Below are 72,089 nucleotides of genomic sequence, written 5' to 3'. Positions count from 1 at the left end.
GAGATGTTAGGGGAATAAAAAGAAGCCAAATTTGCAGTCAACTCATTTGTTCCTGGGACAGGGTCATGTTTACTTCTGTTAATCAAAAGAACATTTAAAGATATATTAGACAATGTTTGTGCAAAGAACAACTCCTCATTGCTCAAGAAGAAAACGCAACTTTGATGATTTTATAACAGCTGTTAACATTTTCTTTTTGGATTTATAAGTAAGATTTTTATGACCTTGAAAACTAGCTTCACAGCACTATAAACCAATTAAATGTTAAGCATAGTCTCTTTTAACCTTGGTAATAAGTATTCCACATAGAAGTGGCTTTTCAACTCCCTTTATGCTAATTAAGACTCCAAGTAAAAAACAAATTACAAGAAGACATATACTCTGTTGATTGGCCTTATCAACTTCCATAAGAAAGAAAGAAAATGATGAAATGTATCGTGGGATGAAAAAGTTGAAATGCTTACAGCTGTTATTTTAACAAACTGCTAGCTTGATGCTGACTCACAGTTTAAAGATCTATGGAAAATAAAGAAGAGAGAGGTGAAGTAGGAAGTGGGCACAAATTTAGCAACTCACCAGGGTTCTTGAGGAATCATAAAAAATGATAAAGTCTGGTTAACATGATTTATTGCAAGTTTGGCAGTCAAGTAGGGACCACCGAGAACAAAATAGCCTCTTAACTATAAGTGTGCCTTTGTCTGAATGTGTGTATGAGGAGGGATGGATGATACAACATTAGTTTCCGAAGTCTACCACAATAAATTGTCGCAAACTTCATGGCTTAAAGCAACAGAAATTGATTCTTTCACAGTGCCAGAGGCCAGAAGTCTCAAATCAAGGTGCCAGCAGGGTTGGTTCCTTTTGGAGGTTCTGAGGGAAAATCTGTTTCATGCCTCTTTCTCACCTTCTGGCAGCACTAGCAATCCTTGTCATTCTTTGGCTTATGGACATATCATTAGAATCTTTGCCTCTGTCTTCAAATGGCTTTTTCCCCTTTGACTCTTGGAGTTTCAAATATCCCTCTATTTTCTCTAACAAAGACAATCATTCACTGGATTTAGGGCCCACTCTAAATCCTGTGCGGCCTTATCTTGAGATTCTTAACGACATCTGCGGACTCTATTTCCAAATAAGGTCATATTCAGAGGTACTGGGGGTCAGGACTTGAACATACCTTTTCAAGGGATACAATCAAATCCCTTACGGATGGCATATAAAAAGTAGCTAAGTCTGAGAATCATGATGTAGACTCATAATTTTTTGGAGTGAGTTGATAAGCTTTTACTGATAATAAAATAAAATAACTTTTATATTGGAATATTTAGAAAATAGAATTACCAAGAAGAAAATCAAACATATGATTTAATTTTTCAAGACTATTTTTTAGTCCAATAGAAAACAGCCATTTTTAAGTGACTACTAAAATAACTATTGTAAGGTCAATTTTTTAAAACAAAAAAATTGAACTATAACATATATAACACAAGTCCATAATTCATAACTGTACTGATGAATTATCATAAAGTAAACACATCTTTGTAAACACAATTTATATCAAGAAATTGAACACTATCTGTATCCCAAAGTCTTTCTTGTCATTTCACTCACTACCTGTATCCCTGAGTATAACCACAATCCTGACTTCTAATACTCTGTAACATATTCATTCCTGTTTTTAAACTCTGTATAAATAAATCATACAGCATATTACTTTTTTGAATCTGGCTACTTTTATTCAATATTATATTCACATGTTGAAAACGGTAAACATCCTCATTGCTTAAAAATATTTCACTGTGTGAATATGCTACAATTTTCACCCATTCGATTGTTAATGTATATTTGAATTGCTTCTAGATTTGGCCATTATGAATAGTGCTGCTGTGAACATTACTGTACGTTGTCTGTGGTGCATGTATATTCACATTTATTTTAGATATGCATGTGAAAGTGGAGTAGTTGGGTTATAGAGTATGCATATGTTCAGTTTTAGTAGATATTGCTAAACTCTTTTCCAAAGTGGTCATATTAATTAACAGTCTCACCAGTAGATTAACAGTCTCACCAGCAGTGTTTGAGAATTTGAATTGTTCCACATCCTTAGCAACACTTGGTATTGTCAGTCTTTTAAAATTTTAGCCAATTTGGTAGGAAACTAAAGTAAATTATGATATGATTTGAAGCAATTGGTAACATTAGAAATGAGACTAAATTTTATTTTGATAGTAGGAATATTCCTCTTTAAGGAGTCAGAATTGATTCAATCTATTGGAAAGTAATACCAGTTGGCCCTAGAGTGAACAATATTTTCACCATCATAGTAACTTTTCAGTGTTTATCTTTTACAATCTTATTATTTATTTATTTATTTATTTATTTATTTATTTGAGACAGAGTCTCGCTCTGTCGCCCAGGCTGGAGTGCAGTGGGCGTGATTTCTGCTCACTGCAATCTCCACCTCCCAGGTTCAAGCGATCTTCCTTCCTCACCCTCCCAAATCGCTGGAATTACAGGCGCCTGCCACTGCACCTGGCTAATATTTTGTATTTTTAGTAGAGATGGGGTTTCACCATGTTGGCCAGGCTGGTCTTGAACTCCCGACCTTAAGTGATCTGCCAGCCTTGGCCTCCCAAATTGCTGGGATTACAGGCGTGAGCCACTATGCCCGGCCAGGATCTTTTACGATCTTCGGATTAAGCATGAAATACTTAAATATGACTGCAGGTTGGAAGGAAAACGTTAGCAGCCTTGACAATATAAAGTAAAGGGAAACAGATGAAAGGTGGGAGGTGGATGGAAGAAATGGAAAAAAGGTGGGGTCCTTGTAGCTTCATCTCACAAGGTGGATAGTAAAGAGATAGCAGATGAAAGTTAATAAAACATGAAAAAGAGTTTAATGTACATTCTTTAAAGATATAAAAGGAAGGAGTAGAAAAAATAAGAATAATAACATAATTCAGATAAATTTGAAGGGAGATATGAGTTAGGTGGAATTTTTGTATACTATTTAAAGTTACAAAAGCCATCCATAGAAAATCTTCAAGGTAACCCAACTATGAAAAATACAAGAGACAGAGGATTTGGGTTAATATAATTGAACGAAGTTCAATCTACAAGCCAAGGGAAGAGGCCTCAGAAGAAACCCACTCTGCCAACACCTAGTCCCAAACTTCCAGCCTCCAGAACTGTGAGAAAAGCAATTTCTGTTGCATAAATCAGTAAGTCTTTGGTACTCTGTTATAGCCTCAGAAAACTAATAAAATAATTAATACGCTAAGGGCTCTAAAGGAAAAAGTGAGCAGCATGCAAGAACAGATGGATAATATAAGCAGAGAGATGGAAACTTTAAAAAAGAATGAAAAAGAAATGCTAGAATTTAAAAACAACAGAAATGAAGAATAGGTTTGATGTACTCATCAGTAGAGTGGACATAGCTAAGGAAAAAAGTAGTGATCTTAAACGTCCATGAATAGAAATTTCTCACATTGAAAAGCATAAAGAAAAAATAATGGAAAACAGGGAATAGTATATCCAAGAACTGCGAAACAATTACAAAGAAAGTAATAAATACGTAATGGGAACAGCAGCAGCAGAAGACAAAGAGAAAGGGGTAGGAGAAATATTTGAATTAATAACGGATGAAAGTTTTCAAAAATCAATGACAAACAGCAAACCACAGATCCAGGAAGCTCAGAGAACACTAAGCATGATAAATACAAAAAATCTACACCAAGGCATATGTGCTAATTTCCTAGGGCTGCTGTAAAAAAGTACCACAATCTTGGTGGCTTAAAGCAACAGAAATTTATTGTCTCACAGTTTTGAGGTTTTGAAGTTGGAAATCAAAGTTTTGGCAGGGGCCTTCTTCCCTCTGAAACTTATAGGGCAATGCTTTCATGCCTCTTCCCAGCTTCTGGAGGTTTGTTGGCAATTTTTGGTGTTATTTGTTTTGCAGGCTGCATACATGACATTCTACCTGTGTATCTCTGTGTCTTCATATGGTTGTTTTCTTATAAGAACACCAATCATATTGGAATAAGGGCTCACTCTACTCCAATATGACCTCATCTTAACAATCCTATTTCTAAATAAGGTGACATTCTCGTAGAGAGTGGAATGATGGACAATGGACACTAGGAAGTTTGGAAGTATGGGGTGGATGATGAGAAATTACTTAATGGGTACAATGTCCATTATTCTGGTAATGGATGTCTTAAAAGCCCTGACTTGACCACTACACATGTAACACAATTGTACTTGTACTCTATAAATGTGTATATAAATAAAAATAAAAATAAAATTTAAAAATGTAAAAAGAAAGCAGGCTTAAAAAATAAAGTAAAAGCTTCATGTACCCAGCAAAAATAATAGTCATAATAATAACGCCAAGTTCCAAGGTACTGAGGATAAAGACTTCAACATATCATTTTTGTGGGCAAAGGGGGACACAGTCCAACCTATAACATTATAGCATGTTCAAAATGCAAAAAAATCAGACAAATAAATAAATCTTTAAAGAAGCCAGGGATTGGTGAAGAACCAACTTATCTATAGAGGAACAATAATAAGAATTAGATTTTTCTTCAGAAACTATACAAGCAAAAAGAGAGTGGAGTAAACTGTTTTAAATGTTCAAAAAGTGCCCCCCCAACCTGTTACTGTGTACTCAAAAATGAACTTTCAAAGGCGAAGGAAAGATACTTTTTAGGCAAAAATTGAGGGAATATGTTACCAGTAGGCCTGCATTGTAAGAAATGCTAAAAGAAACTTTCTGTAGAATACAAATCAAAACCACAGTGTGTAACCACCTCACTCTTGTAAGAATGGCCATAACCAAAAAATAAAAAAATAATAGATGTTGGTGTGGATGTGGTGAAAAGAGAACACTTTTGCACTGCTGGTGGGAATGTAAATTAGTACCACCACTATGGAAAACAGTGTGGAGATTCCTTAAAAATCTAAAAGTAGATCTACCATTTGATTTAGTAATCCCACTACTAGGTATCTACCCAGGGGAAAAGAAGTCATTGTACAAAAAAGATACTTGCACATGCCTGTTTATAGCAGCACAATTTGCAATTGCAAAAATATGCAACCACCCCAGACGTAAATGTCCATCAATCAATGAGTGGATAAAGAAAATGTGATACATATACATACCATGGACTATTACTCATCCATAAAGAGGAACAAAATAATGGCATTCACAGCAACCTGGATGGAATTAAAGACTATTATTCTAAGTGAAGTAACTCAGGAATGGAAAACCAAACATTGTATGCTCTCACTCATATGTGAGAGCTAAGCTATGAGGACACAAAGGCATAAGAATGATACACTGGACTTTGGGGGCTGAGGGGAAAGGGTGGGGGTGGTGAGGGATAAAAGAATACACACTGGGTACAGGGTACACTGCTTGGGTTATGGATGCACCAAAATCTCAGAAATCACCACGAAAGAACTTATTAATGTGAACAAACCCTACCTGGTCCTCAAAAACCTATTGAAATAAAAAAATTAAAAATTAAAAAAACTTAATGTTTGTGTCATGAGCTGTAGATAAAAAACTGCTATGAAATTCTGAGCCACATGTTCTGGAAAGCAATTAGTACAGCAAACAGCTAAAGTATCTCTCTCTGTATCATTTAAAACACACAAAAAGGGAACTTTCTGTAGAGTCGAAAAATGATATCAGTCAGAATTTCAAATCTATATTTAAAAAGAAGAGCACTAAAAAGCAATCAATGAAAGTAAAATAAAATTTTTATTTTTCTTTTAATTAATCTAACAGATGACAGCTTTTTCAAAATAATAATAGTAATAATTGGTGAATATAGCTTATGAATAAGTAAAATGAATGACAGCAATGTAATAAGGGATGAGATGAGAAATTGGATATACTTTGTTATAAGGTACTTATAACACCCATGAAGTGGTAGTGTTATTTGGGATTAGATTAGATTAGTTATAAATGCGTATTGCAAACTCCAGGACAACCTGTATTAGTCCAGTCTCATGCTGCTAATAAAGACATACCCGAGACTGGGAAATTTATTAAGGAAAGAGGTTTAATTGACTCACTGTTCCGCATGGCTGAGGAGGCCTCAGGAAACTTACAGTCATGGCAGAAGGGGAAGCAAACATATCCTTCTTCACATGGCAGAAGGGAGAAGAAGAATGAGAGCTGAGCAAAGGGGGAAGCCCCTTATAAAACCATCAGATCTCACGAGAATCATTCACTGTCACAAGAACAGCATGGAGATAACCACCCTCATGATTCAATTACCTCCCACTGGGTCCCTCGCATGACACATGGGGATTATGGAAACTACAAATCAAGATGAGATTTCAGTGGAGACACAGCCAAACCATATCATTCTGCCCCGGCCCCTCCCAAATCTCATATCCTCACATTTATAAAAACAATCATGCCTTTCCAACAGTCCCCCAAAGTCTTAGCTCATTCCAGCCTTAACCAAAAAGTCCAAGTTCAAAGTCTCATCTGAGACAAGACAACTCCTTTCTGCCCATGAACCTGTAAAATCAAAAGCAAGTTGCTTACTTCCTAGATAAAATGGGGGTACAGGCATTGGGTAAATACAACCATTCCAAATGGGAGAAATTGGCCAAAATGAAGGGGCTACATGCCCCGTGCCGAGTTTGAAATCCAGGGGCTGTCAAATTTTAAAGCTCTGAAATGATCTCCTTCGACGCCATGTATCATATCCAGGTCATGCTGATGAAAGAGATGGGCTCTGTGGCCTTGAGCAACTCTTCCTCTGTGGCTTTGCAGGGTACAGCCCACCTCCCGGCTGCTTTCATGGGCTGGTGTTGGGTGTCTGTGGCTTTTCCAGGCACACGGTGCAAGCTGTAGGTGGATCTACCATTCTGGGGTTTGGAGGATGGTGGCCCTCTTCTCACAGCTCCACTGGGCAGTGCCCCAGTGGGGACTCTGTCTAGGGGCTGAGACCCCACATTTTTCTTCCGCACTGCCCTAGAAGTGGTTCTCCATCAGGGATCTGCCCTTGCAGCAAACCTGCCTGGACATCCAGGCCTTTCTATACATCCTCTGAAATCTAGGCGGAAGTTCCCAAACCTCAATTCTTGATTTCTGCATACTGCAGGGCCAACATCACATGGAAGCTGCCAAGGCTTGGGGCTTGCACCCTCTGAAGCAATGGCCTGAGCTGCACCTTGGCCCCTTTTAGCCAAGGCTGGAGTGGCTGTGACTCAGGGCACTAAGTCCAAAGACTGCACACACCAGGGGACCCTGGACCTGGCCCAGCAAACCACTTTCCCTCCTAAGCCTCCAGGCCTGTGATGGTAGGGTTTGCTGTAAAGGTCTCTGACATGCCCTGGAGACATTTTCCCCATTGTCTTGGTGATTAACATTTGACTCCTTTTTACTGATGCAAATTTCTGCAGCAGGCTTGAATTTTTCCCTAGAAAATAAGGTTTTTCTTTTGAATCACATGGTCGGCTGCAAACTTTCCAAACTTTTATGCTCTGCTCCCTCTTGAATGCTTTGCCACTTAGAACTTTTTTCCATCAGATACCCTAAATCATCTATCTCAAGTTCAAAGTTCCCACAGATCTCTGGAGCAGGGGCCAAATGCTGCCAGTCTCTTTGCTAAATAAAGCATAACAAGAGTCACCTTTGCTCCAGTTCCTAACAAGTTCCCCATTTCCATCTGAGACCACCTCAGCCTGGACTTCATTGTCAATATTACTACCAGCATTTTGGTCAAAGCCATTCAACAAGACTCTAGGAAGTTCCAAAATTTCCCACATCTTCCTGTCTTCTGAGTCCTCTAAGTTTTTAGAAATTTCCAAACTTTCTTTTCCTGTCTTCTTCTGAGCCCTCCAAACTAGTCCAACCTCTGCCTGTTAACCAGTTCCAAAGTTGCTTCTACATTTTCAGGGATCTTTATAGCATACCACACTCTCTGCAGTACCAATTTATTACTTTTCTCACGCTGCCAATAAAGACGTACCCAAGACTGGGTAATTTATAAAAGAAAGAGGTTTAATTGACTCACAGTTCAGCATGGCTGGGGAGGCCTCAGGAAACTTACAATCATGGCAGAAGGGGAAGCAAACATGTCCTTCTTCACATGCAGAAGGGAGAAGAAGAACATGAGAGCCATGAGAAGGGGGAAGCCCCTTATAAAACCATCAGATCTTGTGAGAACTCCCTCCATATCATGAGAACAGCATGAAGGTAAGTGCCCCCATGATTCAATTACCTCCCACTGGGTCCCTCCCATGACATATGGGGATTATAGGAACTAGAATTCAAGATGAGATTTGGGTGGGGACACAGCCAAAACATATCAACCACTAACTAAAATTTTTAAAAAAGTATAATTGACACTCTGCAAGAAGAAAGAAATAATATGAAATGCTCAATTAAAACCCAAAAACACAGAAAAAGGGTGGAACACAAAATAAGAGGAACAAAGAACAAGGACAAAAAGGAAAACGAGGAAAAATATTGTAGATATTAATCTATATAATCACTTTAAATTGTAATAGTCTGAATATAGCAATTAAAAGATAGAGACTATTAAAATGGATTTTACAAAAGAGTCAACTAAATGTTGTCTATAAGAAATCTATTTTAAATATTAAGGCACAGATAAATTAGAAGTTTCAGGATGGATAAAGATATACCATGTTAACACTAATCAAAAGAAAGCTGGAGAAGCTGTATTAATTTCAGACACAACAGTTTTCAGAGCAAGAAAAATGTTCAGAGATAAAGAGGGGCATTATATATGGATAAAGGAGTCAATTCTCCAAGAAGACACAACAATCCTTAACGTGAATGCACCTAACCACATAACATCAAAATACATGAGGCAAAACCTGGAAGAACTACAAGGAGTTATCAACAAATTCATTATTATAGTTGGAGACTTCAGCACTCTTCTTTCAGTAATTGACAGATCCAGCAGGATATAATTGAACTGAACAGCACCATCAATCAACTGGATGTAATTGACATTTATAGACTACTTCATCCAACAACAGCAGATACATGCTTTTCTTAAGCTAACATGGAACATTCACCAATATAGACCACAATCTCTTCATAAAACACATCCTAACAAATTTAAAAAAATAGAAATCATAGAAGTACACTCTTAGACCACAGTGGAATTAAACTAGAAATAAATAACAGAAAGATAACTGGAAAATCCCAAAATATTTGGAGAAAAAACAGCACACTTCTAAAAACCATTCTTATTTTGTAGTAAGAAAACACATAATAATACTAGTTAAATAAATAAGCCCATGCTTCAATTCCTTAGGAGTGAAGCACATATTTTCCTCTAACTATCAAGGAGTATTTTCTCCTTCTCCAGAAGAAGTGAAAAGCCACAATTCAAGTTTATCTGGGCCTCTATTGTAAATCACAATTTTCAGTTTCTCATAATTTTATGGAAATTTCTTCTTTGAGGCTTAACTACATCCACTTGACCTTAGCCCAGAGGTGATACACAATTTAGAAGCATTCACATTACTAGGGGCACACTAACTTTTCATTTTCAAAGTTATATGTAAAGTGGTAAGCCGACCTAGTGAATCTACATTTAAAATACTTGCCTACGTGCCTCTGGATGAAATATGAGACATTATTTTTAATTATGTGAAGCAGCTCTTTAATCTTTATTTTTTTCTGTTCAGCTCCAAAGGTGTAGCAGTGTAGGAATGTGAATCCTGGAGATAAGTTTCAGTGCACGTTTCTGCAATGCCCCAAATCTAACAATTTCAAAATATGATTAGATGGTCCAATCAGTTGCTGCTATGAACTTGAATTATCATCTAGTGTATGCATTTAGAAAGGAAACCAAACAAGGCAAAAGAATTATTTGGTAGTTAATTGCAGAATGGAGGTGAGTATATTATTTAGAATAGGTCTAACTTCTATAAGAACCAACTCCAAATTTCAGAGGCTTAATAAGTTCATTTCTTGCTAATTCAAACTTCAGAGCAGTTATTTCTGGCTAAAAAGTTCTTTTAGGCAAATTCTCTCTAAGCAGTGACTCTAGGATTGAGATACCTTCCTTCTCATTGATTAGCTTTGGAATCCTCCACTGCAGCCTCTGTATCCAGTCAGATGACAAAAGAAGAGAGCTTAGAAGATCTCATGGAAGATTTTAAGGACATAGCATCCAAATGAGGGTATATAACCTGACTCACAATCCACTGACAGAACTGGTCACATGGCTTCATCTAGGTGCAAGAGTGATAGGAACATGCTGTCTTTCTGTAAACCCAGGAAAAAATGAAGTGGCCTCATGGATACATACAACTTTTTCTGCCATCGGGGGCAAATATATACAGTTGAAATCATGACTTATTGTCTATATTACTGTTGTGCTTAATTAGCCACGGAATCTCAAACTAGGATCAACCATGTTTTCCTTTTTTTATTTCTTTGAGTTAGAACTACATAGAATGTCAGGGGTCTATAAAGGACTCCAAGGGGAAAGTCAAGTGAGACAATGGCAGAGCCTCTGTCACTGACAGATGGCCAAGTGATGAATACCTAATGAAGGCCAGGCTCTACAATAGTCACTCTATATATTTCAGTTAAAGAATTAGAAATGAGAGAGGCTGTGGAACACAACCAAGATCATATATTGAGACATTGGTAGATATCGGATTAGATCACAAGCCTTCTGTCTTGTAGCCCAATAAATGACTTTTCACTGACCTAGCTTTCCAAGATGAACACACAAAGCACAATACACAACTTTGCTAGTTAGGAAGAGAGAAGTTGCTTCCCAGTATATTTCTGATAAGACTCAATTTAAGTCACTCCTATTTACTGTAACTTGAAACGTGAAAATTGACTACAATTCCTGAAATAAGGATTCCAAATAAGCAAACTAAAGTTTAGAAGGCAAAACAAAGAATTCAAAACGAGAATGTTTAAATCTTACCCTACAAAGTCTATAAGTATACCTGGTGATTTTGTTGTCAAAATTTAAGCTTTTACCTATTATGTAACATGTGAAAATTTGAATATGAATTCATCAAAATAAACATTTCCTAAGAAAACAATTAAATTAACATGTTTGCTAGATTTTTGAAGAGTACCTGACAAGTTTCTTCCTTTCATAATTTAATCATCGCATTACGTTATTTTGTTTGCTTCTTTTCTCATGCTTTTCAGTGTTTCTCGCATTTTCAAAGAATTAAATTCCTATGCCAATTAAATATGATGCTACTAAAAGACACGATTCAGTCTTTTAATTTTTTATCACGGGAAATGTCATTATGCTAAAGTTAGCTTTTTCTAACTAAAAATCTTAAAGATAACTTAAAATTGGAGCAAAATAGTCATTTAAAGCCTTTACCATGAAATTTCAGAACTGGAAAGGACTGTAGAGCTCTCTTACCCTAGCCCCTTAATTTACACACTTACACATTCACTCATTCATTTAACAAAATTGTAATACCTCTCATATGTTGAGCACTGTTCTAGATGTTTAATATCGAGCCAGGTATACAATAAACAACAATACCTGCTTTCATGAGGTTTATATTATAAAGGGGGCAGTGAAATAAATACTAAGCAAACAAGTAAAATAAATAGCATGGTAGACAATGATAAGTAATTTAGAGTTTCAGGGAAGAGAGGGTTTGTGAATTTAAATAGGTGTTCTGGGAAGTTCTCACTAAATTTCCTCAGTAAAGGTATGAAGGATGTTGTAGAGTGAGCCATGTGGATTTTGAAGGAAAAACATGCCAGGGGAAGGAATTCAATACCAAAGAGTTTAAGTAACTCATTTAAGGTCAAAGAACGTTGGGGCTAGAATCCAGATATCCTAAATCCGAGTTTGATTTTTTAAATAATATGCTATGTTATTGATGCCAAATTAATTATAATCAAACAGTTAATCATATGTTGGCATTTATTTTATTACTCAGCTCATGTTTATTTATCACCATCTGTGTGTAGAGAATTGTACCAGATGCTCTGGCAGAGGAAGGGAAATTTTCCTCTTTTTATGAACTTTCACATATAGATTCTCATTTAATCCCTACAGTGGCCCTTTGAGGCAAATATTATTATCACTTATAAATGGGCTCAATTAGGTTAACCAACCTGCCCAAAGAGCTCATAGCTAATAAGTGACAATTAGGATTTGAACCCCGTTGACCTACTCCCAAGCACATGTGCCTTGTACCACATCATGCTGCTTAAATTGGACTTTTGCTTCTGCTTGTGTGTATGTGTGTGTTTTAATTTGTCTTGTTTGTTTCACACAGGAAAAATTAGCAGAAGAATGACTATAAGTAATTTCACATTGACATTACTTACAAAATTAAATTAAATCCATCAGTTATTTGGTGATTAATATACATAAATGGAATTCAGTTAGACCCAAAATTGGTCAATTCAGCTCTGGAAAATTGAATACAGAATTCTAAAATGCAGCTTATACTGATTAATCCTGGGTCTTTCTTCGTTTCTACCTTCTTGTGTATTATTTCTTATTTAATTTAAGTTGTATTAATGACTTGTGAGTTGATAATATATTTACATAGCTCGGAATTCAAAAGTTCCAAAGGGAATGTGAGGAATCACCTCTCTGCCCCTCTACTCTCCAAGCCATCCAGCTCTCCCAAGAGTAAATTAGTTTTTTCTCAAATTCCTTATGCAGACTTCTAGAGTTATATTGAGCAAACATTCAGCTTCTTGGATGTAACTGGAATTTCCAAGATCAGATCAGAGTGAGACCAAGAGAAAGAAGATGTGACTAATACTTGTTCCAGTCCACTAGACAAAAGCCACTCAGAGAAAAAATAGCTCATACTTCATTGAATTTTGGACTTCTCTGTTCTCCTACACTTTATATACTACCCTCAGATTAATCTTCTTAAAGTGCATCTCCAGGCATGTCAGCCACCACTCAGTCTTCCAATGATCTCTCACTTCTTCCCCGCTCCATAAAGTACAAACTTCCCAGTTTGGAAGCATTGCCCTATGTTTCCTGTCTTATTTATCTGTAGTTTTCTCTTTTTACTCTCCTCTCCAGCAGCTAAAGTTTGCTTGGCACTCAGCATGAATTTGTACTAAAATACCTAAAGAATTCCAAGTTCGTTTAGTGCAATCAATTGACTTTTTCACCTTAGGGGCCATCTAGGGGATAGAAATTCTCCATCTGGGTCACCAGTTCATGACTGGGGGGTTTCCTTGGATGTGAGATTTTTCTCTGCTAAAACCAGGAAACTCCCAGGCAAACCAGGATGAGTCAGCCGCCCTGTCTGAGATACTGGTTAGGATGCTGTTTTGGGGCTTTTCAAGACACTGGGAGAGCATCATGAACACTTCCTGCTTTGATTTGTAGACAGAAAACACCAGGGGAGATACAACAGGTGTGGCGCAGAGAATTGTGATCTTGTGGGAGCTGATATCACCACGCTTTCTCCATGAAAGAATGTCGGCGTTATGCTGCCATGGATGATGTTCTTACCCCTAATCTGTTCCTTAAAAATTACCTGCTTTTCCAAAGCCTTCTTTTTCTTTGGCGCTATGTGACATGGATGCTGTACTATTCTCTAGCGCTCTCTCTGGATCATAGTTAGGCAAACAGTGTATGTATAATAACGGGTTGTAGTGGATGCTGAGTCGCACACATATTCCTTTCACCGTGGTGCTGCGTCCATCCCCCAGATGCTCAGCGTATTGGCTGCTAATGGTCTACAGCTGCCCTCTTCTCTATAGAACTGTAGTCACTGGTTTCTGCCAAAGGGGAGCTTCATTCAGGAAGTTATATATCCTTCATCCCCCAGGGACAGCTAGTGACCAATGATGCGCTGACACAAAGTTATAAAAATTGGCCCTCTTACCACAAGGTGGACTAACCAATTTGTGTCCTCAGAGTCCCCCATGGACTATATTGAAATGAGTCTCCAGCTGAGACCACTTCCTTGCTTAGTTTTCTTACTGTGCCCTACGTTGCTTCCTTTACTTCCTTTTTTTCCCTGAAAACACTCCCTCACCATATCACTTGGTAGGTGATCAAATCATCCTGGTTTGCCCAGAACTTTCCTGGCTTTCGCACTGAAATTACCACACCCTGGGAAATCCCTTGGTCCTAGGACAACAGGAACAGTTAGTTGGTCCCTACACTTAAGCAGGAATCTCAGTCTCAGGCTTTGCCTCTACAGAACCTGACCTAAGACAGCAGCTTACATCATGTATCAGCTGGGATTGTGAGTGTGCTGTAACTTACTAGATAGTGCTATTGGTGGTCTGCTGTTAGGAATTGAGCAGGATCCTACTAGTCCATAGAATACTCTTGTGTGAGTTAGAATAAGGCATCTCTCTTGTCTAAAGCAATCCCACTGGCATCTGGCTTGATACACTGTAGTTGCCTTTGCCTTGTTGTGGAGAAAAAGGCACCTTTTCCTCTGGGAGAATGCAATTGCCTGCTGGGTGCATGGCTTGGCAAGAGGAGTGCAGTCTGGATTTCATCTCTCCTCATCAGCGGGGCTTGGTGCCTTTGTGCAGTGCACATGCTGAATGGCCATACATGGCAGTCCTGGAGTAAAGCAGTAAGGGCAGCCCTGATCCATGTACCATTTTCTCTACATCTTCCGTCTGCCTGCCACGTAAATGATACCAGAGTGACAAATTCAGATATGCAAGAGTATTGAGGTTTGCTTGGACTGTAGTCTACAGAAAAGGAGAAACAGAGATACAATGTCAGGAGAAAGTGAAAAGAATACAAGTCCAGGAAAAAAAAAAAAGAAAAGAAAACCAGTCTAGGAACGTCAGTGTCACCACATGTTTTCAATAGATAAGAGCATGAATTCTATTCTTGATTTTTTCCAGGGGAGACTCAAAATATTTGACACTAAATTGACAACACAGGGCTACTAGCATTCTCAGACAATGGCTAGCAAAGAGAAATAAAACAGATTTTAAAACTACTGTTGTCAAGCGCTCAGATAATACTAACTCAATTAGGTCTAGAGATCACTCCTGGAGTGGAATCAGTTTAAGAACCATTTCACTGCAACATATGAACCTGTTTCAATAAATTTTTCCCATCTTCGTGGGTTCTAAGTTATGAAGAAAAGTAAGTTTTTCCTTCCTTCTTTTTTTTTTTTGTATACTGACCATAGGAATGCGGGGAAAATATATCCTTTAAAGTAAAAGAAATTGTAATGACCCAGGAGTGATCAAGGCTATAGGAGGAGTGAATTTTGCTGTATTTCCAGTTGAGCTTTACAGAAAGAGTTAGTCTTTGCCAAATGTCTTTCAAAAGCTTTGTGTTAAAACCACATCCAATAATATTGCAACTGGGTCATTACCCACATACTACCAGGCCAGTGTTTCAGAAAGGACTGATACAATCTCATGGACAGTTAAAGTCAGAACTCCTCCCCTGACATCTCCAAAATCCATATTGGCTGACAGGAGTTATTTAACTTGCGGAGGTGGAGTAGAGAGAATTGATTTAAGGAATCACTGTCCAGTGTGTAAGGAAACAGTAGCATAATTAGATGTGTTGGAAAAAATTTGAAGACAGGACACATGGAGGGTGTTCTTTGCTTCTAAACTTGGTAAGCAGAGCATGGGGCGTCATAGAAAATGCAAATACTGTTTATGCAATATCCGAGTGAATATTGTACAGACCGCTTCCTCCAATCTCTGGATCCCTTGATATTCCAGAGAAATTTTCCAGGAAAATTAACTACAGGGAAAAACTAAAAGCAAAGCAGAGCTTCCATCGTTTTAGTTTTCTTATATTGCTTTCTTGGTCCTGAAGATGGCTGCAGATCCTCACTGTGTCTCTTTTCCCAGGAGAGAATCCTGTTCCTTCCAAAGAACCAACCCAGTTAATAAATGTCTTTCAATGTGATTTTGCTTGACATTATTTTCTTGATGAGAGCTAGGAAGCTGAGGCTTACTATCACCTACAATGCCACTCACTCTACGAATAGAGAACCTCACCCAGTTGCTTGCCTCATGAGCAGAGTCCCTCTTCCCAGCAGATCAGTTATAGAGTGATTCACTTCAGACAATCAGACCTACCTAATCCTGGCATCCTCACCCCCCAGGCACTGGCTACACATTGATATCACCATAAACTGCTAAGGCAAATCAAATCCTCGCTTTGCTATAGTTCCAATGACTATAAATCTGCTTCTGGTATCTTGTAGAATAGGGCCCAAAACCAGAGATATGGCATTGCTGAATTTTATTATAGGTTACTATAATAATAGTAATTTTATGATAAGTTACTATTGATTTTTAAAATTCTTGTGTTTTACAGGGATACGTTTACAGTTATGATGTCCCCGGGCCTCTGAAGTCGCGCTATCTGGATATCAATTCTGACTCTGCCACTTTGGGTTGTTCTTCAGTTTCCTTGTGCTTCAACATCAGATTCCTCAAATGTAAAGTGGGATAGTGCATGTAAAATGTTTATCATAATATCTTACTTATAACAAGTGTTTCAGGTATATTTTCCAACCATCATCTTTTGCAGGGCTAATATTTACTGAGCCACCCTAAAGAAGCTCAGGTATGTTATCAGGGTATACATTTTTGATGCTCCAAGTGTGTTTGGATCTCTCTCTAATATGTCCATATTGCATCATGTGTTTATTTAATGAATTAATTAAGCACACTTTTATTGAGTGTCTTCCTTGTATCAGATCCCATACTAGGCAGCGGGAATATAGCACAAAAGAAAATACCTTCTCTCTGTTCTTACAGACTTATGATCAACAGAGATCACAGTTAAATAAACTAATCACGATCGCATATTTAATAATTATTCTAAGTTACTGTGAGAGGAGTGGGAAAAGAAACTTATATCTAGTGGAAGTGTAGAAGTGGCTTCCTTTGGATATGATGTTTGAACTGAGACAAAACAGAACTGGGAGAGCATTTCAGGTATGAGAACAGCCCTGACATATCAGGAGCTGGCTGCGTGCAGTGGCTTATGCCTGTAATTCTGGAGTTTTGCGAGTCTGAGGTGGAAGGATGGCCAGGAGTTCAAGACCAGCCTGAGCAACATAGCGAGAACCTGTCTCTACAAAAAAAAAAAAAAAAAAAAAAAAAGAGAAAGAAAGAAAAAAAAGAAACAGGCCAGGATAATGGAGTCATAGAGAGAGACATTGGTGTGAGATGGGAGTAGTGAGGCAGACAGGGGCTAGAAAATCCATGGATATTGGTATTATTAAGAATTTTATTTTCCCCTGTGGAAAATGAGATGTCATTTCCATAGGTGGTATGTGATTATATTTCTACTATTAAAATGTCACTTTTGATGTAATGTGTGTAAATAGATAAAAGATAGATTGGAATAAATATGGGGCAGCTAGTTTGGTAGCATTTGTTATGGCTGTGGGCTTAGATTTGGATAGCGATCAAGATGGAGAGGAGTGGAAAGATTTGTAAAATATTGAGAAAGTAAAATCAACAGGACTCTAATGTTGAGAAGTGATAAAGATTGAGGAATGAAAAAAAAAAAAGGATGTCGAGAACACTCTCAAACTTGGGACTTGCACAACTGAGTGTGTGTTGTGAGGAGGGGATGGTGTACCATTATTTGTATTGAAGAACACTTGGAGCTGATCAGGTTTGGGTCAATTCTGAATTTAATTTTGGACATGCTGAGTTTGAGATGTCTGTGAAACATGCAATTGATACGCAGTTCAGTACCTCCGTGAAGCTCAGAGGAGGAGTTTGCGTGGAAGGATGTACATTGAAAGCAGTCAGAATATAGATGTTAAAGTCACAGACAAGCTTATCTGGGAAAGAGTATCGGGTGAAGAGAGAATTGCTTGAGGAGTCATGATACCAAGTTTCTGCTTACTATCCTCTCCTCCCCACCACTATGCAAGTTCCCTGAGGACATGAATTTTTGTCTTTATACCCCTTGGGAATTGTCTCACTTTACACTGGCATTCCTCATTTTATTGTGCTTCTTTACTGCACTTTGCAAATAACACAATTTTTACAAAATGAAGGTTTGTGGCAACCCTGCATCCAGAAAGTCAATCGGCACCATTTTTCCAATATCATGTGCTTATTTCATGTCTCTGTGTCGTATTTTGGATAGTCTCACAATATTTCAAACTTCTTCATTATTATTTTACCTGTTATGGTGAACTGTGATCAGTGATCTCTGATGTTACTATTGTAATTGTTTTGGGACCCCACGAACTTCACCCATATAAGAATACAAACCTAACTGATCAAAGTTGTGTGTATTCTGGCCATTTCCCTCCTACCCACTTCCTCTCTTTCAGGCTTCTTATTCCTTGAGACACAGGAATATTGAAATTAAGCCAATTAATAACCCTGCAGTGGCCTCTAAGTTTTCAAATGAAAGGAAGAATTGCGTGTCTCTCACTTCAAACCAAAGGCTAGAAGTGATTGAGCTTTGTGAGGAAGACATGTCAAAAGCCAAAGTGGGCTGAAAGCTAAGCCTCTTGTGCCAAACAGCCAAGTTGTGAAGGCAAAGGAGAAGTTTTCAAAGGAAATTAGGAGAGCTACTCCAGTGAACAAACAAATGATAAGAATGTGAAACGGACTTATTGCTGATATGGAGAAAGTTTGAGTACTCTGCATAAAATATCAAACTAATCACATCATTCTCTTAAGTCAAAGCCTAATCCAGAACAAGGCTCTGGAGGTGAGTAGGTGAGGAAGCTCTGGTGGTGAAGAAGCTCAGGAAGGTGAAGAAGCTACAGAAGAAAAGTTTGAAGTTAGCAGAGATTGCTTCATAAGGTTTAAGGAAAGAAGCCATTTCCATAAAGTGCAAGGAGAAGCAGCAAGTGCTATAGCAAGTTATCCAGAAGATCAAGCTAAGATCTAAGATGATGAAGGTGGCTACACTAAACAACAGATTTTCAGTGTAGACAAAACAACCTTCTATTTCATTTTAGAAGATGCCATCTAAGATTTTCATAGCTAGAACGGAGGACACAATTCCTGGCTTCAAAGCTACAAAGGGCAGGCTGACTCTCTTGTTAGGGGCTAATGCAGCCGGCGACTTTAGGTTAAAGTCAACGCTCGTTCTAAAAATTCTATTGCCCTCAAAAATTATGCTAATTCTACTCTGCTTATGCTTTATAAATGAACAACAAAGCTTGGATGATAGCACATCTGTTTACAGCATGGCTTACTGAATAACTTAAGCCCATTGCTGAGACCTATTGCTCAGAAAAACAGATTCCTTTCAAATATTACTTCTCATTGACAGTGCACATAGTCACCCAAGAGCTCTGATGGAGGTGTATAAGGAGATTCATGTTGTTTTCATGCCTGCTAACACAACATCCATTCTGCAGCCCATGGATCAAGGAGTAACTTTGACTTTGAAGTCTTTATTACTGGAGAAATACATTTTGTAAGGTCATAGCTGCCGTAGATAGTGGTTCCTCTGATGAATCTTGGCAAAGTAAACTGAAAATCTTCTAGAAAAAGTTCACCATTATCGGTGCCATTAAGAACATTCAGGATTCATGGGCAGAGGTCAGAATATCAGCAATAACAGGAGTTTGGAAGAAATTAATTCCAACCATCATAGGTGACTTTGAGGAGTTCAAGAATTCAATGGAGGAAGTAACTGTAGATGTGGTGGAAATAGAAAGAGAAGTAAAATTGGAAGTGAAGCCTGAAGATGTTACTGAATTGCTGCAATCTCATGATAAAACTTGAATCTATGAGGAGTGCATTGTGGAAGGGCAAAGAAAATTGTTTTTGACATGCAATCTACTCCTGGTGAAGATGCTGTGAACATTGTTGAAATGACAACAAAAACTTTAAGATGTTCCATAAACTTAGTTGATAAAGCAGCAGCAGGGTTTGAGAGGATTGCCTCCAATTTTTAAAGAAATTCTACTTTGGGTAAAATGCTATGAAACAGCATTGCCTGCTACAGAGAAATATTTCCTGAGAGGAAGAGTCAGTTCACGCAGGAAACTTCATTGTTGTCTTATTTTGAGAAATTGCCACAGCCAGTCCAGCCTTCAACAACCACCACTCTGATCAGTCAGCAGCCTTCCACGTTGAGGCAAGACCATCCACCAGCAAAAATACTATGAGTTGCTGAAGGCTCAGATGATCTTAGCAATTTTTACCTGTAAAGGATTTTTAAATTAAGATATGCACATTGTTTTCTCAGACAAATTGTTATTGTATACGTGTTAGACTACAGCATAGTGTAAACATTACTTGTGTATACACTAGGAAACCAAAACATTTGTGTGACTTACTTTATTGTGATGTTTGCTTTATTGCAGTGGTCTCAATCCAAACCCACAAGATTTCCAAGATATTCCTGTATATGTGGAGGCAAACGGTCTTCTGATACCCAATATAGCATTCCCAAGTGGTTTCTCTGAGCGCATTTTGTGTAATTCTCATAAAAATATCTTTTATATTTTACAACTACCCAATGATTCCCAAAAGGCTCTTCAAGTAGAAAAGATGAGGCTATCCAAAAACTAAAATGAAAATGCCTTGATGTTAGGAGTGCTATCTCACTCATTCTTTCATTCATTCTTCTGTAGTAGCTAAGGTAAGTAAACCTAACTTCTGCAACATACAAATCTGGAGATTTCTGGCTTAATACAAGAAATAGCACTTTTTTTTTTTCTCATTTCTGTCTTCTATGTAGGTTTATCAGAGGAAGAGATGGTCCTGTTCCATGCAGTCATTCAAGGACCCAAGCTCTTTCTATCTTATAGTTTTGTTCTCCTTGAGGTCCTTGGAGTCCTCTCCATTCAGCTTATGGATGGGGATAGAGCAAGAGGATCATGAGTGGAAGGTTTCTATGAGCCAGTCTTGAACGAGTTACCTTTTTAGTTTGTTTACATTGAATTGGACCGTAGTCAGCACACGTTCACACCTAATTGCAATGGAGGTTGGCGAAACTGTCTAGCTGTGTATTCAGGAAGAATGAAGAATGCAGATGGGATGAGCTTATCCCTCTCTACCTCACTGAGTGGCTGCCAAATAATCTATTAGGCGCTTGTGGTTCTATATTAAATGTTGTAGATGTGCTTTCTGCTCTCATGATGTCTAGTAGCAAGTTAGACAAATAATCAGAAAATTTAGAGTCTGAGGATTGTCTAATGGCTTCTGGGATCAGGTAAGAGGGGCAATTTAACTAAAACTGATGCGTCTTACCTAGTGCTCAGCACATTACCTGGTATGCAGTGAACATTCAACAAAAATTTAGGGAATAAATGAAAGAAATATTTTTGTTAAGACCAATTACACATATCTCCTCTCAGAATTTATACTTTCTGCATGCAAGTCACTCAACCTCTACTCCATATATTAAAAATGCCAGAAAAGACAGATTTTATTTATTTATTTATTTAAGTATTCTAAACATCTTTTGTTAACTATCACAGACAGCTAAAAAGAAAATGAAGGGGTAATCAAAATTGCATTAATACTCAAAATTTTGTGAAATAAAGACAGTGACGATTTCTAGAACACCAGAGAAAAAAGCAAAAGTAATTTTCAATTAAGTTATTACTTTTTATAATGCTTTTCAGTCTTTTTACCTTTTATTTCCTCAGATGAATGGGAAGCTCCCAGAGGAACCTCTTTGATAAAAATCTTATATTCTGCACAGGAGGCATAACTAGCAAAGGAATTATTTGGAGGATGATTTTTGTTGCTTAACAGTAAACTGTGGGCACAGGAAGTACTGAAATCCAGTGGCCAAGCACCTGGCTTTTGGAATCTGGTGGTCCGACCTTGATTCCCGAAACTGCTGCTAGCTGGATTCCTGATCCTAAAAGCATTAAATGAGATAATGCAAGTAAAGTGTTAGTGCTCTGCCTGGCCTGCAGTAAATGTGTATTCATGTTGCATACCATAATTTTTAGCAACATGAATCATGAAGAAAAAAATGGGATGACTATGTACTCTGACCACTAGGTGACTTCCTCTATGACAAGAGAGTCAAATTTTTAGTCTAATTGTGATTTCCAGGTATGTTAGGTTCCTTCAAGAAGCCACAGCAGGTACAATAATAAAATAACACGCACAGCATAAAGCAAGCCTGAATAATTCATAATCTGAACAGTCACTACTTTCCAACTGCTTTTTTATTTTCATTTCCAGCTAAGTGCTGTTTTCTTTCTATGCTAGTATCCAAATAAACACTTAAATTAAAATAAATGAAAGAGAAATTTGCAGAGCAACAGCCATGCCCATGATTAATGCAGTATTGTGTTAGCCCTTTAACATAGGTGGAGACATCTCTGAAAGCCAGGATTGATGGCTGTAAGGAATAGAAGATGCACTTTAACTGTACACATTTCCTGAATGATCAGCTTTGCATGACCTTCATATAAAATCCAAAGGTATTTATTGGCCTTGTGCACGAGCACATCTCAAGCGAAGGCAGCTGCCTTTCCTCATGGTACAAGTGAAAGGTTTTAGATTAGGAAGCAGATGAGGTTAAATTACTTCATTATTTACTTATTGGGGGGGAAATCAATTTCTGGAATATAATCCTATTGACCTGACTGGCACCGACCAGGAGCATAAGTAATCACAACCCTAAAATAAATATCCGTTCATACCTTGAAAAGACTCCTACACTAACCATTCTCCTTTATGCATTAAGGGTATCAAATAACCATGCAAACCAAACTCAAGGATAATGGGCCTCTTTTTTGAATATGTCACCAAAATGGGATGGTAAAAATTCTGCTTATATTGTTCTGTCCTTGTGAAATTCACACTTTTTATGATCAAGGCTGTATATTTCCTATCTCCAGCTAATACTAAGATTATGTTGCCAGACAACATTGAAACACCAAGCATCACGGAAACAAAAGAAAATGTAACCCAATTACACTAAGAAATTAGCATGTTCACATCCAATCAGCAACAAATTATGGTGCAGCATAATATGCATAGCATATTTTAACCCTATATCCAGAGCTAGGATCCATAACGTTCTCATTCTACTTTCTTTCTCATGGAAATTTAAAAATACTTTTCCTTCCAGGTTTGTCCTTTAGCAAGGATGTCCTAAGCTTCCATCATGTTGAATTTAGCCTTGCAAGGATTTTTAATTAACAGCGATGATCCACAAGCCATGATTTATATGCAAGAAAGATGCCCTATTTTATCTTCTTTCCCCAGGCTATGATATATAGATGCTTCTAATAAGCCAAAGATAAAAGTGGTTTGTACCAAAAAGCACCTATTTTCTCAAAGATGCACATTAAGACCGCACCTGTCAACAAGGGAATAAAGTAGAGAGCCCAGGTGACAGAAAATATAAAGGAAGTAGAAAATAATCAAGGTTTAGTTTATGTATTTATGATAAGACTCTATTTTTTCCTAGAATTACTAAATTTCGACTTTACATAAAACACTACATTTAAAAACTATGGTTTTATGAGGAGTTGTATGAGATATTTGCGAAGCAATATGATTCTATCTTTAAAAATACTGTTAAACTGACACATTCGAGTTCATGCTGCTCATGAAGCTATCCACTTATTGCAATGATGTTCCTTTAGCTAAAAATATGGCAGCATGTCTGTTTCCGGTAAAATTGTCAGAGACAGTGGCATATTATTTTGAATACACGTGGTGTTGGAAAATCCTGATATTTTGTGGATGGAGTGAGAATCTGAAAGCCTATCCTCCAGCCCTGGCTCTACTATAAATTAGCTGGTTGACCTTGTGCTGTCACTTAATCTCTCTGGGGCATGGTTTACTTTTATATATAAAGGCATGATTATATCATGTTACTTCCAAGGGCCTTTCCAGCTATAAAATTATACACTGTTGTGACTTGATACTTAGAATGCACTAGAAATCAGTGCTGAAACTGGAGAAATATAATTTTATACGTTTAGAAAGAGAAATTCTTATAAAGCCATTCATTCATTTAACAAATATATTTTGAGTGCCTACTGTGTCCCAGGCCCTCTTCTTAGGGCTGGAGACATATCAGTGATCAAAATAACAAGCACTGTCTTTATGGAACTTAAATTGTAGCTGCAGGAGACATAGTAGACAATAAATGTAAGAAATAAATCAATTACATAGTACTACAATATATTATAGGGTACATACAATGAAAAAACTAAAAGTAGAGTGAGGTAAGGAAGGTGGAGAGTGTGGCAATTGGGGAACTGGGAAGGCATGGGCAGGTGGCAGTATTAAAAAGAGTAATCAGAGCCAAACTCATTAAGAACATGAGGCTTATGCCAAGACTTGAAGGGGGAACAGGGATTTGACCAATGAGGCCTAGTAGAAGGATAATTCAGACAAAGCACATAGATAAAGCAAACGTCCTGAGGCAGGATCATGCATGTTTTGTTTAAGAAGGAGCAGAGGCTGGGCACAGTGGCTCACGCCTGTAATCCCAGCACTTTGGGAGGCTGAGGCAGGCAGATCACGAGGACAAGAGATTGAGACCATCCTAGCTAACATGGTGAAAGCCCATCTCTACTAAAAATACAAAAATTAGCTGGGCATGGTGGCGCATGCCTGTAGTCCCAACTACTTGGGAGGCTGAGGCAGGAGAATCACTTGAATCCAGTAGACGGAGATTGCAGTGAACCGAGATCATGCCACTGCACTCCAGTCTGGTGACAGAATGACTCTGTCTAAAAAAAAAAAAAAAAAAAAAAAAAAAAAAAAAAAATCAGAAATGCCAGTATAGCTGGAACTGACTAAGCCAAGAGCAAGTAGTAAGAGAGGAGGTAACAGGGCTGATTGTGGAAGGTCTGGTAGGTCATTGTAAGGACTTGGGCACATATTCCAAGTGAGATGGAAGCCATTGCAAGGCTTCGAATCAAGCAGTGCTCTACTCTGACTTAAATTTATAGAGGACTGCCCAGCTGCTATGTTGACAATATTTATGGGAGAACAAGGGTACAAGCAACGAGACCATGACATTTTTGCTTACATGTTTTGTAAAACGCTTTTGAAACTGATACGAAAAGTGTTGCAACAGTGCTTTGTGGAATGCACATTGGAGGAAGTGAATAATTTCAAATACTAACTAGGTTCATGAATTTTGATGAGTTTGTAACAAAAACAGTTGCAGTAGTTACAACCCATAGATCTCTCTTCTCTATATTCCCATGGTATTTTGCCTAGACCAATGATGAAACTTTCAGAAGGGAAAATAATGATCACTGTTTAAGACTGTTATTTGGCATATAGTCAAATCACTTCAGGGGGCAGGAGACCACTTACTCATAATAGAAAGACAACTGTTCTTTGTATTCTCATGTCTTTGAACAACTATAAAGTACTCTCCTCAACTCTTCAATGTGTTTCCTATTGTCCCACCTTGCTCTTTTTGTAATGAACTGCCTTTCTCCAGTCTTGCTGAATATGCATTAAGTCCATCACCATTCATTCGTACCCTAGGAGAAAATTAATAAGACTTCTGAATTGCCTAGTTAAGCTATGATTCTGCCTTTAACAAAAAATGTGAAATTGTTGCTTTACTAGTGGTTGTCAGGGCATAAGCTTGAACTCACAATTTTTCAGTGACTATTGCAGACTTTGCTGAGATAAGCTTGTTTGAAAAATTGTCAGTACTGTATTCTTGTTCTGGAAGTCTAAGTCAATATCATCCAATAGAACTTTCTGTAATGACTGATGCATTCTTCATCTATGCTGTTCAACACTGTAGCACTGTAGGACTAGCCACAAATGACTACTGAGAACTTAAAATGTAGCTAGTGTGATTGAGGAACTGAAATTTTAAATTGTATTTAATTTTAATTAATTTAAATTTAAATGTAATTAGCATTATGTGGCTAATGGCTACTGTTATTGAGTAGCTCAGTTCTAAATCCTTAGCCTAGCTAATGGCAGATTAGACTTGAGACATTCTGCCTCATATTGTTTTTGATCTCGGCTCACTGCACTCTCTGCCTCCTGGGTTCAAGTGATTCTCCTGCCTCAGCTTCCTGAGTAGCTGGGATTACAGGCACGTGCCACCACACCCAGCTAATTTTTGTATTTTTAGTAGAAGCAAGGTTTTACCATGTTGGCCAGGCTAGTCTCAAACTCCTGATCTCAGGTGATCCACCCACCTTGGCCTCCCAAAGTGCTGGGATTACAGGCTTGAGCCACGGCATCCAGCCATATTGTTTTAATCTCTCCTAGAAATGCTTCTCTTGAATGTTCTTTGATAATATGCCACAGTCATTCATTAAGGACATTTAAAAGTCTTATGAAATCTATTTCTATATTCATCACAAGGAAGTTGTCGAACTCATTGACAATAATGTAACATAGATAATATCCTAGTACTCTGGCCTCAATACTAGGAAAAGTTGTGATTGTTCTAACTGGCTTTTCTGTGTCATGTAACTTACTGGGTTACATCTTTGCATTTGCTGCAGGGTAGCACAGATCCAAACAGATAGTCCATCTCTAGCAAGTACATTTAATATAGAGTCTCTTGGGCTATGTTCTCTGTGCTTATTTTACTCATAACTTCTGTGTCTAATTGTTTCTGTCCTTATATCTTCTTTGCCTATTTTCATGCTTATGTTAAATGCTACCTGGTGGTATTGTATTCATTCCTGTATTCCATAAACAAGTAAGATAAAAAATAAATTAAAACCCTGTCTTTTTGGGAAAATGTCCTTAGTTTCTTTCTTCAAAGAGCTGACTTCCCAAGCCTTTTATTGTTATCATTATATTTGCTTTTGTGTGAATTACTTCCAAATTCTACATACATCATGTTAATTGTTCATCTTAAACTGAAACTATGACATTTGAAACACCCTAGTGATGAAAATGAGAATAAAAAGAGAATAATCTTATATATATGCCAAGTTAGATTACAAATTGTTCTTTTCAATATCTTGCTTGCTATGTTACTAAGAAATTTTGATATTATAAAATTTTTATATAAATTTATGTTCGTGAAGGTCTTGAGTTATACTAAGAAGATAGCATGTCTCCCAGGATTGAGAGAATGGAGGTTTGTTTTAGGAAATGAACCATTTCAGAAATTGTACAAGAGTGGCTAAAAAATGAGTTTTTGCAACATCTATGAGTGTGTAATTTAGTGATCAGTCAATAAAATAAACTACCATTCACCACTTGTCCTTGATCAAGTTTATTATTCTTAAAAAAAAAAAAACTTCTCTACCTGGCTTTATTTTCAGAGCCAAACCACAAACAACTTGATCAGGTTTATGATGTAGCTTCTGCCATCTAAGTCCTCGATGGTTTTCAAAAATTGGAATCAGTTACTTTATTTCTGAGATTATGAAGATTCTATTTATCACTTGGAAAAATATCCATCACTTATGTTTATGGGAGCTGGCTGAGGAGTACAGAGTCTTCATTTGTCTGGTTATCATCACAACATGAATTGGGTACTTGGGTCCATCACTACAAAACTATTTCAGAAGATGTTTTCTGGTGTTCTACAGAACAGTGAATTGAGAAAATAAAGGAGTTGAAGATTTGAAGCAGGCAAATCTTCTAGAGTTTGAGTGGCAGAGACAAACCTATGTGTTTACTGAAACATTTCATTTTTCTTCTAGGCACAAAATCAAATTTCACTTCCAAGACCCTTTGTAGATAGTTGATAGCTTATCAGAACAGTTGTTTATTTATTTAGCCTCATAGAAATAATTACTTAGCAAAAAGCAGTTCTGCCTCTCTCAATTTCTCTCTCTCTGATTTACTTAAAATACTTAATTTGAGTATATACTGGAATTTTGGTCATAAATTTGCTTTTCTTTCTCCCAAATGATATGCTCCTTATCTTGATATTTTTCCAATTTCTAAAAGGAGCATATTATTTTCTTTTGGTTTACATGTTCATAGGGCTGTTGCACCCTTTCTGCACCATATTCTATCATTTTCCTATTGCAACCTGGGCAAACAACATTGGGCTGGAGTGTGCTGGAGTGAGCTCTTACTGGTTCCTGATAGCCTGGTGTGTGCATCTCTTCCCAACTCTGTGTTTATCATGTTGGTAACTTGAAATCAGCCATAGTGGGAAAAGTCACACCATGGAAATGGACAAAACACTGCAAACCAAAACTTTTATTTTCCAGAGAGCCAATTGTTAATCAATTACCTACACACTACTGATGGTAACCCAAAAACATGAAATGCCAGCTGATGGTAGAGGAAACACAAATTTGGTGTCATGGAATGAGGACCTGGGAGGTGGACAGCGGTAATAACTAGCAACTTTCTAATTCTTAAAAGAGACTGAGTCAGTTTTGGGCAAAGGGAGAGAGGATGCCTGCTGTTCTAGTGGAATTCTTGCTGTAATCCCAGTTTGGACTACGTTTTGCCATTACCTGGCAGTACGGCAAAATTTAGATCATTTTGAGTGGAAGGGAAAATAAATTAGGTTTTCAGATATGGAAAGGTGATTCTCCTCTCACCCCAACCACAAACCCACTTTATATTATGTTTACTAGGGGAAAATAAAATGAGATATCTCAATCTTCACAGTTGCCTGTGTATGTGCTAGAGGTAAATTACTACTCAAGTAAATAGGAAGCCAATTTATCTAACATCAAAAAAATGGAAACAAAGAGTAATCAAATGGTAATACAAATTCCTCATATTGGAAAACTAATATTTTTTAAAAATGAGTTCTGTATCTTTTGATTTACTTTTACATTTATTTGCAACAGATCTCTTTGTTATATGAACGCTATAATTTTGACTAAAAAATGTACAACAAATTATAGTCCCGCTCTTCACATTGCAAGGACAAGATTCAACCGAACAGCTAACTCTTAAATAATTAAAAAGGAAAGTAGGTCAATGCCATGTATTAAATGACTAGCTCTGACGATAGCTATATCAGCTATTGTGATTTTAGAGATGCCTCTCAAAGATGTGAAGTTATTAAGCTACCTTCGAAGCTAGTCTTTTGCTTCATTTAAATGTATGGAATTGACCTCAGAGATTATCCTCATATTGAATTAAATATTAACTTGGTTCTGCTTCATCATTTAATACATGGCATTTATATTTCAAGACAGAAAATGACTTTTATTGATTTTAAAACTCTAATTACAATAGAGCTGCCTAACAATGTGTCCTTGGAACATGGTAATTATCCAGACACTCTTGTCAACCATACACTATATTACATTTAGACCCACTTAAAAACCATCCACTTGAAGTCATGCTCCTCTTATTCCACCCCTTATGAAAGAGAAAAAGCATGAAAGGGTAAGTCTCCACTATCTTACCTCCCTTTACTCTGAAGAAGTTCTCGTGAAGGTCACCAGTAACCCACTTAATACCAAGCTTTACGATGAATTTTCATTTCCCACTTCCTTTGAACTCGGCAACATTTGACACAGTTGATGATACTCTCCTCCATGAAACTCTCTTTTCACTTGAATTTCCAGATTTTCCTCCTACCTCACTGGTTGCTCCTTCTCAATTTCCCTTGCTAACCCATCTTCCTCTTCCTGACCGCTAAATGATAGCGTGTCCTAGAGCAGTCTTTGCCCCTCCTTTTATCCACACTCTGTCCCATGGTGATTTCACAAGTCCTGTGACTTTTAGCTACTATCTAGATGATGATAACTTTAAAATTTATATCTCCTGCCTTGATTGCCTTCCTGGATACCACACTCATATATGAAACTGCCTGCTCAATATTTGTATGTGGAATAAAAAAATAATTTTTAATTCCTCTTCCAACCCTGCTGTGTTCTCAGTTTTTCCTATTTTCTTATATATTAACTCTATTCACTCATTTGCTCAGACTCAAAACTTGGGAGTCATCTTTAATTCTCTCCTGTTCCTTTCAGCCTCTTCCAATCTATTATCAAGCCCTTTTGTCTCTTTCCTCAAAACATATCCTCAGTGTGACCACTTCTCATTGCTTCCACTGCATTAAGACTTTTACAGTAATATACACAGAGCTTGGAAAACATTATTTTCACTCAAATTTCTTATTCAATCCATCAGCAAATCCTGTCAAGCCTACTTCAGGATATATTGAGAAGCTCATTGCTTCTCACAATGACCACAGCTACCACCCTAGCTCAGGTCACTGTCACCTCTAGTCAGGAATATGGCCATAACTTCCAAACTGGCCCCCATTGATTTTCATGCCTGCCCCACTACAGTGCAGAGTGATATTTCAAAAACATAAATCTGATGAACTATTTCTCTATTTAGAACTCTCCATTGGTTTTCTAATATACTTAAATGAAATCTAAACTCCCTGGCATGACTTGCAAAGCTCTACATGATCTGCGCATTGTCTTCATTCCCGAGTGTGTATTATATCACTCTTCCTTTCACTCCTTCTACCTCAGTCACACTGGCCTTCTTGCTACTCTGTGAACACACAGATCTGATCTTGCTTCAAATGCTGCACTTGATGTTTCCTGTACCTGTAAAGCACCTTCCTACATAAATTCACATGCCTCCCTTCCTTTTTTTATTTAGACCTGAAATATTAACCCTCAGAGAGGTCCTTACTGCCAAACCTATCTCAGAAATCACTGATGAGTTTTGCTAAGGGGAGGCTGCTGATTTGATGAATATCCACCCAATATGATAGCCTTACATATCAAGCTTAAACTTTGCATTTAGAAATCATTGGTTGAGCCCTTAGCACAACCATTTAGTGGTAAGATGACTGTAGGTTCAGTTTTCTCATCTGTAAGTAGGGAATAAAATTAGAAGTAAATATAATTGTTGTGAAAAAATTCATAAATAGGCTAACCAAATAATATATCATCTAAACTGGGACACTTTGGCCAGCCTATTAAAAGAAAAAAAAACCTATCCCAAGGTCAGCAACCTCAAATATTGAAGGTAGATTAACCCACAAAGATGAGAAAGAATAAGTGCAAGAATGCTGAAAATTCAAAAAGCCAGAGTGCATCCACACGTCTGCATCACCTCTCCAGCAAGTGTTTGAAATCGGGTTGAGGCTGAGATGGCTGAAATGACAGAAGTGGACTTCAGAATATGGATAGGAACAAAGTTCACTGAACTAAAGAAGTACATTGTAACCCAATGCAAGGAAGAGAAAAATCATGACAAAATATTGCAGGGGCTGACAGACAAAATAGCTAGTATAGAGAAGAATATAACTAATCTGATAGAGCTGAAAAACACACTATAAGAATTTTATAATGCAATCACAAGTATTAATAGCAAGCTGAAATATAATTCCTCTCCATGACCCTATCCATAAAGAAAAGGAAAGCAATTAAGATTGGGAAAAATAAAATATTTACATGACTGAAAATGTGATGAAACCAAAAATAATTAGGTCTTATCATTCAGATGCTACCTCTTTGGAGCATCCAAAAGAGGTAGCATCCAAAATTGTTTGGAAAATATTGTACCTCCTCCATAGAGACGGTCCTATGTTTGAGGCAAGATGCCCCTCCAACCACTCAGTTGGTCTTTGGCCAAAAAGAAAACATAGTTCCCCAAGGGTGTATAGACCAAGTGGAGGAAAGAATCTCAGAGCTTGAGGACTGCCTTTCTGAAATAAGAAAGGCAGCAAGAATAGAGAAAAAATAATGAAATGGAATAAATAAAACCTCCAAGAAATATGGAACTACATAAAGAGACCAAACCTACAACTGATCACTGTACCTGAAAGAAATGGGGAGAATGGAATCAGTTTGGAAAACGTATTTCAGAATATCATCCATGAGAATTTCCCCAACCTAGCTAGAGAGGCCAACATTTAGATTCAGTAAATGTAGAGGACCCCAGTGAGATACTCCACAACAAGATCACCCCCAAGACACATAATCATCAGATTCTCCAAGATGGGAATGAAAGAAAAAATGGTAAAGGCAGCTAGAGAGAAAGGCCATGTCACCTACAAAGGGAAGCCCATCAGATTAACAGTGGACCTCTCAGCTGAAACCCTATAAGCCAGAAGAGATTGGGGGCCAATATTCAACATTCTTAAAGAAAATAAATTCCAACCCAGAATTTCATATCTGGCCAAACTAAGCTTCATAAGCAAAGGAGAAATAAGATCCTTTTCTAACAAGCAAATGCTGAGAATTTGTTACCACCAGACATGCCTTACAAGAGCTCCTAAAGGAAGCACTAAATATGGAAAAGAAAGACCATTTCTAGCCACTACAAAAACACACTGAAATACACAAATCGGTGACAGTGTAAAGCAATCACATATGTAAGCTGGCATAATACTTAGCTAACATCATGATGCCAGGATCAAATCCACACATATCAATACTAACCTTAAATGTGAATGGGCTAAATGCCCTAACTTAAAGACACAGAGTGGCAAGCTGGATAAAGAACCAAGACCCATTGGTATACTATCTTCAAAAGACCCATCTCACATGCAATGACACACATTAGCTCAAAATAAAGAGCTAGAGGAAAATACACCAAGCAAATGGAAAACAAAATGCAGGGGCTGCAATCCTAGTTTCTGACAAAACAGATTTTAAACCAACAAAGAAGGGAATTACATAATGATAAAGGGTTCAATTCAACAAGAAGAGCTAACTACCCTAAGTATATATGCACCCAACACAGGAGCACCCAGATTCGTAAAGCAAGTTTTTAGAGACCATCAAAGAGACTTAGACTCCCACACAATAATAATGGGAGATTTTAACACCCCACTGACAATATTAGACAGACCCTCGAGATAGAAAATTAACAAAGATAATCAGGACCTGAACTCAGCTCTGGATCAAATGGACCTGATAGATATCCACAGAACTTTCCACCCAAAAACTACAGAATATACATTCTTCTCATCGTTATTAATGTTAATAAAATTCTCTATTCATAAAATAGACCAACAGCTAGATTAATAATGAAGAAAAGAGAGAAGACTCAAATAAACACAATAAGAGATGACAAGGGAGATATTACCATTTACCCCACAGAAATACAAACTACCATCAGAGAATATTATAAACACCTCTATGCACATAAACTAGAAAATCTAGAAGAAATGGCTAAATTCCTGGAGACATACACCCTCCCAAGACTGGACCAGGAAGAAATTGAATTCCTGAACAGACCAATAATGAGTTCTGAAATTGAGGCAGTAATAAATAGCCTACAAGCCAAAAAAATGCCCAGGAATAGATTAGATTCAAAGCTGAATTCTGCCAGGTGTACAAAGAAGAGCTGGTACCATTTGTACTGAAACTATTCCAAGAAATTGAAAAGGAGGAACTCCTCCCCAACTCATTCTATGAGGCCAGCATCATCCTGATACCAAAACCTGTCAGTGATACAACAGAAAAAGAAAACTTCAGGCCAATATTCTTGATGAAACCGATACAAAAATCTTCAACAAAATACTGGCAAAGTGAATCCCACAGGACATCAAAAAGCTCATCCACCACGATCAAGTAGGCTTCATCCCTGGGATGGAAGGTTGGTTCAACATACACAAATCAATAAATGTGACTCATCACATAAACAGAACTAAAAATAAAAACCACATAATTATCTCAATAGATGAAGAAAAGCCTTTCAAAAAAATTCAACATCCATTCATGTTAAAAACTCTCAATAAACTAGGTATTGAAGGAACATACTTCAAAATTATTAATAAGAGTCGTATATGACAAACCCACAGCCAACATCATACTGAACGGACAAAAGCTGGAAGCACTCCCCTTGAAAACCAGCACAAGACAAGGATGCCTTCTCTTACTACTCCTATTCAACATAGCATTGGAAGTTCTGGCCAGGGCAATTAGGCAAGAGAAAGAAACAAAGGGCATCCAAATAGGAAGAGAGGAAGTCAAACTATCTCTGTTGGCAGATGACATGATCCTATATCTAGAAAACCCCATAGTCTCAGCCCAAAAGCTTCTTAAGCTGATAAACAACTTCAAGCAAAGTCTCAGGATACAAAATCATTGTGCAACAATCACTAGCTTTCCTATATACCAACAACAGTCAAGTCAAGAGCCAAATCAGAAACAAACTTCCATTCAAAACTGCCACAAAAAGAATAAAATACCTAGGAATACAGCTAACTAAGGAGGTCAACTACAAGAAACTGCAAGGAGAGCTACAAGTGATCTAAGAAATCAGAGATGACACAAACAAATGGAAAAACATTCCATGCTCATGGATAGCAAAAATCAATATTCTTTTTTTTTTTTTTTTTTTTTTTTTTTTTTTTTTAACTTTATTTTTTATTTTTTTTTATTTTTTTTATTTTTTAAATTGGATAAATAATTTTATTTTTCCAAAACTTGTATGACATTAAATATCAGGAACATTTTCAATAGCTTCTAAACTGGTAATTTAACTAATGTGACTCCAAGTTATTCTAATACCCTTCTGTTCCTATGGTTTCAACTAGGCCAAAATCAGAAAACATATTGACCCATCAGGCTTTACTTTGAATAGTCATTTGGTTTCTTTTTTTTTTTTTTTTTTTTTTTCCTTTTTTTTTTTTTTTGTACTTCTTTTTTTTTTTTTTTCTTTTATTATTATTATTATTATTATTATTATTATACTTTAGGTTTTATGGTACATGTGCGCAATGTGCAGGTGAGTTACATATGTATACATGTGCCATGCTGGTGCGCTGCACCCACCAACTCGTCATCTAGCATTAGGTATATCTCCCAATGCTATCCCTCCCCCCTCCCTCCACCCCACAACAGTCCCCAGAGTGTGATGTTCCCCTTCCTGTGTCCATGTGTTCTCATTGTTCAATTCCCACCTATGAGTGAGAATATGCGGTGTTTGGTTTTTTGTTCTTGCGATAGTTTACTGAGAATGATGATTTCCAATTTCATCCATGTCCCTACAAAGGACGTGAACTCATCATTTTTTATGGCTGCATAGTATTCCATGGTGTATATGTGCCACATTTTCTTAATCCAGTCTATCATTGTTGGACATTTGGGTTGGTTCCAAGTCTTTGCTATTGTGAATAATGCCGCAATAAACATACGTGTGCATGTGTCTTTATAGCAGCATGATTTATAGTCCTTTGGGTATATACCCAGTAATGGGATGGCTGGGTCGAATGGAATTTCTAGTTCTAGATCCCTGAGGAATCGCCACACTGACTTCCACAAGGGTTGAACTAGTTTACAGTCCCACCAACAGTGTAAAAGTGTTCCTATTTCTCCACATCCTCTCCAGCACCTGTTGTTTCCTGACTTTTTAATGATTGCCATTCTAACTGGTGTGACATGGTATCTCATTGTGGTTTTGATTTGCATTTCTCTGATGGCCAGTGATGGTGAGCATTTTTTCATGTGTTTTTTGGCTGCATAAATGTCTTCTTTTGAGAAGTGTCTGTTCATGTCCTTCGCCCACTTTTTGATGGGGTTGTTTGTTTTTTTCTTGTAAATTTGTTGGAGTTCATTGTAGATTCTGGATATTAGCCCTTTGTCAGATGAGTAGGTTGCGAAAATTTTCTCCCATTTTGTAGGTTGCCTGTTCACTCTGATGGTGGTTTCTTTTGCTGTGCAGAAGCTCTTGAGTTTAATTAGATCCCATTTGTCAATTTTGGCTTTTGTTGCCATTGCTTTTGGTGTTTTAGACATGAAGTCCTTGCCCATGCCTATGTCCTGAATGGTAATGCCTAGGTTTTCTTCTAGGATTTTTATGGTTTTAGGTCTAACATTTAAGTCTTTAATCCATCTTGAATTGATTTTTGTATAAGGTGTAAGGAAGGGATCCAGTTTCAGCTTTCTACATATGGCTAGCCAGTTTTCCCAGCACCATTTATTAAATAGGGAATCCTTTCCCCATTTCTTGTTTTTGTCAGGTTTGTCAAAGATCAGATACTTGTAGATATGTGGCATTATTTCTGACGGCTCCGTTCTGTTCCATTGATCTATATCTCTGTTTTGGTACCAGTACCATGCTGTTTTGGTTACTGTAGCCTTGTAGTATAGTTTGAAGTCAGGTAGTGTGATGCCTCCAGCTTTGTTCTTTTGGCTTAGGATTGACTTGGCGATGCGGGCTCTTTTTTGGTTCCATATGAACTTTAAAGTAGTTTTTTCCAATTCTGAGAAGAAAGTCATTGGTAGCTTGATGGGGATGGCATTGAATCTGTAAATTACCTTGGGAAGGATGGCCATTTTCATGATATTGATTCTTCCTACCCATGAGCATGGAATGTTCTTCCATTTGTTTGTATCCTCTTTTATTTCCTTGAGCAGTGGTTTGTAGTTCTCCTTGAAGAGGTCTTTCACATCCCTTGTAAGTTGGATTCCTAGATATTTTATTCTCTTTGAAGCAATTGTGAATGGGAGTTCACTCATGATTTGGCTCTCTGTTTGTCTGTTATTGATGTATAAGAATGCTTGTGATTTTTGCACGTTGATTTTGTATCCTGAGACTTTGCTGAAGTTGCTTATCAGCTTAAGGAGATTTTGGGCTGAGACAATGGGGTTTTCTAGATATACTATCATGTCATCTGCAAACAGGGACAATTTGATTTCCTCTTTTCCTAATTGAATACCTTTGATTTCCTTCTCCTGCCTAATTGCCCTGGCCAGAACTTCCAACACTATGTTGAATAGAAGTGGTGAGAGAGGGCATCCCTGTCTTGTGCCAGTTTTCAAAGGGAATGCTTCCAGTTTTTGCCCATTCAGTATGATATTGGCTGTGGGTTTGTCATAAATAGCTCTTATTATTTTGAGATACGTCCCATCAATTCCTAATTTATTGAGAGTTTTTAGCATGAAGGGTTGTTGAATTTTGTCAAAGGCCTTTTCTGCATCTATTGAGATAATCATGTGGTTTTTGTCTTTCGTTCTGTTTATATGCTGGATTACATTTATTGATTTGCGTATATTGAACCAGCCTTGCATCCCAGGGATGAAGCCCACTTGATCATGGTGGATAAGCTTTTTGATGTGCTGCTGGATTCTGTTTGCCAGTATTTTATTGAGGATTTTTGCATCAATGTTCATCAAGGATATTGGTCTAAAATTCTCTTTTTTTGTTGTGTCTCTGCCAGGCTTTGGTATCAGGATGATGCTGGCCTCATAAAATGAGTTAGGGAGGATTCCCTCTTTTTCTATTGATTGGAATAGTTTCAGAAGGAATGGTACCAGCTCCTCCTTGTACCTCTGGTAGAATTCGGCTGTGAATCCATCTGGACCTGGACTTTTTTTGGTTGGTAAGCTATTGATTATTGCCACAATTTCAGCTCCTGTTATTGGTCTATTCAGAGATTCAACTTCTTCCTGGTTTAGTCTTGGGAGGGTGTATGTGTCGAGGAATTTATCCATTTCTTCTAGATTTTCTAGTTTATTTGCATAGAGGTGTTTGTAATATTCTCTGACGGTAGTTTGTATTTCTGTGGGATCGGTGGTGATATCCCCTTTATCATTTTTTATTGCATCTATTTGATTCTTCTCTCTTTTTTTCTTTATTAATCTTGCTAGCGGTCTATCAATTTTGTTGATCCTTTCAAAAAACCAGCTCCTGGATTCATTTATTTTTTGAAGGGTTTTTTGTGTCTCTATTTCCTTCAGTTCTGCTCTGATTTTAGTTATTTCTTGCCTTCTGCTAGCTTTTGAATGTGTTTGCTCTTGCTTTTCTAGTTCTTTTAATTGTGATGTTAGGGTGTCAATTTTGGATCTTTCCTGCTTTCTCTTGTGGGCATTTAGTGCTATAAATTTCCCTCTACACACTGCTTTGAATGCATCCCAGAGATTCTGGTATGTTGTGTCTTGGTTCTCATTGGTTTCAAAGAACATCTTTATTTCTGCCTTCATTTCGTTATGTACCCAGTAGTCATTCAGGAGCAGGTTGTTCAGTTTCCACGTAGTTGAGCGGTTTTGAGTGAGATTCTTAATCCTGAGTTCTAGCTTGATTGCACTGTGATCTGAGAGACAGTTTGTTACAATTTCTGTTCTTTTACATTTATTGAGGAGAGCTTTACTTCCAAGTATATGGTCAATTTTGGAATAGGTGTGGTGTGGTGCTGAAAAAAATGTATAGTCTGTTGATTTGGGGTGGAGAGTTCTGTAGATGTCTATTAGGTCCGCTTGGTGCAGAGCTGAGTTCAATTCCTGGGTATCCTTGTTGACTTTCTGTCTCGTTGATCTGTCTAATGTTGATAGTGGGGTGTTAAAGTCTCCTATTATTAATGTGTGGGAGTCTAAGTCTCTTTGTAGGTCACTCAGGACTTGCTTTATGAATCTGGGTGCTCCTGTATTGGGTGCATATATATTTAGGATAGTTAGCTCTTCTTGTTGAATTAATCCCTTTACCATTATGTAATGGCCTTCTTTGTCTCTTTTGATCTTTGTTGGTTTAAAGTCTGTTTTATCAGAGACTAGGATTGCAACCCCTGCCTTTTTTTGTTTTCCATTTGCTTGGTAGATCTTCCTCCATCCTTTTATTTTGAGCCTATGTGTGTCTCTGCACGTGAGATGGCTTTCCTGAATACAGCACACTGATGGGTCTTGAGTCTTTATCCAGTTTGCCAGTCTGTGTCTTTTAATTGGAGCATTTAGTCCATTTACATTTAAAGTTAATATTGTTATGTGTGAATTTGATCCTGTCATTATGATGTTAGCTGGATATTTTGCTCGTTAGTTGATGCAGTCTCTTCCTAGTCTCGATGTTCTTTACATTTCGGTATGATTTTGCAGTGGCTGGTACCGGTTGTGCCTTTCCATGTTTAGCGCTTCCTTCAGGAGCTCTTTTAGGGCAGGCCTGGTGGTGACAAAATCTCTCAGCATTTGCTTGTCTGTAAAGTATTTTATTTCTCCTTCACTTATGAAGCTTAGTTTGGCAGGATATGAAATTCTGGGTTGAAAATTCTTTTCTTTAAGAATGTTGAATATTGGCCCCCACTCTCTTCTGGCTTGTAGGGTTTCTGCCGAGAGATCCGCTGTTAGTCTGATGGGCTTCCCTTTGATGGTAACCCGACCTTTCTCTCTGGCTGCCCTTAACATTTTTTCCTTCATTTCAACTTTGGTGAATCTGACAATTATGTGTCTTGGAGTTGCTCTTCTCGAGGAGTATCTTTGTGGCGTTCTCTGTATTTCCTGAATCTGAATGTTGGCCTGCCTTGCTAGATTGGGGAAGTTCTCCTGGATAATATCCTGCAGAGTGTTTTCCAACTTGTTTCCATTCTCCCCGTCACTTTCAGGTACACCAATCAGACGTAGATTTGGTCTTTTCACATAGTCCCACATTTCTTGGAGGCTTTGCTCGTTTCTTTTTATTCTTTTTTCTCTAAACTTCCCTTCTCGCTTCATTTCATTCATTTCATCTTCCAGGGCTGATACCCTTTCTTCCATTTGATCGCATCGGCTCCTGAGGCTTCTGCATTCTTCACGTAGTTCTCGAGCCTTGGTTTTCAGCTCCATCAGCTCCTTTAAGCACTTCTCTGTATTGGTTATTCTAGTTATACATTCTTCTAAATTTTTTTCAAAGTTTTCAACTTCTTTGCCTTTGGTTTGAATATCCTCCCGTAGCTCGGAGTAATTTGATCGTCTGAGGCCTTCTTCTCTCAGCTCGTCAAAGTCATTCTCTGTCCAGCTTTGTTCCGTTGCTGGTGAGGAACTGCGTTCCTTTGGAGGAGGAGAGGTACTCTGGTTTTTAGAGTTTCCAGTTTTTCTGCTCTGTTTTTTCCCCATCTTTGTGGTTTTATCTACTTTTGGTCTTTGATGATGGTGATGTACAGATGGGTTTTTGGTGTGGATGTCCTTTCTGTTAGTTTTCCTTCTAACAGACAGAACCCTCAGCTGCAGGTCTGTTGGAGTACCTGGCCGGCCGTGTGAGGTGTCAGTCTGCCCCTGCTGGGGGGTGCCTCCCAGTTAGGCTGCTCGGGGGTCAGGGGTCAGGGACCCACTTGAGGAGGCAGTCAGCCCGTTCTCAGATCTCCAGCTGCGTGCTGGGAGAACCACTGCTCTCCTCACAGCTGTCAGACAGGGACATTTAAGTCTGCAGAGGTTACTGCTGTCTTTTTGTTTATCTGTGTCCTGCCCCCAGAGGTGGAGCCTACAGAGGCAGGCAGGCCTCCTGGAGCTGTGGTGGGCTCCACCCAGTTCAAGCTTCCAGGCTGCTTTGTTTACCTAAGCGAGCCCGGGCAATGGCGGGCGCCCCTCCCCCAGCCTCGCTGCCGACTTGCTGTTTGATCTCAGACTGCTGTGCTAGCAATCAGCGAGACTCCGTGGGTGTAGGACCCTCTGAGCCAGGTGCGGGCTATACTCTCCTGGGGCACCGTTTCCTAAGCCCTTCGGAAAAGCACAGTATTCGGGTGGGAGTGGCCCGATTTTCCAGGTGCCGTCTGTCACCCCTGGAAGGGGAACTCCCTGACCCCTTGCGCTTCCCGAGTGAGGCAATGCCTCGCCCCTGCTTCGGCTGGCGCACGGTGCGCTCACCGACTGACCTGCGCCCACTGTCTGGCACTCCCTAGTGAGATGAACACGGTACCTCAGATGGAAATGCAGAAATCACCCGTCTTCTGCGTCGCTCGCGCTGGGAGCTGTAGACCGGAGCTGTTCCTATTCGGCCATCTTGGCTCCTCCCCCCCAAAAGAGTCAAAAATCAATATTCTTAAAATGGCCATACTGCCAAAGTAATTTATAGATTCAATGTCATTCCCATTAAACTACCATTGACATTCTTCACAGAACCAGATAAAACTATTTTAAATTTATATGGAACCAAAAAAGAGCCTGAATAGCCAAAGCAATCCCAAGCAAAAAGAACAAAGCTGGAAGTATCACGCTACCTGACTTCAAACTATACTACAGGACTACAGTAAACAAAATAGCATGGCACTGGTACAAAAACAGGCACATAGACCAATGAAACAGAATAGAGAACCCAGAAATAAGACCACACACCTACAACTATCTAATCTTCAACAAACCTGACAAAAACAAGCAATGGGGAAAGGATTCCCTATTCAATAAATGGTGCTGGGATAGCTGGCTAGCCATATGCAGAACATTGAAACTGGACCTGTTCCTTACACCATATACAACAATTTACTCAAGATAGATTAAAGACTTAAATATAAAACCCAAACCTATAAAAACTCTGGAAGACAACATAGGCAATACCATTCATGATATAGGCATGGGCAAAGACTTCATGACAAAGATGCCAAAAGCAATAGCAACAAAAGCAAAAATTGGCAAATGAGATCTAATTAAACTAAAGGGCTTCTTCACAGCAAAAGAAACTATCAACAGTAATCAGACAACCTACACAATGGGAGAACATTTTTGCAAACTATGCATCTGACAAAGGTCTAATATCCAGCATCTATAAGGAACTTAAAAAGATTTAGAAGAAAAAAACCGAACAACCCCTTAAAAAAGTGGGCAAAGGACACAAACAGACACTTTTCAAAAGAAGATACACATGTGGACAACAATCATATGAAGTAAAGCTCAACATCACTTATCATTAGAAAAATGCAGATCAAAACCACAGTGAGATACCATCTCACATCAGTCAGAATGGCTGTTACTAAAAAGTCAAAAATAACAGACGCTGGTGAGGTGGTGGAGAAAAAAAAGCTTATACACTGTCGGTGGGAGTGTAAATTAGTTCAGCCATTGTGGAAGACAATGTGGCAATTCCTCAAAGACCTAAAGACAGAAATACCATTAGACCCAGCACTCCCAGTACTGGGTATACAACCAAAGGAATATAAATCATTCTATTACAAAGACATATGTTTGTGTTATGCTCATTGCAGCACTATTCACAATAGCAAAGACATGGAATCAACCCGAATGCCCATCCATTATAGACTGAATAAAGAAAATGTGGTACATATACATTGTGGAATACTATGTACCCATAAAAAAGAATGAGATCATGTCATTTGCAGAGACATGGACGGATCCGGAGGCCATTATCCTTAGCAAACTCACGCAGGAACAGAAAACCCAAACCGCATGTTCTCACTTACAAGTGGGAGCTAAATGATGGGAACATATGGACATACAGAGGGGAACAACACACACTGGGGTCTTTTGGAGGGTGGAGGATGGGAGGAGGGAGAGGATCAGGAAAAATAACTAATGGGTACTAGGCTTAATACCTGAGTGATGAAATAATCTGTACAACAAACCCCCACAACACAAGTATACCTAGGTAACAAACCTACACTTGTACTGCTAAACTTAAATATAAGTTAAAAAAAATAAAAAAAATAAACTGGGACACTTTAATAGGAAAATGGAATACTTAAAAAAAATTCTCTATGTTTTATTTTGTAAATTATTTTATGAGTTCATGTCCTTTGTAGGGACATGGATGAAATTGGAAATCATCATTCTCAGTAAACTATCGCAAGGACAAAAAACCAAACACCACATGTTCTCACTCATAGATGGGAATTGAACAATGACAACACATGGACACAGGAAGGGGAACATCACACTCTGGGGACTGTTGTGGGGTGGGGGGAGGGGGGAGGGATAGCATTAGGAGATATACCTAATGCTAAATGACGAGTTAATGGGTGCAGCACACCAGCATGGCACATGTATACGTATGTAACTAACCTGCACATTGTGCACATGTACCCTAAAACTTAAAGTATAATAAAAAAAAGAGAAACACACACACACAAAAAAATTTAAAACAGAAAAAAAATTATTTTAAAGTTAAATTAACTTTTGGTTTGGTGTACAAGTCTGTGAAATTTAACATATGCATAAATTTATGTTACCGGCATCACAAACAGTATACAGAACACCGCAGTAAACTCCCTAATGCTACGCCTTTATAGTCACATTATTGTATTTACTACAGATATCCCTCACAACCACTGATCTGTTCATCACTGTGGTTTTTGTTTTGTGGCAATGCCATATAAATGGAATCATGCAGTATGTTACCTTGATATTGCCTTTTATGCTTAGCATAATTCCCTTGTGATTCATCCAAATCATTGTGCATATCACCAGTTAGCTCTTTTATTAAGTTGAGTAGTATTCCATTGAATGAATATACCACTGTTTGTTTTTTCAGTCACCCGCTGAAGGACGTTTAGGTAGTTTCTAGTGTTCGGCAATCATGAGTAAAGCTGTAATGAAGTCATGTACAGGTTTTTGTGTGAATGTAGGTTTTTATTTCTTTAGGGCAGGGATCAGCAAACTACATGCAGCACTCAGGCCAAATCTGGCTTACGGCCTGTTTTCATAAATAATATTTTATTGAAATACAGCCACAACCATTCATTTGTGTATGTCTATGGCTGCTTTGACACTGTAACAACAGAACAGTACTTGTGACAGAGACCGTATAGCCTACAAAGCTTAAAATATTGACTATCCACCTCTTTACAGAAAAAAGATTGCCAGTCACTGCTCTGGGGTAAATACCTAGGATAGGAATTGCTGGGTGATATGGTAAATGTATGTTGATTTTTTAAAATAAATTATTAAAACATTTTCCAGAGTGGCTCTACAAGTTTGCATTCTCACCAGAAATGTGTGAGAATACTTGTTGCTTTGTGTCCTCACCAGCACTTGATATTGACAGTATTTTTTATTTTAGTCATTCTAATAGTTGTGTAGTAGTAACTCATTATGGTTGTAATTTGCATTTCCCTAAGGACTATGACATTTAACATTGTTTCATGTGCATATTTGCCATTCTTACATCCTCTTTGGTGAAGTGTCTGCTGAAGTCCTTTGCCCATTTTTAAGTTGGGTTATTTATTTTCCTATTGTTGAATTTTGAGAGTTCTTTATATCTTCTGGTAAATGTCACTTGTCAAACATGAGATTTGTGAATATTTTCTCCCAGTCTGCTAATTGTCTTTTTTCTTTTAATAATGTCTTTAACAGAACAAAAGTTATTAATTTTTGTAAACTTATATTTCCTTTTATGAATTGTGTGTTTTATGTCCTAAGAATTCTTCATCTAAATTCAGGTTACAAAGATGATTTCTTATGTTTTCTTCTAAAAGTTTTATAATTTTATGTTTATATTTAAATCTACTATCCACTTTGAGATAAGCCTTGTATAAAGTGAGAAGTAGGTTGGAATTAAGTTTTTTGCATATGAATGATCAATTGTTCCATACCATTGATCTTTTGTTGAAAAGTCTAACCTTCTCCATGGATTTCTTTTGCACTTTTGTCAAAAATTAAATGCCCAATTTGTTTGTTTGGGGGAACTCTATTCTGTCTATTGATCTATGTGTTTATACCTCCTCCAGTACCACACTTTGTTGATTACTGAAACTATAGAGTAAGTCTTAATATTGATTAAAGTGATTCTTCCCATTTTATTCTTTCTTTTCAAAATTGTTTTAGCTATTCTACTTTGTTTTCCCTATCATATAAGTTTTATAATTAGGTTGTCTATATGTACCAAAAATATTGCTGGAATTTCAACTGGTATTGTTTTAAAACTATTGAACAATGTGGGGAGAATGAACACCCTTAATATGTTGATTCTTCAAGTCCATAAACACAGTATGCATCTCCATTTCTTTAGATCTTCTCTGATTTCTTTCTCAGCATTTTGTAGTTTGCAAGATACAGATCATGTAAGTGTTTTGTTAGGTTTATATAATGGTTATAAGGACATTCAGATTATCTAGTTCACACTGGGTGGGTTTTGGTGGTTTGTAGTGTTTAGGGAATTTATCCATTTCATCAAAGTTATTGAATGTATATGTATAGAGTTGTTTATAATATTCTCTAATTTTTCATGTCTATGGGGTCTTTAGTGATAGACCCTCTTCATTTCTAATACTGGTAATTTGTGTTTTCTGTCTTTTTTTTCTTCATCAGACTTGCTAGGAATTTATGTTATTGATTTTTTTCAAAAGCAAGGTTTTGGTTTTATTGATTTTCTCTCTTGTTTTGTATTAAATTTTATTGATTGCTGCTCTTATATTTGTATTACTTTCATTCTGTATGCTTTGGTTTAATTTTATTTTCCTTTTCTAATTTCTTTTCCTTCTTTTTTTTTTTTTTTGAGACAGAGTCTTGCCCTGTTGAGCAGGCTTGATTTCAGTGGCATAATCATAGCTCACTCCAGCCTCAAACTCCTGGTCTCCAGCCATTCTCCCACTTCAGCCTCCTGAGTAGCTTGGACTACAGGTGCGCACTACCATGACATGCTAATTTTTTTTCTTTTTCTTTTAGTAGAAACGAGGTCTTGCTATGTTGCCCAGGCTGGTCTCAAACTCCTGAGCTCAAGCGGTCTTCCCACCTTGACCTCCCAAAGTGCTAGGATTATAGGCGTGAACCACTGTGCCTGGCCTCTACTTTCTTAAGATGGAAATTTAGATTATTCCTTTCAGAACTTTTTTCTAATGTAAACATTTAATGCTATAAATTTCCCTTTAATATTATTTTAGCTGCATTCTACATTTTGATATGTTATATTTTCATTTTTGTTCAGCTCAAAATATTTCTAATTTTCCTTGACACTTACTTTTGGACCCATGGTGAAGTGTGTTGTTTCATTTCCAAACATTTAGAAATTTTCTTGTTATTTGTTATTGATTTCTAGTTTAATTCCATTATGATCACAGAACATGCTTTGGATAATTTTCATTCTTTTAATTTTTTAATGCTTGATTTTTTAACTGGTTTAAAAATGTTTATCGATACATAATAGTTGTACATATTTATGAGGTACATGTGAATTTTGATACAAGCATACAATGTGTAATGATTAAATCAGGATAATTCAGATATCCCTCACTTCCAGTGTTTATCATTTCTTTTTTTTTTATTTTGTCATATTTTCTTCCAGCTTTATTGAGGTGTAATTGACAAAGTTATATATATTTAAAGTACACAACGCGATGGTTTGATACACGTATGCATTCTGAAATGAATACCACATTTGGGGAATGAACCTGTCCATCACCTCACGTAGTTACCCTTGGGGGCAAGTTGACAGTGATGCGGACAGTTAAGATCTGCTCTCTGTAAATTTCAAGTATATAGTATGATACTATTAACTATAGTCACCGTGCTGTATATTAGATTCTTAGAACTTTGTCTTACGTTTTGTCATTATTTTATAGTTTAGTATTTTAAAAACTTACTCTGATAATAAAATGTAACACATGTTTATTATTCTTAAAACATCAAATATAAGATAAAAAGGTTTGACCACTTAAAAATATTAAGCTTCTGTCCATTCCCAAATACCAAAATATTTCTAACAAGATCAATACCCCAACCAAACAGATAATTCATAAGACCAAAACTAGAAATGGCCAGTAAACAAGAAAAAAATACTAAGCCTCACTGATAAGTGAAGATTTACAAAACAGGAGGAGAGTACATATTAGCCTTATTAGCTGAAGATTTATTTTTATTTTCTCCTTTCTTTTTAACCCAGTGTTTCTGAGAGTATTATAGAACAAGTCCACTCAAATACTGTTGATCCTAGTATAAATTGATACTGTTTTTCTGAAGTATCATCTGGCAGTAATCTCATGACCCTCAAAAATACTTAATACCTTTGTAATAAGTATAAAGCAGTTTATGAAACTGTATATGTAGTATAGTCTCAATTCTGTTTTTAAGTAACTTTTTTCAAGATTGTCTGTGATAAGTTTTACAAAGGTTCTTGTCAAACAAATTATAGTTTCCCATAAAAGTATTTTATAAGCAGTTGTGGCAAACATACTTCAAAAAGTATATGCCTGGCATTCTTGCAAGTACTTTATGTGAATTCACTTGCTTTTTGAGACGGAGTCTCGCTCTGTCGCCAGGCTGGAGTGCAATGGCGTGATCTCGGCTCACTGCAACCTCCGCCTCCTGGGTTCAAGCAATTCCCCTGCCTCAGCCTCCCAAGTAGCTGGGACTACAGGCGCGTGCCACCACGCCCGGCTAATTTTTTGTATTTTAGTAGAGACAGGGTTTCACCATGTTGGCCAGGATGGTCTCGATCTCCTGACCTCGTGATCTGCCCGCCGCCTCGGCCTCCCAAAGTGCTGGGATTACAGGCGTGAGCCACTGCGCCTGGCCTATCATTTCTTTATGTTAGGAACATTTCAATTCCACTCTTCTAGCTATTTAAAAATATATAATGAATTATAGTTAACTATAGTTGCCCTATTGTGCCACCAAACACTAGATCTTATTCCTTCTATCCAACTGTATTTTTCTACCCGTTAACCAACCCCTTTACGTCGTCCCTGCTTTCCCACTATCCTTGCCAGCCTCTGGTAACCATTGTTCCGGTCTCTGTTTCCATGAGATCAGTTTTCTTAGCTCGCACATGTGAATGAGAACATTCAATATTTGTCTTTCTATGACTGATTTATTTCACCTAACGTAGTGTCCTCCAGTTCCAACCATGTTGCTGCAAATGACAAGATTTCATTCTTTTGTGTGGCTAAATAAGATTCTATTGTGTATATGTACCACATTTTCTTTATCCATTCATCCTCTGACGGGCACTTAGGTTGATTCCATGTTTTGGCTATCATGAATAGTGCTGCAATAAACATGGAAGTGCAGATATCTCTTTGGTATACTAATTTCTTTTCTTTTGATATATAGCAGCAGCAGAATTGCTTTGAGGAACCTCCATACTGTTCTCCATAGTAGCTGTACTAATTTACATTCTTATCAACAGTGCATGAGGGTTCCCCTTTCTCTACATCCTTGCCAGCATCCATTACTGCTTGTCTTTTGGATAATAGCCATTTTAACTGGGGTGAGATGATGTCTCCTTGTAGTTTGTATTTGCATTTCTCTGATGATCAGTGATATTGAGCAACTTTTCATGTACCTGTTTGCCATTTGTATGTCTTTTTTTGAAAGATGTTTATTCAGATCTCTTGCTCAATTTTTAGTTGGATTATTATTATTTTTTACTATTCAGTTGTTTAAACTTCTTATATATTCTGGTTATCAATCCCTTGTCAGATTGGTAGCTCGCAAATATTTTCTCCCATTTCGTGGGTTACTGTTCATTTTGTTATTTTCTTTTGCTGTGCAGAAGCCTTTTTACTTGATGTGACCCCATTTGTCTATTTCTGCTGTGTTGCCTGTGCTTTTGAGGTCTCACACATTTAGAATTGTTAGGTTTCCTTGGCAAATTAACTATTTTATCAATATGTAGTGCCTATCTTTATCCCTGGGAAGTTTCTTAGGTCCAAAGTCTACTTTTTCTAATATTAATATAGTCTCTCCTACCTTATTTTAATTAATGTTTACATGGTATAGAACTTTCTATCCTTTTTATTTTAAGCCACCTATGCCAGTATATTTGAAATGAATTTCTTATAGAGAGCATGGAGCTGGATCAGGTCTTTTATGGTACATTCTGACAATTTCTGCCTTTTAGTTGGTATTTTTAGAACATGTAAATATAATGTAATTATTGATATATATCTACCATTTTATTGTTTTTAATTTGCTTGCATGTTCCCTCTTTTTTTGTCCCTCCATTTCTTCTTTCCTCATTTCCTTTAGGTTATTTAAACTTTTTTGGTATTCTATTTTAACTATTTATAATTTCAACTATATATCTATGTATTTTATTATTGCTGTTTGTTGTAGAGATTTCAAAATACACAGTTTTCACGATCTATTTAGAGTAAATATTTATCACTTCAACTGGCACATATGTGCCTTACCACCACATAGATGTCCTCATCTTCATTTTTAATTGTGTTATATATTACTTCTATGTACATTGAAACCCCCTTCAGACACTGTTAATTTTTTTGCTTCTAACCAACAAACATATTTTAAAGAATCCAAGAGGAGAGGAAAAATATATTATATTTCCCAGGTACTTACCATTTCTGATTTTCTTCCTTCATTCCTGATGTTCCAGGTTTCCTTCTGGTATCATATAACTTTCATCTGAAGAACTTCCTTTAGAAAGTCTTTCAGATCAGGTCTTCTGGCTCCAAATTCTCTAGTTGTCCTTCATCTGAGAATGTCTTTACTCACCTTTATTCTGGAAGGATATTGTCTCTGGATATAGAATTCTGGATTGAAAGTTGTTCTCTTCCAGTGCTTTAAAATTGTTCTACCTCTTTTTTTCTAGCCACCATGGCTTCTGAAGAGGAATCCATTGTCAATTAAATCATCGTTCTCTTACAGGTAATGCATTATTTTTTATGGCTGCTTTCAAGATTTTTCTTTGTCTTTTTTTTTTTGAGACGGAGTCTCGCTCTGTCTCCCAGGCTGGAGTGCAGTGGCACGATCTCGGCTCACTGCAAGCTCCGCCTCCCGGGTTCACGCCATTCTCCTGCGTCAGCCTCCCGAGTAGCTGGGACTACAGGCGCCCACCACTGTCCCCGGCTAATTTTTTGTATTTTTAGTAGAGACGGAGTTTCACCGTGGTCTCGATCTCCTCGCCTCGGCCTCCCAAAGTGCTGGGATTACAGGCGTGAGCCACCGTGCCCGGCCTGTCTTTTGTTTTTTAGCAGTTGGATTACAATGTGTTGGCACTTGAATTCTTTTGGTTATTACTAATTGGGGTTCATTTATTTTCTAGAATTTGTAGGTCTTTTGTAGAACTTGGGAAGTTTTCAGCCATATTTATTCAAATATTTTTTCAGCACCACACTCTTTCCATTTTCCTTCTAGCACTCCAATGACATGAATGTTAGACGTTTTATTGTAGTCTCACAGGTACACTAGTGGCACTGTTTATTTTTATTCAATCTATTTTTCTTGTCTGTTGCTCAGGCTTGACAATTTATATTGATCTATCTTCAAGTTTACCAATTCTTTCTTTTGTCACTTTCACTCGGCTATTAAGTACATTCAGAGAGGTTTTCAAAAATTTTCAGTTCTGCATTTTTAAGTTCTAAAATATTCACTGTTTCTTTTTTATATATTCTATTTATTTGCCGATACTGTTTATTTTGTGTTTGAGGAGTCTTCATGATTGCTGTTTCTAGCATTCTTATTATAGCTGCTTTAAAGTATCTCTCAGAAAATTCCAATATCTTTATCATCTTATTTTTGGTAACTGTTGACTTTTCCTATGTAAGTTGAGATTTTTGAGATTCTTAATATGCTGAGTAATTTTGGATTGTTTCTTGGACATTTTGAACATTACATTATGAAACTATGTTTAAATTCTATAAATGATATTCATATTTTCATTTTAGCATCTACTTTAAATAGTTAAGACATTTTAGTGATAGTACGTACTTCACTTGGTCATATTGAGGTAGCAAGTTTCAACTCACCTTCTGTGGCCTGTGGTACCACTATCATTACAGTTGCAGGATATTTGGAACTGTCCCTCATGTGCACCACCCAGCGGTCTGTTTGGAATCTAGGTGGAGGTCTACCTGTTAGCTCAGTCCTTAATGTCTTTGGTAGGTAAGATCCAATCTATGCATGCACAGGTTCAGGGTGAACTCAGGAGTTTATACATGGCTTTGTTGGGTTTCTTTCTCAATCTCCTTTCTCTCTGCTATTACTCTGGTACTTTCTGGTTCCCTGGGTCTCCAGAAAGGAGGCAGTTTTAATAATTTTACAAGGAGAACAGGCATAAACTGGGGCCATCCCAGCAAATTTGGTAATAGTGTTATGATATTAACAAAGAACACAGAATGAGAATGGGAAGCAGCAGAGCTACTCTATGGCTATTAGGAAGAAAAGACTTTCAGGTGTAAATCAGCCAACTAAAGTAGTTGCCCTTGTTGTCTTCACGGAGTCAAAACATTAATGTGTTCTCTAGTGAGAGAAATTTTCTTTTGGGCAACTTGTGAGGTTCCCGCTGGTGGGGATGCTGAATCGAGGAAGGAGGATGGGACACCTGTTTCTGTCACTCATCTCACGAAACGAGAAACATACCTCATTTCTAAAGTATGAGGTACTGGAGAAGGTAAGAGACAAGAAGGGACTGAGCTGTGTAACATTTTTCTCATGTGGGAAAAGATTAAGTTTCCTGGAAATTCTGCAAAGAGGACAGAACAATTATGGAAAGATAGAGGTAAGGTTAATAAAAATGTCCATCAAGACTCTTCCTTTTTAATGTAATCCTAGGGAAAGTGAGTCAGATGAAGGGACAGACTCTTCTGCCCCGGCACTGTCATGATTTGTGAGCATTACCCCCACTCTTCAGTAAACTATCCATATATGTCTCCATCCTAAACCAGTGTGAAGAGCACTGGGGTGGGGCAAGGGGCTGCCTCTTGGGGAATGTGTAGGATGGGTGTTCTTGCAGTAACGACATTTAAGTACTTCCCAGTCCCATAATAATGACAAAAACAAATTTTGTAAACCTGCTGTTTTCCTGTGACTGAAAGCTCACAAAATATCAAAGATGCTCAATTTAAATTTTTATTGCTCATATCTAGGGCTGGTGATGTTTGAAATGTTTGAACTAGTGATAAAATGAATAAGTATATTCTTCATAGTCCATTATGAAAATTATCTTATTATCAAAAATTATCTTGTTTGCTTTCACTTCAGTAAAATCATTAATTATGTTACTTTAAGGAAGATTTTCACATAAACTGTGTCTATTGACAGAATTAAGTTGGTTATGTCCAACATAGCCACATTAAAAAAGTAAACAGAAACAATTGAAATTAATGTTAATAATGTACTTATTTAAAACCCAATATATCGGAATATTTCAATTCCATCATGTAACAAATAAAAATATAAATGAGCTATTAAACACTGTTTTTTTCATATTAAGTGTTCACAATCCAATGTATATTTTCATTTATTGCACATCTCAGTTTGGAAGGGCTACATGTCAAGTGCTCAATAACGTGTGTGGCTGGTGGCCACCATACTGGGCAGCAAAGATCTAAAGAATTAACAGATAAACTTATTTTCAAAGTGCACAAATTTGGGATGTATTGTCATTAAAATATCAGTTTAAATAAATATAAAATCAAAAGTTTTAATTGTGTTTCAAGAAGTTTTTTTCTTCAAAATGTCCAAAATAATATTTTTAGGTTAAAATACAAACACAAATTTTAATTAGTGTCAAAATTTTAAGTCAAGCTTATTCAAATAAAACCGACATCTTATGTAATTTTTAAAAATTGTAATCAAATCTTATGAAATATAATCATAAAAAAACTCTTTGTAATTCTAGCATTCAGTGTTCATTTAGTCATCATTCCAAAAAATGATTCGTACTTTATGCATGTTACATTTGTATCTACGTAAATACAAATTTAAGAATAACATGAATTGATTAATATTGAAAAATGTTCGCCTGGGGCCATGTGCCAATTTGCTAATTTGTGAATATCTCCAGATATATAACTGGAAAAAAATAAAAGTGAAGAATAAAATAATAGGCACTACTGGAAAATAATATTTTGTAATGCTAACATCTATTTCATTCAGGCTGAGGGAAGAGATATAGCCAGTAAATTATTTTTTTCTTGCTTAAGTGCTTCTGCCACTCAAATCTTTCTGCAGTCTGAAGTAGGACTCAACTTCGTCTCTAACGATGGCGGTGGGACAACCCATAAAGGATTTAGAGAGCATAGGCAAGAGATGATGGGAGATATTTCTCTGGGATCTGGATGGCATTAGTTGTGAAAGCGGATATTTACAACACCTGCTGTGGCTGTGCCAGAACTACTGAGTGCTACATCTCTAGGGAAAGAGGCACACATGTGTTGTTTAGTTGTGGGGTGTGCATGTATGCATGTGTGTGTGTGTGTGTGTGTATGTGTGTGATATGTGTGGCTCAAGGCAAACATTCTGTGTTGCTTGGGTCTAAAGGCAGTACTGTTCTCAAGCCATCTGGCAAGATGAAGTAGTTAGCTTATGAAGCTATGGCCAGCTAGGAAACATAATTTTTTATATTTGCTTTCACTCTCTGCCTCACTACCCTTTTCTCTCACTGTCGATTCTTGAAATTGCATGCCTCAATAAAGTAACAGCAATAAGCATTAGTCTTATGATTTCTTTTCTATGGAACCCAGACTGAAATAGGGTACTCCTCAAAGACTACTAGAAATAGTTGCATGATCATATTAGCAAGTTTTTTTTTTCCAGCTGCCTGGGAAGAATTTTTTGGACCCAATAACTGGAATGAATTTAAACACCTACATTGGTCACATCTTATTTTTTGAAAATGAAGCCAACTCTTAGTGCTGTTGCCCAGTCCTTACTGCCAATGTCTATATTTTTCAGTTGACATTTACTGACGGCTTACTATGAATCAGTCATCATGTGCTAAGTAATTTGCTTGCATTATCTTATTTAATACAGATAACAACCTTATGAGATAGACACTATTATCTCTGCCTTATAAATGACAATATTTAGGCTTGGCTAGGTTAACCAATTTGTCCAAGGTCACTTGTTTAAGGTCACTGAGCTGGTAAACAAGAGAAGTATGTATAAAACCCTACTTCTGAATCCGGAGTCTACACTCATAATCACTGTGCCATACTACCTCTCTGGGAAAGTTTTCTCACTTTCTTTAGCACTTGGATCATAGTAACTATCCCACTTCTATCACTACCCTTTTCACCAATCATTTGATATCATGGATCCTTGCTCTACCTTATCTCCAAATAGCTATAGTTGACTCTGGAATTGTCACAAATTGAGACTTACCATCACCCAGAACGACTCCTCATCCAAGATTGGAAACTCTGAATTTCGCCTTCTGACTACAGTCCACTCTCTTTTTACCTTTATTTTACCCATGCTTCTATCAAATGTATACTTTTCTCTGTCACTGGAACTCAACCCATCCTATTAAGAAACATCTCTTTTGGTTTTACTTGCTTCCCCTTCAATTGGGCCCGCCTTGCAAATTGGATGTCACCACCACACTATTTCTCTGCTCTTGCCTTTGAGCTTCTAAAGGCTGTGGAGGAGGAAAACACAAATGTCTCATTAACTGTTCCCTGAGGGCTTTTGAATCATTCTTTTGTTTTCAAAACACTTTTTAAAATTTTTACAATGATCAAGTAGTGTGTTAAATGTTGGAAATTTAGAAATGAAAAAAATGAATTCTGCCTTCAAGTAGCTAACAAATAAATAGCAAACTACAGTTTATTTAGTTGTGTCTCAGTCTTCTCTTAATAGCTGTGACTCAGTATGGTTCAGAACAATTTGAGTTGAAGAGAATGACCGTCATTACAATTGGTCCAGAAAGTACTCCCATTTATAACTAAGCCCAAACAGAGACACTTCATCCTTTCACCATGGGTCATGTCAGCCTTATTTTCTTAACTCTTCCTTAATTAGTATCTTGAAAAATAACTTTCTTCCCAATACACATGCTCCTGCTATACTACCCCAAGCCTGAGGATTTCCCTCAGTAGGTGATATCCAAATATTAACTGCACTAGGATAGAATATGGAGGGATAACTAGACTTAGTGAGCAAGTTAGAAAAGAGAAGTATGTAAAAGAGAGAGGAAAAATGTTCAGAGAGGAAGAATATGATATAGGAGAATATAGAAACCTGGAAGTCAAAAATATTTCATAAAGAGGGGATGCCAATTGGATTTTCAAGTAGGAAAGCATTGGAGATCTCTTCGAAGTAGTTTCAGTAGAGTGCTAGAGGTGGCAAAGTCTTGAAAAGTAACAGGTTGAAATCGAGATGTTTATGATATATGCAGAGGAAGTTAAATATGCAGATCTAGAATTTAGACCAAAGATTTGTGTTGGATTTAAAGATCTTGAAATCAACAATATGTAATAATTAACTAAAGGAAATATATAAAGTTTAGAAGAGTGTCAAGATCGGGATTCTTGTGGAAAAGGATGCTTAGGGTGAGAGGAGAGGGAATGAAGCTTGTAAAGAGACTGACAGAGAGTGACTAGACAGGAGAGAATGATGTCACTCCACATAGTGGAGAAGAGGTTTCAAAGGGAAAATAAGTGAAATTGTTAAATGTTGTGGAAAGGACAAGTCAGGCAAGGAGCAAAAACATTTTAGTTTTAGCAACTGGAAGGTTACTGGGGACCTCTGCAATAACAGTTTCAGGAAAGAAGACTTGTCATAAACCAGACTGTAATATGTTGGAAAAGTGAATTAATTGAATATAGACTACTCTTTTTTATAATTTCAACTTTTATTTTAGATTCAGGGGGTGCATGTGCTGGTTTGTTACATGGGTGTACTGCATGATGCTGAGGTTTAGGATACGGATCCCATCACCCAGGTCGTAAGCATAGTACCAAGTAGGTAGTTTTTCAACTCTTGCCCCACCCCCTCCCCTCTTGTAGTTCATAGTGTCTGTTGTTTCCATTTTTATGTCCATGGGTACCCAATATTTAGCTCCCACTTATAAGTGAGAACATGCATTATTTGGTTTTCTGTTCCTGAATTAATTCACTTAGGATGGTGGCTTCTAGCTGCATCCATGTTGCTGAAAAGAACAGGATCTCGTTCTTTTTTATGACTGCATAGTATTCCATGGTGTATATGTAGCACATTTTCTTTATCCAATCCATGGTTAATGGGCACCCAGGTTGAGACTGTGTATTTGCTATTATGAATAGTGCTGCAATGAACATATGAGTGCATGTGGGTTTTTTTGGTTAAATGATTTATATTCCTTTGGGTACATACCCAGTAATGGGATTGCTTAGTTCTACTTTAAGTTCTTTGAGAAATCAATCAGCTTTTCACAGTGGCTGAACTAATTTACATTCCCACCAGCAGTGCATAAGTGTTCCCTTTTCTCTGCAGCCTTGCCAGCATCTGTTATTATTTGACTTTTTAATAGTAGCCATTCTGACTAGTGTGAGATGGTATCTTATTGTGGTTCTGATTTGCAGTTCTCTGATAATTAGGAATGTTGAGCATTTTTTTTCCTATGCTTGTTGGCTGCATGCATGTCTTCTTTTAAAAAGTGCTGCTCAGGCCGGGGGCGATGGTTCCCACCTGTAATCTCAGCACTTTGGGAGGCTGAGGTGGGCAGATTATGAGGTCAGGAGATCAAGACCATCGTGGCTAACATGGTGAAACCTCGTCTCTACAAAAAATTAGCCAGGCGTGGTGGTGGGCGCCTGTAACCCCAGCTACTCGGGAGACTGAGGTAGGAGAATCACTTGAACCCAGGAAGCGGAGGTTGCAGTGAGCCGAGATCATGCCACTGCACTCCAGCCTGGGTGACAGAGGGAGACTCCGTCTCAAAAAAAAAAAAAAAAAAAAGAAAGTGCTTGTTGATGTCCTTTGCCCATTTGTTAATGGGATTCTTTGTTTTGTGCTTGTTGATTTGGTTAAGTTCCTTATAGATTCTGGATATGACAACTTTGTCAGATGAGTAGCTTGCGAATATTTTCTCCCATTCTGTAGGTTGTCTGTTTACTCTGTTGATGGTATCTTCTACTGTGTCGAAACTCTTTAGTTTAATTAGGTCCCATTTATCAATTTTTGTTTTTGTTGCAGTTGCTTTTGGAGACATAGCCAAAAATTATTCGCCAAGGCCAATGTCAAAAAGGGCATTTCCTAGATTTTCTTCTAGGATTCTTATGGTTTGAGGTTTTATGTTTAAATCTTTACTCCACCCCGAGTTAATTTTTATAGATAGTGAAAGAAAGGGGTCCAGTTTCACTCTGCATTTGGCTCACTAGCTATCCCAGCACCATTTATTGAATAGAGAGCCCTTTCCCCATTGCTTTTTTTTTTCGTTGACTTTGTTGAAGATCAGATGGTTTTAGGTGTGTGGCTTTATCTCTGGGTTCTCCATTCTGTTCCATTGGTCTATGTGTCTGTTTCTATACCAGTACATGCTGTTTTGGTTACTGTAGACCTGTAGTATAGTTTGAAGTCAGGCAGTGTGATGCCTCCAGGTTTGTTCTTTTTGCTTAGGATTGCTTCAGCTATTCAGATTGTTTTTGGGTTTCATATGAGTACTCTATTTTTTTGTGGAGAAGGGAAAGAGAAACAGTAAAATTGCCTTGAGGAAAATATAGGGTCAAAGAAGAGATTTTTGTTTGACTGTTTTTTGTTTGTTTGTTTTAAAGATAAAATATACAAATAGCATTTTTGATCTCTAATTAATTAAAGGGAGAAGTTAATTAGCGAAGCAAAACCCCTGAGGAGAAAGTACAAAGAAAAACATCTCATATGTTGAAGCAAGAGGAAAGAGGTAAGGTTGACATAAATGCAGGAGAATTTTACATGTTTTTTGAGGAAGAAGGAGCATGAAGTTGTGGGAGGCTGTATCTCTTGGGTTCAGTATATTCTGTGGCTAGTAGAGATGGGCCAGGATATTCACAAGCTGGAAAAGGTGCCCTACCTTGTCAGGTTGCTTTTTTGATAACAAGTATTCCACAAATTTTAATTTCACATCTCCAAAAATCTAAAACTAAAGCTTCTCCAGCTTTTGTAGAAAAGGGAACTATAATGGGTTCTTATTACATAATAGAAAGAAATATACCAGTTCGTGAGGAGAAACAAATCTTTTTCTTTAGTTGTGAACTGTGGAGGAATTTTAGCTGCAGTAGACTTAATTAGAGGCTGTCCTTTGGCTACAGATTGGACATAGAACTTTGATGAAGACATTCAGGCTGGCAGGCTATTGGCATCAGAGACACTAGGCAACAAAGCTTGAACCTTAGGATTAAAGTTCAGATGTTGGCTAAGGCTGCAGAAAATTGGATGAAAATAGAGGGTTTGGGTGTTGGGAAAGTTATTAAGGCCACAGGGTGCAGTTACCACAGTGGTTGAATAAGAAAAATAATTGTTTCCAGGAGAAAGTAAAAACCCACTTACCAAGACAAAGCCAGAATTAGAACTGGTGAATTGATGTACAGTATTAAAGTGGAACTTATTAAATACTTTATTAATATAATCCAATGGTTCTAAATCATGGCTGCATATTGGAATCACCTTGGCAGCTTTAAAAACTATAGCATCTTGGATGCTACTCCTGAAGAGTCTGATTTAATTGGGCTGGAGAGAAGCCTGGATATCACAATTTTCACAAGCCCCCTCAGGTGATTCTAAATGGGTAACCAAAATTGAGAACTATATATTAAACCAGAACTGGAAATGAGACTGGAGGGAATCAGAAAAAAACTTAAATGTCCCTATACTTCTTAATTGACAGAAAAAATCTAATTTCATCATTTCTCTATACTCGCCCCCTACCCACCCATAAGCTGCATATTCTCTGCCTTTCTGTGAATTTTCAAATGTCTTAGGCTCAAAAAAAAATACAGTTATCTACTTCTAATATAAAGTTGCTATCTTCTTATTACTTCTCAACCCCCTTATTACTCCATGGTCCCACCAATTATCATTGAACTTGTTTTCTTGAAACCATTTCCAGAATGTTTTGTCTTTTTATTCTCACTGTGACCACTATACCCAAAACACAAGTTATTCAAAGCTTGATTACCATTGCATAAATTATGTTAACAGTTCTACATCTGGTTGTCCTGCTCGCTAGTGTTTACCCCATATCCTGGAAGGTATACTCAGAAGATAATATCCTATGTGCATCTTCTTAATACACCTGTCTTCATAACATTCAGCTTCTCACCTAGCTTCAAGACCTCCATTGCATACTGAAAATGATCAGTTTGACCGCCAAGACCTCTGTAATACACTCTGTTGATGCACTTTCTCATATACTCTCAGTTCGTCTGAGTTCACCTGAAGTGCAGATGGAGTTCCCAGCCCAATGTCAGATTTTCATCCCAAGCAACCATGTTTCTCCTTATCTACCTGAGGGATTTCTCCAGCAACCTGAGAGCTTGACTAGCTGCCTTCAGTTGTAACCCAAAAGTGTGGTGGTATAGTAGCCCTTATTCCTCACCCCTCAATCAACAGGGAGTGAGACTTGGCCGATAAATACCTTAGCTTCCTCATCCTCTAGTGGAATAATTCTGTACTGTGTTCCACATGGTTTTCCAGGATTCCTAGAGGAATTGGGCTTCAGTTACCCACAATAAACTTTTGGTTTTTTTGCCCTTCTCCCTTCACTTTCTCACTTCCTTATTTACCCTTTCTGAGATTAATCTCCAGAGGAACTACCTGCATCCAAGTCTTTGTCTCAGGATCAACTCTGAGGGAAACCTAAATTAAAATTGACTTTCAGCATATCTGACACAAATTAACCTTAAAATCCACTCCACACCATACTGGATAACTTGAAATTTCCAGAGGATTTTCTCATCTCCATTAATTATTCACATCATCTTCTTCCTCAAAAAATCTTTCCTGCCCTTTAATGGAGTATCCCCTTCCTCAATACCCAGCTCACATGTAGCCTCCATGAAATCATGTCCAGTATTCCCAAGACCAAAGAGAGTTCTGGATTGTTTGCACTCTCATAGCTTTTTATATATTGATGTGTGTGTGTATATATATATATATTTATTATTGAACACACTACTGTGAAACCGATCTAATTGCTTACCAGTATGTATGTGTGTATAGATACGTGTGCGTGGATATATAGGTGTGTGTGAATATATATATATGTGGGTATATATATATATATGTATATATAGGTATATATATGTATATATATGTATATATGCTGTTCAAACTGTGGATACAGGCTCAATTTAAAGTTTTTTTATTCTTTAAACAAGCAGGTTTTAAGGAAAATAGATTTTAAAAAATGAAACAAAACAAATACATACTATTATCTAATAGTCTGCAGATCATAGACATGGCTTTTCAAAAAGGGCAAACGTAGCAAAGGTTATTATTTTCAATAGACTTTGTTTTCAAGGATTTATGATAGGAAACTATGTTTTTATATAATAAATACTAAGTTGTTGGTTGGATAGTTATAACTATAACGTTAATATGCTAAGTAATAAGGATGAATACTATTATTATAATTCTACAGGTTGGTAGATACTTCTACATTTAATAAATTTTAGACAGATTGGTAAGAAATACGACGAAGACATAATTTTAAGACATTCAATAAAGGATAGTACATTATTTCACTAAATCTATGTGGAAACTCACCTTTCCTTTGAAGTAAAGAACATGATTTTATCTAGAGAGATTGATTATCCCCTAACCTTTAGGAAAGCATTAAAATGACATACACACTTCCAGGTACAGTTAAGATCAACATTTCTCTCTTTCTCATCTTATAATATATTCAGTCTTTTATATAGTGCTCTCAACGTTCTTTTTCAAATAGGATTCAATCCAGCAAATATTTATTGAGGCTCATATATACAAGACCTTGTACTAAGCTGTGAGTGGGTACAAATGTGAGTAAAACAAGTTCCTTGCCCTCAAGGAGTTTGCAGACACCCTGAGCCAATTTATTTATGATCATGTTTCACATGAAACTAGCACTTTACTAGTGTGAAGGATTTTTTTAAAGCATGGCATAGCTGCTAGAGGCAAAGCTTGACTAACCCTGTTTTATGTCCTCTAAGAATCAATGATCAAGATAGAGAAAAGAAGATCCCAGAGACTTTTACTTCCTTGTCAATTTTTAAAAGAGAATTTAAATTTAACCAGAAGAGTAGAAGTTTCTTTTTTATTCTGCTTTTGTACTGAAGATTTAATGCCATTTCAAAACTAAACAAGCTCTTAATTATGTATGACATTAAACAGAGAGCTAGAATATATACACTAAAATAGTAAAACCCTGTCCGAGATTGAAAAAATAAAATGTCTTGGACTAAAACAGGAAAAAAAGCAGGTCTGTCATTAATCATACTGGGAGGACAGACACATAATATTAACTGCAAAATTAACAGGGCACACGTGTCCTCCCAAAGCTGTGTAATAGTTTTTAATGTCATGACAATCATCCTGTCCACCTTCTGCCTCCAATTGAGTGTTTTCTTACTAATGATGCTCCCAGGTACACTTTGCTGTTCCTATCTATTACTGGGGGGTACCCAATTGCTAAACTGTCCTTGACTCATGACAATACTCAACCCCTAACTAATCCCTGCTTCTTCTGATCTTACCTTAGAAAAACTAAAACCAGTCCAGAACTGATCCCCACTTCCCTGAGACTCTCCACAAAATCCTTCAGCAGGAGCCCAAATCTTACCAAAGACTCTTCCTTCCTTCTTATTGGGAGCAGCAACCCACAATCTCTCTGGAATGTGCTCCTCTTACTTCATTGAGGCAATAGTTGTAATTTGGTCAGACTATAGGTTGCCTCTTGTAATCTTTGGCTCATTAGATTTTAACAGCACATATGTTCATGTAGAATAACAAATGCTTAAAGAATAACATACTCTTCATAGTTGACCTGGGAGGTAAAACACTTATCTTAATTATTCAAAAACTTTGTGTAATTTATCTCTTAACTTTATCTTTAGAGGTGATGGTTCTATCTCTTTCCTTCCTGCCTGCCTGCCTGCCTTCCTGCAGTTTTTGGTGGTAAATACATGGATGATGGATCTGAAATTCAGAAATAATCAAATATTACTTGGAAACATTTTTGCTTTGTACCCCCCTTCTATCCTTGTAGATATTTGTTTAAAACTCTTTCTGAATTTCTGTTAGAAAGAGAAAACTCTTGATGTATGGTTTTAAATATACTGGAATGGTTACCACTGTTATGGCATAAGCAGACGACAGAAAGGTACATAATTTCTCTCAATGATAAAATATAATATGTGTCCTTGTGTATAGGGAGTATACTATTGCCCATTTATTGCTATCTACAATTATTTTCTCACTCATGTTTCAAAATAGAAAATTCTAACCATTAAACATTTAATTACTTCTACTCCATATACTATATTTTCTCAAAAAACAATTTGAGATGACTATCATTAGCTTAAACTATTTGGATTGTCCAGTCGCCTGTGACTGAGGTCAGACATCAGAGGTATATTTAAAACAATCTCTGTCGATCTGAATACCTACACTATAGGCACCTCCTGTTTTCCCTTTAAATCATCCCTACTTGAATTCTCATGTCACTTATGGAATTCTTTGACTTAAAATGATATCTCCATCAGCCTGTCTGGGCGCTGCTTTGAATTTGCCACTTCACGCTACTGTCTGATTTTTCTGAATTTATCATCATCCAACAAAAAGCCTTAACTAACTCTGTTCCCCATATATTGATATATATGGATAAGTAATACATAACACTAAATATATAATATATACATATATAATAAACATATGTAATCTTTTCTTCATTCATTCATCTATCGATGGGCATTTAGGTTGTTTTCATGTTTTGGCTAATAGGAATAATCTCACTCTATGAGGCCAATATTACCCTGATACTAAAGCCAGGTGGTGACATCACAAGAAAAAAACTACAGACCAATATCCCTTATGAATGTAGATGCAAAAATGCTTGACAAAGTACTAGCAAAATGAATTCAGTAGCATATTAGAAGAATTATACACCATGCCCAAGTGGAATTTATCCCAGGAATGCAAAGGTGGCTTAGCAGATGAAAACCAGCTAATGCAACAACTATATTAATAGAATGAAGGAAACAAGGCACATGATCAACTCAATTGATGCAGAAGCAGGATTTGACAAAATCCAGCAACCTGTCATGATAAAACAACCGGCAAACTAGGAATGGAAGTTATCTACCTTAATCTGATAAAGGGCATTTATGAAAATCTCACAACTAGCATACTCAATGGTAAAAGATTAAAAGCTTTTACTGTAAGATCAAAGAAAAGACAACGATATCTGCTCTAACCACTTCTACTCAATAGTGTATGGAAGTCCTACACAGGGCAATTAGACAATTAAAAAAAAGGTGTCCAAATTGGAAAGAGAGAAGTAAACTAAAACTTAAAGAGTCACACGTAAAAACACAATTTGTGCTAATAAACAAGTTTAACAAAGTTGCAGGGTAGAAAATTAACATGCAATAAACAGTTGTATTTCTTTTTTGAGGTGGAGTCTTGCTCCATCACCCAGGCTGGAATGCAGTGGCACAATCTGGGCTCACTGCAATGGCAAGTTCTGCCTCCTGGGTTCAAGTGATTCTCCTGCCTCAGCCTCCCAAGTAGCTGGGATTACAAGCGCACACCACCATGCCCAGCTAACTTTTGTATTTTTAGTAGTGACAGGGTTTCATCATGTTGGCCAGGCTGGCCTCGAACTCCTGACCTCAAGCGATCCACCGCCCCCCTTGGCCTCTCAGAGTGCTGGGATTACAGGTGTGAGCCACCACACACACTCTAAACAGCTGTATTTCTATACACTGGCAATGAACAATACAAACATGAAATTAGGAAAACACTTTCATTTACAACAGCATCAAAAAGAATCAAATCAAAAGTGAAAACTATAAAACTCTTTGAAGAAAACATGTAAATCTTTGTGACTGTGTATTAGGCAGTGGCTTCTCAAATATGACAACAAAAGCATGAGCAACAACAACAACAAAAATAGATACATTGGACTTTATCAAAATAAAAAAAACTTTTGTGCATCAAAGAACCTATCAAGAAAGTGAAAAGACAACACACAGAGTGGTAGAAAATATTCACAACTCATATATCCGATAAGAGACTGGTCCAAAATACATAAAGAAGTTGTACTGCTCAAAAATAACAATAAAAAACAAGCAACCCGATTAAAAATTGAGCAAACGACTCAAATAGACATTCCTCCACAGAAGATATGCAAATGGTCAACAAACACATGAGAGATGTTCAACATCGTTAAGCATTTGGGAGATGTAAGTCAAAACTAGAAAAAAATGCCATTTTGCATTCACTAGGATGCTATAATTAAAAACAAAACAGAAAATAAGTATTGGTAAGGATGCAGAGAAATTGTAAGACTCAAACTGCTGGTAGGAATGTAAAATGTTTCACGTACTGTGGAAAATAATTTGGAAGTTCCTAAAAAAAATTAAGCACAGAATTACCATACGATCCAGTAATTCTACTCCTGGGTATATAGTCAAGAGAAATGAAGTCATATGTCTTCACAAAAACTTGTATACAAATATTTATAGCAGCACTATTCATAATAGCCAAAAAGTAGAAACAATCCATGCGCCCATCAACTAATTAATGGATGAACAAGATGTGGTATATTCACACAATAGAATATTAATTTGGCCATAAAAAGGAATGAACTGCTGATACACCCTACAACATAAATTAACCTTGTAAACATTATGCTAATTGAAATAAGCTAGACACTAAAGGCCACACATTGTATAATTGCATTTATATGAGATGTGCAAAATAGGCACATCCATAGACATAGAAAGCAGATTAGTGGTTTCAAGGGTTGATGGAAGGAGAAATGTGGATGATTCCTTGATGTGTAGTAGGAGGTTTCTTTTTGGAAAAATGACAATGTTCTGGAATTAGGTAGTGTTGATGGGTGCACAGCACTGTGAATGTACTATGCCACTGAATAATACATAAAAATGTTTAAATGCTGAATTTTGTGTTATGTGAATCAATAAAAGAGATCCTCTTGGAATAATCTTTGATAAATTGTGAATTTTTAGACCCCAAGAGAATTACTCTCATACGTCGGTGACTAGATTGAGAGCTCTAGGTAAAAAACACTTATTTCAAAACGTAGTAGGCCGGGCACGGTGTCAGATGCCTGCAGTCCCAGGACTTTAGGAGGCCGAGGCAGGCGGATCACCTGAGGTCAGGAGTTTGAGACCAGCCTGGCCAACATGGTGAAACCCCGTCTCTACTAAGCATACAAAAAAAATTAGCTGGGCATGGTGTCGAACACCTGTAATCCCAGCTACTCGGTAGGCTGAGGCAGGAGAATCACTTGAACCCGGGAGGAGGAGGTTGCAATGAGCCAAGATCGGGTCATTGCACTCCAGCCTGGGCAACAAGAGCAAAATTCCATCTCAAAATGTAGTAAACATATAACTTACATTTCTTTGATCAAGCCACACATCAGAAAATCATAGAAATGCTTGAGCATTTGGAATAAGGGCTATAGGATGGGTGGTGGGTGACAAGTGCAGGGAAAAGGAAGATAGCCAAGACTTAGAAAAGGCATATATCATTTTACATATTGGATAAAATTACTTATTTATTTTTAGATTTCAGAACGTATTCTGTACCAGAGATGTTTGTCTACTCAAAAATCTATTTTATCTTTCTTTTCTAGTAGTAGAATCCCTGAGTTTACCAGAGCACATGGCTGTGTGGAAGTAAGATTATGCTTCCCAGTCTTTCTTTCAGCCAGGTGTGTCTTTGTGACTACGTTCTGTTCAATGATGTGTAAAGAAAATGGTGGCATGAGCTTTCTAGTAACCATGTTCAGGGACCTTTTACCACTTATTCCCATCTCATTCATCCTCCTGCTGGCTGGAATGTGGATTGGATTGTTGAAGCTAACACTATCATCTTGACTATAAGGTGGTGGGCTAATAATGATTGTAGAAAAGGAATATAGGAGGATGTTCGTGACGGGTCCTTGATGAATCTGGAGATGCCTGGCAGACATGGAGTTTCCATCCTGACTAAATATTGTTGAGATGGAAGTGAACTTCTATGTTGTTCAAGACGCTATTATTTTGGAATGAATGACTGATTACCATGGACAAACCTAAGCGTATCCAGCTAGGGCTTTAATAAGAAACATGGGAGAGAGATTGAAATGAGTTGAACATTCCGAAAGTTTTAATAAAATCTTTAAAGCGAATACATAGTTCAGTGAAGATATACCCAAGGAATTAACATTACTCAGGTGCCTGATATTCAGTAATTAACATGAGAAGGACAGGGAAAGTATCAAATTCTATATTTAAACATAAGACACTATTTGATTGCTTTGTTAAGTACACATTCTCACTGAAGTTAATGAGAATTCTAAATTGTGTTAAACAATATTATGATGGTAGAGTATTCTATTAGAAAGAAATCCACTTTACTCAGATTGGATTTATTGCCTTTCAAAATGTATGTGGGGCTATTGTCAACATAAAGAAACCCTCAAGGTACCAGGATATCAGTATTAAGATAAAGCACATAAAGAATTACCTGAAAACAAATCATATGCCTAAAGAATGTGCTCCTCAGTCTGATTGGTAGAAATGTGAAAAACGTGACCCATTTTATAATTCTGCTTGCTGGGTTGTTTGTTGCAGAATACTTACCACAAAATTTTCTTCTATGTCTGTAAACATAAGGAAAAGAGGAACTGAGTTTCTTTTCAAATAAATACCAATGAACACTCATAAATTAGATACAGAAAATGTAGGTTAGCTCATTATCTCCATCAAAAGCCGTGGCATTTTTGAGTTGATCCATTTGTTCCCTCTCACAGTGTGTCCCTGTGACATTCAGCTTGAACATGCTAAGATTTTTGCCCCCTGAAGGCTTTTGCCCATCTGTACCTTCTACCTAAAATGCTCATCTATTCCTGTTAAATCCCATGGATTCTTCAAGGGCCTGACTTAAGAATAACTTTCAGAGAAATTATTTCCCGATACTCCTAAAGTGAGTGAGACAATCCATAGCAAATGCTTAGCCCATTACCTGGAATATACCATATTCTTCATAAAAATCTGTTAAAAGAATAGATTTAATGTTCAATAATGCACAAAAAGTCAAATATGCAGGACACATTGAAAAATACACTTTTTGAATGGTCTTAAGGTTTTTGGACATCTAATATGCTTAGTGTCTTGGTTATTTCTGTAAAGATTGAAATAAAGTATTTAGGAATAAAACATATATTTAATTATCTTATTTAAGTTAACTGCTCATGTTTAGGCAAAAATGCCTCGTCTAATTTACCTTCAGAATGATTGCCATAATAATGGTATGTTATCAGTTCATGTTTCAAAGGAGCATCACACTATTTGTAGGAGGAACATGGCATATGAGGATGTTCATGGAACATTTAGAGCACAAGAAAGAGCAGGTTTCATGGTAATTAAACACATTCAAATTGTCACGTATTAACATATAAATATACTCTGGGATGAATGTGTCCATGATAGTGCTATGTTAAATATGAAAGATAGATATTTGACAAAAAAAATCATTTTCTTCCTTTTTTTGGGTAGCATTTGTTAAGCAGAGTTTAACCTTCTTAGACCAAGATTTTACTTGATAAATGCTGACAAGGACAAAAAGTTTCTGAAACCACATAATTGGCTTGTTAATTGGCTGGATAATGGAAAGTAGAATCAGGACTTCACTTTTTTTTTGTATTAGCCAGGAAAATGCTATCAATCCTGATTCTAAAATCTGATGTTGTAATACATCTAATCTTCAACACTAACTCTGTTATCTTAACTCTATATTTATATTCCTTATGTGAATGAGAAGAAGCAGTTGAACTTGCTTTGATGTCTCTGTGGAAGTGGTTTAGTGGTCACATGAGGGTTGAAATTGGGAATTACAGTTTTAATAGTGGAAGAGTGGTGGATGAGGTTGAAACATGTATTGTGCATCTGCAATCAGTGAAACTGTGTATAAGGAGTTTGTTTGCTGATGACTCATACAGTTAAAGGACTCATACAGTTAAAGGCCAGTCCTGACCTGAGGTCAGGAGTTCAAGACCAGCCTGGCCAACATGGTGAAACCCCGTCTCTACTAAAAATACAAAAAATAGCCAGGCGTGGTGGCATGCGCCTGTAGTCCCAGCTATTTAGGAGGCTGAGGCAGGAGAATCACTTGAACTCCGGAGGCAGAGGTTGCAGTGAGCCGAGGTCACGCCACTACGCTCCAGCCTGGGCAACAAAAGCGAGATTCTGTCTCAAAAAAAAAAAAAAAAAGTATAGACTAGTCCTGATGAAAGGTGATGTTATTTTCATGTACTATCTAAAATAGTGCTGCCACGGGGCAATAGAGCAGAGTTTTCAATTCACTTGGCCCTACAGTTGTGAAATTGTGTAATTTTGGGTGAGTTTTTAGATATAAGAAATTTTCATTATTTCAAATTTTATGTTTATAGTAGGACTTTATTAATATTTTAATGCTTAAATACCACACAAACACAATGCAAGTTTGCATAAAATGCAATTTCATTGCATGAAGAACAGGTGAATTTCCTGTAGTGTAGGTGACCCTGTAGTACATGGCATTATTTATTGATTCCTCTCACTGTAGGGATATCTCTATGTCATTGACATCACACTTGGCTATGTAAGTTGAAGTGTCCATCTCTGTGGTAAAATTATATATCATGGCCCTGCGTAAATTGTATATCATGGCACTGTTGAATAAGCGGGTAGTTTAGCAGGCCATCCTATTAAAGCAGCAGCCATGCAACTTGCTTTAGCCAATGAAATATGAGTAGAAGTGGTATGTATCAATTCCAAGCATAAAATGTTCAGTGTCATGGATCATCTGATCACTTTTCTTTCTGTCACAAAACCAGCCATATTCCAGGTGAAAACTGTTCTATCAACCTAGGTCTTGGAGTAAAGACAGCATGAAACAGAGCAGCATCATACCAATGATACAAGCAAGAAACACACTTTTGCTGTTGTAGGCTACTGAGATTTAAGGGGTTGTTATACAGCATAACTTAGGCCAAACTGACTGATGTAGACCCTAAGTTGAAGAATATGCTGATTATGGAAATGGATAAGACATGATTTGCATCAGCAAGAACCCCATTTTATAATAGGGAAAGATACACCAAAATAATTACAAAACAACATGTCAAAAGTGAATAGGATATATGGAAAGTACAATGATCACACCAAAAAAAATAGAGATAAACCCTAATTGAGGGAGTTTGGGGAATGCCTTGTGTAGGAGATGCTTCCTACACAAAGCACTCCCCAAACTCTCTCAATTAGGGTTTGAGGGATTTGAATTTGAATTTGAAATGCTATGTAATTGCTGAAAGATTTCTTTTTAAAAAGAGAGCATTCCAGAAACAAGAAATACCATCTTCAAAAGTATAGAGACATAAAAGAAAATTAGTTTTTAAGGGAATAGCAATAAGCACGACATGTTTTGGAAATGTTAAATGTCTGTAGGGGCATCTATAATATGGAGAGAAGGTTGGGAGATAAATACAGAAAGACTGTTAGGTAACAAAGAGTCTTATGTTCCATGATAGAGAGGTAGTGAAGATGCAGGTAGATCAGAGTTCCCATTTTGTCTCTGCCATTAAATATTCTCCTCTTGAAAACAACCTTTTATTCATCTGTACAATGGGATCAACAAAACCTATCTCATATATCCTGTTTGAGGAATAAAAGAAATATCTAATACTCAACAAATCTTAGTTTCCTTCATACCCTTTATGCTAAGGAGGTAATGTTTCATGAAATGGAATGTATTTGGAGTGTTTCCTTTTAAGAAAAGGAATAAGATTAGAACCATACTTTAGAAAGATCACTTGGGCATCATGTAGGTAGTGGGATGATGAGAGAGAGACAGGAATACCAGTTAGGAGTTCAGTGTTATAAAACAATCAAGAGATGATGAGGCTTCAGGCTAAGGCAGTTATAATACTTGGCCTTTCCCCTTTCTTTGTATGACTTTGTTAGGGGACACACATATATAGCAATGCCCTCAATAGGGCAGGAGAGACAAGAGTACCACTTGTGGTTTCCAGGAGCCTCAGTTTTCCAAAGGTGAATTCGATGCTGACTCCTTGTTTACCACACTAGTCTATGTACTGAAACTTTGCTATCAAGGGCCCTGTGTTTTTGTACTTTCCAGGGTCTAGCTTACTAGGCCTCACCTCTTGTTTCATTTCTTATCCTTCTCCACCACCACTTCTGTTCCATCCCCTTATCATTCTGTTAACCTGATAAACTGATCAGTGTAGAGGTGATTATGCACAAAATACTTCCATTAATTACCGTTCTTATGTTTGCTTCCATCTGTGCTTTCTGAAGACTGCATTGTCCCAAAATATAACTTCTTCATCACATTATTATTATTATTTCACAATGATGATGATGTTGGGTTCTATTTTTAAGAGCAATTATTCTCAAACTTAGCTGCTCATTAGAATTACCTGGAAGACAGGCGGGGCGGGGGGGTGTTTCAAACTCTCTCTACTCATGTCACATCCCATGCTAATTAAATCAGAACCTCAGTAATTTTTTAAACTCTCAAGATGATAGCAAAGTGCAGCCAAATTTGAGAAGCAGAGCTTTACAGAGTGATTCTCAAGCTTTAATGTGAATACGAATCATCTGGGGATCTTGTTCAAATGCAGATTCTGATCCCATAGGTGTGGGGGTTTGGGGTGAGGCCTGAGCTTCTGCATTCCTAACAAGCTCCCAGGTGATGGCGATGCTGCTGATCTGAGGAACCCAAGTTGTGTAGCCAGGACTTAGTGCACCATTAGTGTCTCTGTCATAAAACTATTTTAGGATATTTTAAATTAAATAATTTTACTATTATTTGTGATTGTCAAGGAATATTTCTCTTCTCCCTCCTTGTTCCCAGGGCTACATTTGGAATTTTGCCTAAGTATGTATCCCTTGTTTGGCCGTCTCTATTACATTATAAGTAATTGATCGAGTGCTAATGAAAAACCAAGTGTGCTTTGTCTTAATAAAATATAGCTGAGATTTGCACATAGTGAAGCAATGCATTATACAATGTACCATTTTAAGAGAACTTAAAGGCCTTGATATGTGAAAAGCTATGCTGTAGTGATCATTAATCAAGAAATTTTCAAAGGATACTTAGGAAATAAATGAATAATCATAATTAAGAAGTTAAATGAAATTTTAAGAAATGCCAAACAAAGCAAACTCATTTAGAATGATCTTTCCTGTCTTAAAAGGAGGTATTTATTATAAGACTAAAGTTCATCTGCAGAGTAAAGGATGCCAATAACACACAAGTTACCTCTTTCTTACATACAGCTCTAGATACAGGAGAAATAGCAAACTATATTTGATTTACATTGCTTCTAGTTTAGGTGGATTTTAATAGAATTTTTACCAAAAGTTTCATTTTTTGTTCATATGTGTCCTCTCTTACATGTGGAATGCTCATTTCAAATGCTGCTGAATGGTTATTGAACCGATGTTTAGAATCTGGTCCATAATGGTGCCTTTTTACTTCTGTTCATCAGAACTCCAGCAGGAAAGAATTTCCCTTTACCAGTCTGTAAACCAAATTCTACCACCTTGAACCTTGTAGACTCTGGTCAACTTTTGGTTAAGTCTCTGCACCTAATACTGCACAATTTCTAAACACACACACACACACACACACACACTCCCAAGAGTTTCATGTTTGACAAACTGTCAGCCAGAAATATGTGGCTCAAGGTAACAGAGGGAACATATAGGTTTACTTTTTCCCACAGAATCCTATTGGAATGACAAAGTAAATGATACAGACAGGATAAATCTGTTACAACTTTGAGAAAGAAATAATCTCTGGACAGAGATTTGGATACATTTTTGGAAGATAGAAGGGAGCTATAGTTACATTGATGGATAAACCAGGACAGAGGAACACATGACCCAGAAAACACACCCAAAAAATGCACGCTTTTTTTTTTTTTTTTTTGTAAGTAACAAGCTCCTGAGAAGGTTGGCATTGTCTACCAATGTCTTTCTACCTGAGACTCCTAAACCAGAGAGGGAAGCCATGGAGAGAGAGCAGGAGTGGGTTGCCAGATAGTTGTTCAGGTTATTAATTAAGGAATTGTCCATGGAAACCTTTGCCCAGTAAACAGGAAAATAAAAAGAATTTCCAGAAGGCACTCAGGTACAGTAAATGTAGAGAATAACCGGACCGCATTATTCATCACCTCCCATGTTCCAGGCACTACTCCCCATGCTAGAACTATAGCAGCAAATACCTCAGTCTCTCCTCTCATAGAATGTATATTCTCCTGGGAGAGGCCAACAAAAAATAACCCAAAATAAACATATATGTATACTGATAAGGATCAAGAAGAAAAATAAAGCAGACAGCAAGGATAGAGTGGTGTGGTGCTATTTTAGACAGCGGGGCCAGGGAGGACCTCTCTGAGGTCATGACATCTGAGCAAAGGCCTAATGTAAGTGAAAACAATGAGTCCTGTGATGACCTGCAGTCGGCCCAACAGTCCAGATGAGGGAGGTTGCAGGTTTGAGACATATCAAGGAAGCCATGGGGCTAGAGCCACATAGTAAATGTGGGATGGAGTTGGAGAGAGATCCAGGGCCAGATCCTGTAAGATTTTAAAGTCTAGGGCCTACAAGGCTACACTTTTCTATGTGTGACAGGAAGGTATCGGAGGCTGTGAGCAGTGAACACTCATAATCTCACTTATCTGTAAGCATCAGTCTTTATTTGGAAAACTAGCTATAGGCAGAAAAGGAGAAGATGCA

The sequence above is a fragment of the Pongo pygmaeus genome, chromosome X (genome assembly GCF_028885625.2).
Source record: "Pongo pygmaeus isolate AG05252 chromosome X, NHGRI_mPonPyg2-v2.0_pri, whole genome shotgun sequence".
In the NCBI taxonomy this organism is placed as follows: domain Eukaryota; kingdom Metazoa; phylum Chordata; class Mammalia; order Primates; family Hominidae; genus Pongo; species Pongo pygmaeus.
This window is presented reverse-complemented; position numbering follows the sequence as displayed.